General features: G+C 46.2%; 1 protein-coding gene and 1 pseudogene across 3 annotated transcripts; both read right to left on the bottom strand.

Annotated features, from left to right (window-relative positions):
- Positions 1 to 24,867: 24,867 nt before the first annotated feature.
- LOC133916073 (wax ester synthase/diacylglycerol acyltransferase 11-like) lies at positions 24,868 to 28,248 on the bottom strand (annotated as a pseudogene).
- Positions 28,249 to 35,835: 7,587 nt separating this feature from the next.
- LOC133916072 (2-oxoglutarate-dependent dioxygenase 11-like) lies at positions 35,836 to 67,480 on the bottom strand. 3 transcript variants are annotated; one of them, XM_062359569.1, is made up of 5 exons: positions 67,063 to 67,475; positions 66,602 to 66,849; positions 66,128 to 66,461; positions 65,485 to 65,751; positions 36,180 to 36,255 (listed from the first exon to the last, which is right to left on the bottom strand). In XM_062359569.1, exons 1-4 carry the CDS (start codon positions 67,315 to 67,317, stop codon positions 65,509 to 65,511), a joined length of 1,080 nt encoding a protein of 359 aa, XP_062215553.1. In that variant the 5' UTR covers positions 67,318 to 67,475; the 3' UTR covers positions 36,180 to 36,255; positions 65,485 to 65,508. The 3 variants fall into 3 exon arrangements, with proteins under 3 accessions (XP_062215554.1, XP_062215553.1, XP_062215552.1); XM_062359570.1 differs by lacking the exon at positions 65,485 to 65,751 and having other exon boundaries at positions 35,836 to 36,255; positions 67,063 to 67,480; XM_062359568.1 differs by lacking the exon at positions 36,180 to 36,255 and having other exon boundaries at positions 65,330 to 65,751; positions 67,063 to 67,474.
- Between the last annotated feature and the right edge of the window lie 4,609 nt (positions 67,481 to 72,089).

Here is a 72,089-nt window from a genome sequence, read left to right as displayed (position 1 = left end):
AGGAAACAGTGAGGTTGCATGGTGTGCTCATGTCAATCATTTTAGATCGGGATTTCAAATTTGTATCCTAATTTTGGTAGAGTTTGCAAAATGCATTGGGCACAAACCTCTCTCTTAGCACAGCTTTCCACCCTCAAACGGATGGCCAGTCAGAGTGGACCATTCAGACTTTGGATGACATGCTTCATGCTTGTGTCCTATCTTGGAAAGGCAATTAGAAGAATCATCTAGCCCTAGTGGACTTTGCTTATAATAATAGCTATCATTCTAGTATTCATATGGCTCTTTTGAGGCCTTGTATGGCCGAAGGTGTGTTTCCCCTTTGTGCCGGGATTACGTCGAAGAGAGATCATTGCTGGGTCTAAATTTGATTAAGCAAACATCAAAGTAGGTAAACCAAATGCATCAAAACCTGTTGGCTACTCAGAGTCGGCATAAGAGCTATGCAAATGTCTGGAGATGAGATCTAGAGTTTGTAGTTAGCGACCATATTATTTTCAAAGTATCGCCAACCAAAGGTGTTGTACATTTTGGTACCTCTAGAAAGCTTAGCCTTAGGTACATTAGCCCATTTCTGGTCACAACCCAAATAGGCAGTTTGGCTTACTGTCTCGAATTACCATACTCGATGAGCGAAGTACATAATGTTCCATGTTTCTATGCCAAAGAAATACCTGAGAGACCTCTATGCCAAAGAAATACCTGAGAGACCCCGAGCAGAAAATTAACATTGAACCAATCACAGTGGTGCAAAACTTGACTATGAAGTATCGTCCAATATGCATCTTGGACTCTTCAGAGCGAGTCATGAGGAGAACTATCAAGTTTGTGAGAGTCCTTTGGATAATCAGTCAGAGTGAGAAGCAACATGGGAACTTAAAGAACAGATGTGTAAGAAGTATCTTGAGCTTTTTGAGACTGGTGAGTCATAAGTTTTGAAATAAATGATTTACCTCCATTCCATAGTTGTTGTGGAAGTGGCATAATTCGGGGGTGAATCCTTTTAAGGGGAGGAGAATGTAATACCAAATATTCAAGAAAAAAGAAGAAACTTTGTTGACCAAGTGGACCAAATAGTTGACTTTTAAAGATGTTGCTCATATGAACGATCGGAGACCACATCTGCGTAGATCTTATCGAGAGGAACCTATTTTGCTATTTAAATGCTTGTTTCAGAGATTATGTGACCCATAGCGAGCCCAATAAACTTAGAATGTTAATTTTTTAAATGTAATAAAAGGAAAAAGGAGAGGATAAAGTCATGGATGGATCGGTCACCACCCTGATCCATCCAGACTCCTCTCGACCGAGCTGTCGACTATCCCTAACTCCACATCACTGCCGCCCACAGCCACCTCGCTGCAGCTCCTATACACCATGCGCGCCACCGCCTGCCACGCTGTCCCATGACCTACTGCATCACTGTCGCCTGCCTAGTGGTGCGCTATCAGCCCGCTCCCTCTGGCCACCACTGTGTCCCACCTCCCCCTCTCACCGCACCACCCTCCCCACCTTGCTGGCACCTCCCTTGCTGCACCGCCGCCCTTGCTGTGCATCGTGTCACCCCCTAGCTGCACAACTGTGCTGGCCAACTGCTACGCTATCGCTGGCTACCGTATGTGTCACCTCACCTCAGCCATCATTCCATCTCTTTCCCTGCCAGGAAGAGAGGAGAGAAAAGAAAAGGAAAGATAAGAAAGGAGAGAAAGAAAAGGAAAGGAAAGAAATGAAACAAAAGAAAGAAAACAAAGGAAATAGAAGAGAAGAAAGAAAAGGAAAGGAAAGAAATGAAACAAAAGAAAGAAAACAAAGGAAATAGAAGAGAAGAAAGAAAAGAAGGAAAGAAAGAAAGGAGAAAGAAGGAAGAGGGAAGAGGAGGAAGGAGAAAGGGAGAAAAGGGGAAGAATTTAAATTCTCTCAATTTTGCCAAATTTCTCATCAATCATTCGAAGGTGATTCCTAAGTAATCCCTAGATGCTTGTAGATGAGTTGAGTCAGTTATTCTCATTGGATATATGATCGGTAATCCAATTTGCTTACAATAGCCGTTGTTTGAGATGAAGATATGACATCCGAACTAATCTGTCCTTTGCATGAGGGGTTGGCATTGTCCAGCATAAAAATTTCAAATGGAGTTGCATCATGGCATTCATACATTTATACAATATTTGAAGAATACAGAATATTGGAGAATCTAATGCCATGGTATATGGGAGATTTTGTTGGAGATTATTGTTGTTGTGTTGGTGGATATTATGTTGCGTGGAAGAATAGTCCCTTTAAATTCATATGCCTTGTCCTTTCTTTATGAGTACAAAAGTTGTTTCTAAATCACTCTTTAACTAGGTGTGATATTCATATTCACAGTTGTTCCTTCCTGAGCTTATCTCATCCTTGTTAATTATTTTGCAGGTACATTTATATAGTTTTGACAAGCATAATGGACTTGGTGTTTGAAGCTTACACATTCCACACTGTTTATATTCTAATTCACTCTATGAACTTAGCTAAAAGTGTGCTGCTCATTATCGGGATAAGCTTCTGGTGTAAAGGAGCTTTGATCTCGTTTGCGTTAAAAAAAGTTGTATCGCTTGATCAAGTCATAAGGAGTCTTGGTATTGCTTGTATGATATTATAATTTGCTAGTGATGTTTTGCTAGTTATACCTCAAAGTATAAAGGAGGTGTTGCCAAAATTTTGTATTTTGGCTAAAATAATCATAGGTTGCAAAGTAGGGCGTTACACTCCTGGACTAAATCTATGGAAAATAGTTGGAAAAAGCAATTTATTCCTCTATCTAGAATGGCCATGTTATCTAAAATGGCTACGTCTAAAAAGCCTATATTTGAAACGACTATGTCTGAAAAATCTATATCTGAAATGGCTACAAGTGGATTAATCGGACGAGAAGAGTACAAGCCGGTGACATTCCTCTTCCCACCTTTGAAGTTAGTCACTGGTGATGTTCCTGTTTCCTCTCATGACGTGCCTCCTGCCGTTGGCATATTTTCTCTATCCTAATCTCATACTTATATTTAGTTTCAAATTTTCTGATACATCCTCCCATCCTAGCCTAGCATGAAGGGGCCGGATGTGCCATCTAATTGTGCTTGGTCTTGCAGGAGAGGAGTCATGTCAGCACAACATGACACAACGTGCTCATCGTGCCTGGGAAGCATGGCCTGACGTGGCCCAAGCACGATGGGTCCAGACCATGACAACGTGGTAGTGGGCAGAGTTTGCAGTGCCACACTATTTGGTGTGACCAAAAGGTTTGAAAATAGAAATTTAGTCTGTGAGTGTTTATTAATAAAATATTACATTAAACACGTGTAAAAACTAAACAAGTTTGAGACCAAGTTTTTGTTAGGATTAATTAATTATTTCAGAGGGAGAGAATCACGATGAGATAGAAACATACGCATATGTAAATAGATGTGTTGGTCGTACCCTTGTAGGCATCAACAATGTGCATAAATAAAAGGAACAAGTTCAATTCACAACCCTGAATTTATTGTGGAGTCTGATTTACCCTATGAATACGAAAACTAGAAATGATGTATCCTTTCACTCTGAAAATCGAACAAATTATCCTCTCACCTCTTCCCACCCCTGTCACCTAGTTTTATGCCACGTCACTCAGATCAAGACCCACATACCAGCCTCCTCATCTTCTTCCTCCTCTCGTCTCTCCCAACTATTATCCCCACTCCTTCACCCCTTCTCCGATACCTCCTGTTCCTCTAACCTCCTTCGTCACCTCTCCCATCTTTTATCACCTCCACCTCTAACTCCACCACACTCATTGTCATCTCCCCATGCCTGTCCTCCTCCCCCACCCTCAAGAACTCCAGGCTCTGATCCTCTCCAACCCCGTCACCCGCTACACCATGCTCACCCTCCGCGCGTGCTCCGCAATGTCAACGACAAGGCTACATACCACAAGGGCGAGGGGCTAGACCGATTGCAAGTCTGTAGGTCAAGAGGGCGATGAGGATTAGACTACCGGTTCTTGAGGAGATGAAATCATGGGGGACGATGATTTGGGTGGAGGATCCATCGACGACAAGGATTATGTCAGCTGTGACGAGGATACGTATTAGGGAGCACCAAAAGGTAGATCTGGGGGAGGCTCGCGTGGGGGACGTCGGATCAAAGGCGGCGGTTTCTACGCCGAGTGAATGGAGTACAAGCTCCATATGGAACCTCCTTTGTGACTCTAGTGACGCTGACAAGGTCAGTGGATGCAGCCAATGCCGACATCTGTGTGGTTGCTGTGCAGCACCAGTTGCTTCATTTTCCCAAGACGACGATGTGGAGTCAGGGAGTCGCGCGACCAAATCAGGGAGCGTCTGCCACCGCTTCTCCCCGACCATTCATCCCTTCAATGGCTTCTGCAACTCGATCAACATCATCATTGTTTACCTGTCAACTCTGGTTCATCGATGTCAATGATATCTCTAGCCTCAGTGGCAATGTCCTTGCGACCTCTCCTACTGCTTCCTCACCGGGGAGACACCAACGACAACATTGCTCAGCCGAAGGAAGGAGGAGAGAGAGAAGAAAAAGAGTTAGAGGGTACTAACACGCAGGTCCCACTCCAAATGAATGAGGTGGATCTTGACATGTGGGCCATAGTGCCACGCACCGGCCAAAACCACCCTATAAACCACCTTGAAATGATACAGCGGGAAGGGGCGGGGGAGGGGGATTTATGGTTTTTGGACTGGGAAGGAAAATTATATTCTGTGAAGTTCAGGAGGTGAATTGGACTTGTTCCTAAATAAAACCAAATTATCTTTGCCAACCCTAATACATATAATCCAATGGACACCGCCACCAATTGTTTCTCGGCCATCCTCGATGCCTTGCTCGTGCGCGTGATCTCCTTCCCTCCCGTCAGGGATGCCGCTCACACTGTCATCCTCTCACAGCGATGACACCTTATGAGGCCAAAATAGTATCATTGTATTAATATATTTTCAATAAAAAATGCTTCAATTAACCCTCTCCAACGTACGCTCTATAGTATTAATATTCCATAAAACTTGATATTAATGTTTTATACTTTATTTTTAATGATAATAAAGGTGCTATGGAGCTCCTATGGGCGAACCATGACAAAAGGAGTCAAGTCGGAGGCAATCCAAATGAGTTACGGGTTCCCAAATTACAACATGAAGATTCCATCAAGTATTTGCGAACCTTTATGACCTCAAATGCAAAAGGCACAACATGAAAGTCACAGATTATAGGACCAAGAATGACGACTAGAGAGGAGGGGTTAATAGACGTCTTACCAAATTCTTTCGAATCGGATGACCTTCTACTTCGTTCCACCCAACGCATATCAAAAACTCAAGCGGAAGCAAAATTTAAAAAGAAGCAAGTTGCAATCAAGAACACAAGGCAAATCATGGCTCTCATAGTTATATATGAACCCTAGGTTCCAATAAAACTCGATCCACGAGTCATCACCATAGAAAGATTACAATTTGAAGAAAGAAACCTTCAAATCAAAGACAAGATTACCGGTAGAAGAGATTCTCCAGGTTAATGATCTAGAGGCAAGAAAATTCAAGATCCAATTATATACATATACATGTGAATTTTATGTCTCTACCAACAAGAAGAACAACTTTACAAGATGAGAAAATTTCAGCTCAACAATCAAAACAACAACACAACCAAAAAGAGAAAAACTCACAACAAAGCAAGGGAGTCAATAGAAAGAGACTATAAGGAAATGAACACAAGCATCGAAAGAAACAATCTCTTTATTTCTTGCAGAGGATAGCCATCTTTTCGACAGATTACAAGACGTTTTCCTCACAAAAATCTCTCACCTATTACAAAGGCTAAAGGCTAAGCTCTCATTTCCTCTCATCTAAAACCTATCTCTCAAGGTTCAAATGGTTGGCTCCAACCTCCCACATAGTCCTACCCCTCTATTCATAGGCCTAGAGAGGTAGCTTAACCTTTAAGCTTCCTTGTTCCCAAAATACCCCCCTATCTTCCAATAGCCTCCTACCTACCACAGGGTATTTTGGCCTATTTTTTACTCCATTCATCGGACGGACATGGTGCCTTCACAACTTAGCTTCGCCTCGATGCAAACTTTGCGATGATGCCACGTGTCCTCCATCCTTCCACTGTTTTGAGGCCAAACCGCGAAACCGCCTTGTACGCTCCTCAAAAAATGACTCATTGCCGCTTGCTCTGACCCCAAGTAAGCATCCTGATAGAGATATGTGTACTCCGTCTTACGATCTTGACCGCCGGTAAGTCTCTCCCGCTCCTGATCCCTCTGGGCCGCCTTGTCACTTGCATCGGCATCCCCTTCGCTTGACTTAGTCAACACACTATTTTCATCCTTCCTTCCATGCTTTACTTGACCTTCATGTGCACAGCTAGAATCAACCTTGACTCCGCTCGATCTCCTCAATCGTCCGACACCAAGCACCCTGCTTGGCCCTGATCATCCTTCTATCGGCCGCCAAGTTGCATCTATCAGTTGCACAGCACAAGACAAGAAAACACATATATCCAAACCATCTCCAATTAGTTCCAAATTGAAATACTCAACTTAAGACACATCCCAGAAAAAATCGTGAACGCTAGATGATTTGGCATCCACACCTCCTAAGCGCCAGACCGTCCGGCTTGTTTAACTCCCCAAACCTACCATCTGGAATCCTCTCGGTAAGAAATAGTTTGGCGTACACAATTTCTCCATCAGACAACCATTTTGCAATCTCTCCGCAACAAATGGTCTGGTGTATTATCCGGCATTCACATCTTCCATTGCCGGACCATCCGGCGTATGTAACTCCACCAGAGTCGATTTGTAACCTATCCGCCAGAAATGCTATGTATTCATTGTGCCCATCGCCGAACTATCCGGTGTGTACTTCAACTTTTTATTCTGAGTTAAAATGCTCCTGCGTGTAGTCTTCCTAGGTACCGGATCATCCGGCGTGTACAAAACTCCCAGTACCGGATCATCCGGTATGTACAATTTTTCTGGATTTAGAGACAAAAATATCAACTCCATTTCCTCTGTAATTTTAGTTAGTCATGATCATAATTGCAGTACATATACATGCTTATGCAATCCAACAATCATCAAACCAATCCACAACCTTGTCATTCACTCATCACATATAAACTAATGCATATTTCAATTTAGTTTCTCACAGATCTCGTCGAGAGTTACAATATTCATATAAAGATCGTCTCCATCCAACTCCAAATGATTTTCTGAAGACGAGCTGTGTAGTGGAGAGATTCCAGCAAGTGATTTTCTGAAGACGAGCTGTGTAGTGGAGAGATTCCAGCAAGTTATACGGGGGCTTGTACGGTCACCACACCACCGCGTTGGGGGCACTCGAGAAGATCCCTGATCGTGCCATAACTTTCTCATTTCCAGGCCGACTCAATTAGAACTTGTTTTGGAAGGTTTCTTAGCACTTAAGGAATATATTTTTGGAGGAGAAACCACCAATCAACCATTGGATTGGATTGACATCACAATGGAAGGATCAAAGAACATCAACACCTCTATATATTGCCATCCAAGTGGAGTAGAAACCTTAGCCACCGGGGGAACTCACCCCACATAGGGGGAGTACTCCCCCAAGGTCCTCCCTCTTTATCTCCACACCATTGCCACCGCTCCAAGTCTCCACCGTGCCCTAGGGCTTTGACCTAGGTGCCATCGCTGCTGGTCATAATCTCCATCATGCCTCCACCTCGTCGGCGTCGATCTCCACCATCTCCACCGCGAGTCGTCTTTCATTTGTAACTAGGGAGTTCTGGACAACACCATCTTTGTATTTGCATTATTAGTTTAATGATTCATTTGTGACTTGCATTTGTCCTATAGATTGAAAGACTCATTATTGCGATCTATATGATATTGTGTTGCATTTATTTTTCCATTTCCATGGCTGTCTAGATGTTGCATGAGTAAATGATTATGGCCTTAGGCCCATGGTAAACTAGTATGAACTAGGGTTTGGTTGTGTTATTACCTTGGTTTTATTGTCCATTGTGATCCGATCTTAATGCTAGTGTAGGGAGACGTCCTTGCGCTATGATCTAGTTTAGCATTTACACTAGCACGGTGGAAGATAGATCTTTGCGTATGAACTGGAGATGCCACTGAGGACATACCCAGTGTTGAAGGGGATTGCACATTTATCTAAGGAAAATTGTTAATCCATGAAACCTAATGCGTTGGTCTGACCCTTATGATCTTAATACCGAAACATCTACCTGAATAATGATTTGAAAAGTGGACAATAGTGCTGTGACCTCCGGAGTGAGCCAACAACTAGATAGGGAGACTGCCTAAATGATTGTAAAACAGTTATCATTTTTCCTTTACTAATCTAGTGATACCTAAGCTTAAGATCCGTCATTTGCTCCATCAAGTCTCATTTGCATTATATATTTTACATTGAATATTTTAATTTAATTTATTATTTATTATTCCTTGCATTTAATTGTTATCTCTATAAAGCATTCAACCCTTCTTCCATTGCATCCATGCACGTGACTTAAAGCACATCTCACCACATAACAAGATAGAGCTGGATTTGATGACATAGGAATACACCTGAGTGAAAGTACGCCGCGATCTTGCTCTTGCAAGTCTGTTGTGGCTTCACACCGGCACCATCAACCTCGATTCTAGGTCCTATGGCTAGTGCCTCTATCAAATCAGGGAGTCACTCTTCCGCCACGCCGGAGCCACACTTCACTGGTTCCCCGTCCGCGAGGACGCTCTCCCCTCCTGTTCGTGGAGCACGACAGGGGCCACGACTGCAAGGAGCTTATCAGTGCCGCCTCGTGTAGTTTGTGGGACTAGAAGATGTAGGCACCCGTGGCCCCGCTACATGGACGCGCTGCTCGCCGACCCAACGCTATGGAGCCTCAGCTCGAGGAGCTACGCCTTGGTTTTGAGTTCAAGAAGAGTAGCCAACGGTTCGTATACGAGCTGCGCCCTGAGGTGCTACCGAGCCACACCCTTCAATTAAGATGCTGGCATAGGTCGGCGTCGCATTCCCTTGTCTCGTTTCCCTTCGGCTGGACAAGTTCTCGACGCCGGCGCTCCATCTCGAGGCCGCACCCACGTCGCACCAAACCTTGCAACGCTGCACCGCAGACATGGACGAAAAATTGGCGGTCCACTGCCTTAACCTCACCGTCCTTTCACTGGCTAACTTGCAGATGTCCAAACCCATCGACATCTATGCGCCATTCTTGCACACCTTCAGGTACAGTGGACGATACACGAAGTTCTCCATGAAAGTCGATGCCATGAACCTGACGCGGGTCGGTTTGAAGTTGGAAAAAGTCCATTTTACTCCCATAAAATATTGTGAGAGTTCACTTAACCTCCTAAAGTTTCTTTTGGTCTACTTAACCGCTAAGTTTGTAATATCAGCTCACATCACCCTCTATACCGATTTTGCTAAGTGATTTTGATGATGTGGAAGATTGTATATATTGCCATATGGACTGTCATATTACATGATCTTTCTCTTTCTCTCTCTCATCCTGGCCTCTCTCCTCGGATGGGTTCTGACAGTGGCCACGCATCCACGGATTGGTAGAGGAAGATGGGGGAGGGCGTCACAGTGCTCTTGCTGCTGCTCCCTGCACAGAGCTGCACCTCCACCCGACCTCTTGCTCGTCAGACACATACTCATACCAAATCAATAAATAAAGCTTAGTCCTGTATACCGAGTGCATGCATGCAGTTAATTAATATCTTATATGGAGCACACACGTGTCATCATTAGCATGCTAGAGACACCGGTTGTTCAACGAGCTGCTCAAAGAAGGGCTACACGAAGGGGCTGCTCATCCTCGCTCCTTGATCCGCTGCTCATCCTTCTCTTAGCACACCAGCAAATGGAAGCTGTGGTGGTCTACACCCTTTTGCATGTGTATGAAGTCACAGTAATGGTTGAAGGCAGTGCGGTGACGTGGAAGAAGGTGTTGATAATGAGGATAGAGCTCACGACGTCTGAGTAGAGAGAGATGGAGTGATGTGTGGCAGTCTGCATGGCAATACAACCTTCAACATTATTAAAACCACCTAGCGAAACTGGTATATGGAGTGATGTGAGCTGGTGTTATAAACTTAGAGGGTAAGTAGACCAAAAGATGGTTAAGTATACTCTCGTAATACTTCGAAGGAGTAAAGTGAACCTTTCTCTTTGAAGTTCTCTAGTTACATCCAGCACAGCGTGTTGCCAGCCATCGTGTGTCAATTCCTTGGCAGCCTACACAGCGCAAAGAACTTGAAGCTGCACGTGCTTAACATCGAGGACATTGTCTTGGACAAGGACATGCATGGTGAGCACTCGGTTGTGTTGCAGAAGCTAGAGCACCTTGAACTTTAAGGGGCACTCGAGCCGGGCCACGGAAAGGTCTCTACCGGAGTAGTAATTTCTCGCTGAGGATGACAAATAGGCCCTCCTGAGTCTATGATAGTGGGCTCAGTGGTAAATTTGCCATTCCACCGGATGGCAGAATGGCAAAAGATCAAATCCCCCATGGAAAGGATATTCCAGCTTGCTGTTGCCATCGCAGCCCTGCTCCAATGCTGCCCGGTGATCCATGAATTGCAGCTTAGGTTGAGAACAGGACGTCATCTTGGCGATAGAAGTAAGGTGGTATGTGTGTGTGTGTGTGTGTGTGTGTGTATCATAATTCGATGTGTCTATGGATTTGTTCAAGAAGTGAGAAACCAAGTGGATATGTATTTTAGTTTATATGTGATGAGTCATTGACAAATATTGACTGAGTTGAATTTGATTTGCATGAGCATGTCTATATACTATAATGTATGATTATGATTATAACTAACCGGAGATGGAGAGAAATAGAGTTGGAGAAACTTATGTGCTTCACTACTACAGAAAGAATCATCAGTGCCGGCTCAGAAACGCTATCAGTGACGGTTTTTGAACTAGCACTGATTACTCGGTTCATAAAAAGGAACTAACACTGATACTCAGACTATCAGTGCCGGTTTGTGAGACAAGCCGGAACTGATACAGAGACTATCAGTGCCGGCTTTTTGTTATTAGCCGGCACTGATGACCCTCCCGTATAGAAAACAATACAAAAGAAACCCTAGCATCTCAAGCTTACAAAGTGCAGAGCACTTTATCCTCAACATTTTCTTAGGGAAAATAAAAGCAAATGATAGTGCGATATCATTGACTAATAGACATTTTCTCATATAGACAGAGAGGAGGGTGGGTAGCAACAAAACTTCATGCGACAGAAAAGCACCCACTACTTAGGACTAAACTTTTATCAACTACAATCATACAAGTTTGTTTTGGTTGAAAGCAAGCTTGTTGGATGAGAACTGAAGTCTCCGAGATCTTTTGATGTTTCTTCAAATCACAGATGGTGGGTGCTCTTGCTGATTTATCAAAACCCAGCAGAGAAACCAAAAATTGGTTGCGGCTACAGTATCATCTTTAATCTTCACTTTGGATGTCAAAAGTTGGCTCCAATGCCTTCTCAAATACTAGTGGTACAAAGCTTCTCTTCCGACAACTTATGCTCTGCACAACATACTGGACAACTATGAAAATGTTGGTAATAGTTGTCAGACCTTGCCAAATTTGATTCTAATCATCACACATGTTCATGATTTGCTATCTATGATTACGTTTGGTCCTAATTGCCTTAGATTGAACACAAAATAGTCTTTTTACATATATATGTGTATGTGCACTTATCGGCTCAGATTGGGGACAATTTGAGCTCGGATTAGGATGAATAGGGCTTGGACGGCAAGTAGAAGGAGGGTATTGAGGAATTTTCAAGAATCCTAAAGTCAAATCCTAATATTTATCCCCAAATCTAAAACTCTAGAACCCAATTTTGGGGAATTTTCAGAACCTAAAGTCAAACTCTAAGATGTGTCCCTAATCTGAAACCCTAATCTCATTTTTTCCCCAAATCCAAAACCCTAAAGTGCAAATCCCCCAAAATCCCAAGCCTTATACCTAAAGGAGGAGACGTACTTACGATTTTTGATCATTGTTGCGGCCGCTGGAGCTCTTGGACCCTTCTTCTTCGGTGTGTTGATCTAGGCTTGGGTCGTGCTTGGATCCTTTAGTCTCCTATGCCTTCATGACGCCACCGCCACCTCTTACGTGCACGTAGGCTCCTCACTGGCGCGGTCTCCATTTTCATCTCGTGCATCGGGCGCTACCACAGATCCACCGATGCGGCCACGCACGAACTTGGTCGCACATGTGCTCCAGTGGGTAGACATGTGGCAGCACCGCCTTGCTTCCTCACTCCTCTATCTCTCACTCACACTGCCATGGACGACGACCGCCATGGATGACGAGAGGAGGAGAGTTCGAGAGAGGGAGGAGACAAAGGGGATCAGAGTGAGAGAGAGGATGAGGAGAGAGGGCACACAACACATAGGAGATAGGAGAGAGCCGGACGCGAGACATGCGAGCTAAAAGCTTATTGAAGTGAAATTTTGGGTCCAAACCCATATCAGTGCCGATCTATGTTTACGAACCGACATTGAACTATTAGTGCCGATTGGTAACTAGAACTGGTACTGATAATAAGTATCAGTGCCGGTTCAACCTGGCTCAATCGTTGATCGCGTAGAATGTTATGAACCGGCACTGATACTTCATCAATGCCAGTTTGTGCCTAACCGGTACTGATGGGGTGGCACGGATGACCTATTCTGTTGTAGTGCTTGTCTTATGATGTGTAGGTGATGGATGCAACTTAGCGGACGACGGCGAGATGATCGAGGCTAAGAGGGGTGTTTGGTGCCAGGCGATCAAAGAGGTTAGGCAGAGTCAAGGTTGATCCTAGTTGTACACGTGGAGAGCAAGCGAAGCTTGAGAAGATAGATGAAGACGGTGTGTTGATAAAGTCAAGCGAAAGGGATGTCGTGCAAGTGAGAAGGCGGCCCGAGGGATCAGGAATGGGAGAGGCTTACTAGCGGTTGAGATTGTAAGACAGAGTAGATGTGTCATCATCAGTAAGATTACTTGGGATGCAAGAAATTTAGAAAACTTAGGATGTAAGAAATCTAGAAAACTTGAGATGTAAGAAATCTAGGAAACTTGTGATGTAAGAAAGCTCCTAAGGCCTATAAATATGAGGGGAGTGCTATGAGAGCCTCCTAGAGCCATCCATTTGAGAGTTGAGTTCTAGGGTTTTAGAAGAGAAAGAATTGAATAGCATATGGTTTAGGTGAGAGCTGTGTATCCAAAACCACTTTGTAATCAGCTGAAAATATGGTGTTCCTCTGCAAGTAATGAATATTATGTTGCATCTTACCCGTGTGTTCCTCTCCTTCTAATTTCCCTCTCTTGGCTCCCTTGTATAATTTCAAGTTTTTTGGTTTTTATTGTGTTTTTCATTTTTATTGGAGAGCTAAATTTTTGCATTGTGTTGAATTTATTTTTCTTATTGCTAGAGGGATAAGAATTATCTATAAATTGGTCGTGAACAATCTCTTATCTCTAGATTCATCAACTTGGAGAGTTTTTTTCACCCGGTGCGTAGTCCTTTGGATTTGAGTGTTTTCTCATCGCGTTGCAAATTTTTGTAAGCTATGACACTTGTAATGGTTTTTTTATAGAACCTAGGATTCAGATCCATCCATTAGAGTTATGATCAAAACAACCTTTTCAGAGATGTTCGGTACCATTTATTCTTGTTTCTCTCAGTTCCTTGCTTCTGCTTTTTGATTTGAGACACGTTAGGTAAAGGATTAGGATATACCATCCAAAAATTTTAGTGAGACTCCTATTCACCTCCTCTAATTGTTTTCCTTGGTCCTACAAGAAGTGTAGATCAAAGCCCAAAGATGACGATAATTCCTCGGGAATAGAAGCTCGATCTCCCTGGTTTGACTGATCGTTAGTTCAATTGCTTTAATCATCTGAAAAATGTGAAGTTGCGGTTTGACCTAAAGGAAATGAACAACTTTGAGGTTTCCCCAGCCAAGTTCTTCGCAGAAAATTGTAAGGTCCCTGGCCTTGAGGTGCTGCAAATCGATGATGTCAACCAAACTTTCTCAACTCATGTGTCAACTAGAATTTAGCTCTATTACAATATGCTGGGTTCAAAATGTTGTTCTATTTATGGTCTGGTTTTGTACGGCAAACTTCGACAGTTTATTTGCAGTGACGACAATGATGCACACTGCACGCATTTATTTCATATATATACTTCCATTGAACTGTGACTTAATTTTGGGTCGATTTGGCCAATGTTTGCTTGGTCCGGCCGGTTGCCTAAAACTCTGAATAATATTCAGACTGAACCCCAAAACAAACGCCGCAAACACTCAAGTTGTCAATCGCCCATCGCAACATCTGAAAATGTCAGGAGTATGCTCCATATATATGGTCATACAAATTCAAACCTGCTAACATATAACGTAGAGACCCCGCAAAAAGAAAAACATACAACGTTGAGGGTACACAGCGAACATAAGGAAAACGTAAAGCTGCTGGCCTCTTAAAGCAACGCATAAACCGAGATATCCACTACTTATACTGGGTAGGAGTACATTTTTGACACTTTATTAACTGCTCTGCACACACAGAATATATATGTGGTACCTTACACACATCCACCCTCCGGTCACAAATAAGTAACATTTTGAGTATCAATACGATTAAAAATATAACTTTAACTACTACTTTTTGTTGTAATATATTTAAAAATATAGTAAAAATATACTATTACAAAAATACTTTTCGAGACAATCTACTCGTATAATTTTTAAACATACAAACCTATTACATAAACTGTTATTTGTAAGTTTAGAAACAGTTGACTACACATTGTTGGAGAATGGATAGGCTATGATAGCACAAAACAAAATTTTCTATTGCGTTCAACTAGGAAACAATGAGAGTAGGGGATCATAGATCGTTATGACTTGACGCACAACACAGCGAAAGAAGAGTTGGAGCAGACCAGTCCAACATCGTGTGTGTCGATATAGAAGAAGTAGTCGAACTCAACATGATGATCGTCATTAATATTCCCAACTCATAATTGCATTAATTTGTTAATCGTGTTTAACCCTTAACCCTTCAATCCCCTTGTGCAAAGCTAAGCATGAGTACCCATCATATCCTCTACTATCAACATGGCGACAAGGAATTATATGGAACAGGATACTATAAGTACATAGGATTCAGGAATAACAGCATGCATGTTTGAAATAAAAGAATGCATTTTAAACAAAACTGGGATCAAAATGTTCAAGGACACTTGCCTCTCCCAACTTGCTGCTCAGACTCTTGAAAAACTTGGTCCAGAAGATTCTCGAACTGCTCTTCGTCTGCGCTCGACACACACTGGAAAAATATACAACAAACCATCTAAGAACAGTACACCAAATAATATCTAACATCTATGAAAAAGGTACTACAAGATAGTACACGTCGCTACGAACACGTGAGCGCGAAAATCATCTAAATCGGAGCTAGAACGAGAAAGTTATGCTATAAATAAGATTAGGGTTAAATCTGAAAATAAAAAGGGCTTAGTTTAAATAAAAACAGAGAGGTTAGGGGTCTTTTTGCAAAAATTGAGGGACCTATTTTTAATTAAGAAAAAGTTCAGGGGCTAATCTGCATAACTATAAGGGCTTTTATTTAAATATAGGAAAGTCCAGGGGCTTATTTGCAAAACTGCCATTGTTTACGAATTAATTTAATTCGTAATATGACTGGGTATTTCTTGGGTAAGGTGGCACTGCCACTCAGGTTGGTTGGCTGAGGTGGCCGGCTTAAGTGGCGATGATGTGGCTAGCTTTGATGACTAGGATTACACATGCCACGTGTCGCCACGGGATTAGCTCGACGAAGGGTTATTCTGGATCTAATCTAGGCCATCTATTTTGGATCGGGTGGCTGGGGCTGGAAGGGGCTTTGGCCGACCGGCTCAGAGAAGAGAGGCGGCGGCGGTAGGCTCGGGCACGGCGGCGTCCTCGCCGGAGGGGCGGCGGACCACGTCGCCGGTTATGAGGGACGACGGCGAGCGGCGGTGGAGAGAGAAGAGAGCACAGGGAATCCGTTTTAGGCATGTACCGATGACGGCATGGCTCGGGTGACGTGTGGCGGCGGGGTAGACATCGATGAGGCTCGGGTGGCGTCGGGGAGTGTTGCTCCGGCGACCAAACTCGACGGCGATGGCTCCGGCGAGCACGGAGGTCAACTGAAAGGCTCAGGGGCTACTTGGCTTCGGCAACTGGGCGTCAAAACGGCGGCGACGAAGCTCGGGTGGCTCGGCTATGGCGGCGGTGGAAAAACTTCAGATGGCCGGTAGATGGGAAAAAGAGGAGGGGGTCCGGGCTTTATATAGGCGGGGGGAGATAAGGGCATGCGGTTTGGGTTTAGATCACTTCGGTTGGGATATGGACGCAGGAGAGCGGCGAACGGCGTCGGCCTCGACTCGGACACCAGCGGAGTCTCACTCGGGCGGAAGAGGAAGAAGGCGTGGGGCCCACCTGGCGGTGTCTGCGGAGCGAAAACGGCTTTTGGCCGGGCGCCACTGGGAGGAGCAGCTCGACGCCGCTGGGCCGCGGCCTTCGGTCGGCCCAGGTAGGGAGGCAGGGGGTGAGGGGAGGAGGGAGTGGGCCGACCCGGGAAGGAAGAAAGAAAAGGTCGGAAAGGAGAAATGAAAAAGGGGAGGAAAAAGGAAGATTCGGCCCAGAGAGAGAAAAATGATTTTTCCTTTAATAAAACCTTTTCAAACTTAGTTTTTATTTCAAAATTGGAACGGCGCGCTCGGGGTTTTCAAAAGTTTATTTTCCACACAATAAAAACTCTAATGAAGCTAAACTCAGCATGAATGCAACAAACTATAATATAGCCTAGGTTCATTATTCTAGCTTTTAGAAAATAATTTCTTTCTCCTAAGATTTTGAGGCAAAGAAAAACACCCTATTCTAAGGAAAAGGATATGTATTACTATTTCCAAAAAGTTGAAAAACTAGGGTGTTACAACACCCATGACATGTTTTATGGCAAATTCGAAAACTATATCTATGACTACCCAGTTAAAGAGTAGTATTTGACAGTCCCAAATTGTGTCACTACACATTCTGAGAATCAATGGTGATCTGAGGTCTAAGAATCCTGCAGGTATATCATTTGAGATTACAACTGATGTCACATCATATAACAATCTCAGTAGTATCTTAGTCGGCTTATGAACCGACAGTGAAAGTAAGTATCACTGCTAGTTCAAGCTAGAACCGACACTGATAATCCAACTATCACCATCAATTCAAGTTGGGAACTAACAGTGATAATCCATCCACATGTGCAAAAAATACTCTACCGTAAACTTTTTAGTATGGGGGTGTGCCTAAGTTTGATCTCAAACTTAGATAGAGACCCCATAATGAAATGCTTGCGGTAGAGTATTTTACATCTCAAACCTAGATAAATAGGAGAATATGTTGCAAAGCTGTTGTATCAAGAGCTCTTTGACTCGGGAATGTTGAAGAGCTCTTGGTACAGTCGCCTTGCACCATCCATTTTATATTTTACGCTATCCAAGTGATAATAGTACATCCAAATGAATGGTGAAAATACAATAATTTTGAAGCAAATGTATTTTCTGCCACTCATTTAGGTCTACCTATTACCACAATCTAGCTACTCAACTTGCCACTCATTTAGTTGGAGAGACAGGGAGATGGGGAGACGGGCTCGGGAGACGGGACGACAGGCTCGAGATATGATGAGACGGGCTCGGGAGACGGGAGACGGCGAGCTCGATGATACGGTGAGGTTGGCGAGATGGTGAAAAGCATGAAGGACGTGAAAGCCAGGACCAAGGGGTAGAGGCAGGCGTAGTGGCGATGATGACCATTGCACCACTTCAACCGCCACTACCTGTCACACCCCCAACTAGGGCCTAGACACGACAGCTAGCACGGCTTGGCTTAGTCGGGCCGGCACGGGCACGACCTGCCTAGCCCCACCGCCCAACCGCTCGGCCACCATGCTGCCCCACACCCCAGCCTCCCCGCCCCGTCGCTTCGCCCCCGCGCTGCTGCTCGGCCACCCCGCGCTGCCGCCTCGCCCCTTGGCCTCCCCACCCCACTGCCCCACCCCCGCACCACCGCCCAGCCACCCTGCATCATCGCCTCGCCGCTCGGTTGCGCTGTCCCGCCCTGCTGCCATGCTGCCCCACCCCCGCCTCTGCGCCGCCATCCTACCCCGTTGCCATGCCGTCGCGTCGTGCCTGCTGGGCCACGGGCCGGCCGTGCCGCAACAATGCCCGGGCCGGCCCATCACGGAACGATGGCTAACAGGCCGTACCATGGGCCGCGCCTCCAGCAAGCGGGCTAGTATGGCATGCCCTGTTAACGTTACCAGGCCTGTTATGCCGTGTTGTAGCCGGGCCGTGTCGGGCCGACCCGACAGACCCATTTGGACAACTTTAGTCTTATCCTCTCCATCAATTAATTTGCATGTTTCTGGACCCCACCTAGCTAGTGTACTTCTAATGTAAGAAGAAGCAGGTGACTAGTAGTATTGGTTTTTTCCTATGATAGTTGGGTCCTACGACAAATAGCTTATTTATGAAGCAAGGTCAAGGAGCAACTAGCGTGGCAAGCATGACAGTTGGGTCCTACATGTACTACTGGAAGCCACATCGACCAATCAGGTTGCTTCCCTCTCTAGCTTAGCAAGTTTGACAAATCCTTCTCTATCTCTGACAGCATGGCCCCATGAATCATGCACAGGCCCAACTACAAAGCTTTTCTAGCAGCTGTACATACAAATATTCACGCACACATGCATGCAGGTAACAAACATATGGTCATACATGTTTATTAGTTAACCGAAGAATATGGCTAGTGAGGTACTATACATGCTAGCTTATCATTAGCTCTCAAGTCTAATTAAAATCCATTATTCTATGTGGTAACTAATATTAGATAATTAGCACTCTCTAAAATATGGGGTATTACACTAAACCTCAGGAGTAGCTTTGGGCTATCACAAGGTGGCTCGGGGAAATGAGGGCAGTCGTGAGGTGGCTCGGGCTGGGGAGACGGTGACGAGGTCGGAGGACGTGGAAGCTAGTCACAATGGGTAGATGTAGCTGCAGTGGCGACGATGGTCATTGTCGCCACTGCGTCCGCCTCTACCCCTCGGAAGCGGCTTCTTGAGATTGGGAGTGAAGTGAGATGGGGCGTGGCTAAGGGAGACGGGCTCGATTTAAGAAGAATTATCACTGCCGGTATGTAATATGAACCAACAGTGATAATAATTAACACCGTCGGTTTGTCTTCGCTCAATTATTGCTCTGTCGGTGATTATATGAACCGGCAGTGATAATCCTTATCATTGTCGGTTTGGAATATGAGCCGACAGACTATGAACCAACAATGATAATAACTATCATTTCTAGTTCTTAACCATTCACGGTAAGATATGCCAGTTCAGCTTATGAATTATCAGTGATACCTTATCACTGCTGGTTATTTTCGAACCTACAATGAAAGGATGGTAGAGATGACCCTTTCTGTTATAGCTAGTGTGGGTATACCTAACACCATATTCTCTAACATGTGTCAATATTATTGATTTGATATTTCTATATCTATGATCCGTGAAACATGATCATTAATCAATACATGTGCTAGTCTATGAATCGTTATTGTCCCATATAATGATATAAGACTAGGGATCATTTAGAATAACATCACAATAAAATAAAGAGTTTTAGAAATAAGTCACATACTTACTAATCAATGTAAATGATAATTATCCAAGAAACTGAATTACATATTATTCAAAAGTACATAAACATAGATGTGATACAATCATCTCTATGGCTACCTCTAAAGCATATCGCCAACAAACATAACCCAAAATGACACTTATGTGTGAATCAATCGTTGAATCATGCTTTAAAAGTTTATTTTATTGCAAACTCCTGGTTAAGCATACACCCTATATATAAGGAAATGCATGGACCATCACCTTGCCCATTTGTATCAGGTGTTTGTTGATGCAATTTGTCTAATCAAGCTTAGGATTGTCACATACACACGCAAAGACCTGAGGAACACAGAGAATTGGTGCGCCAACAACCTGCGCTTTTTTTGTTATCTTCTCCCCCTTATATTCTTCTGGTGAACCAAATACACATACACACACACGATGCCCCGATTCTTCCGGCCACAATTTGATCACATCCATGCGTGGGTATGCCTAGGGAATCAGTCCACTACGCCCAGCCTCATCGTGAACCAACGCCCGACGCAGACAACATTTGGCACTTCAGTCCCGACGCAGCGGTCTCTGAAAACGCTGATGAAAAACCGACAACAGGACTGATGCTAACTAAAGAACCGACTATGAACTGAGCTAGAACCCAAACTACAAATTGAACAACTTCACTCTACCACAAGCCTACGACAAGGTTACTTCTAACAAATCCCCCCTTAACCTTGGCGTACCTTCACATCGATGACTCCCATCTTCCTCCTTAGCTCAAGAAATCTTTCTTGCCCGAGAGCTTTACTCAAGATGTCTGCTAGCTAATCTTTTGTGTCTACATATTCAATATCTATTGATCCCCTTTCAACAAACTCACGAATGGAATGGAATCTTGTGTCTATATGCTTACTGCGATCGTGGAGCACAGGATTTTTGCTTAGGGCAATCGTCGATTGATTATCCACCACAAGCCTAAACTTTTCAGTATCAGCTCTTGTCAGACTCCTTACCAGCCCGCTTAACCAAACACCTTGGCAAGCACCAGTGGCAGCTGCTACATATTCTGCTTCACAACTCGATAGAGTGACAATCTTCTATTTCTGAGAACTCCAAGTCACGTCAGATGGACCCAAGAAGAACAAGGTACCTGTTGTACTCCTCCTGTCCTCCACATCTCCGGCGAAGTCACTGTCAGTGTAGCCAGTTAGACTTATTTTAGTTCCTCTTTCTAAATAAGCAGCCAAAACCTTCAGTTCCACTGATATATCTCACAATACCTTTTAGTGTTGTCATGTGTTGAGCTGTGGGTGACTCCATGAAATGACTGACCATACCCACTACAAAAGTGATATCTGGCCTAGTGTTGACTAAGTACCTCAAGCACCCAATCAGTCGTCTAAACTCTGTTGCATCCACTGGAGAATTGCCATCCTCCTTTTGCAATTTCAGAGGATTCTCCATTGGTGTGAGGCATGGATTACATCCTGTCATCCCAGCCAGTTCAACTATCTTTCTCACATAACTGCTTTGGCACAGAGAGATTCCCTCATTGGTTTGCTCTACCTCAATGCCCAAATAGTAGCTGAGAAGACCAAGGTCACTCATACTGAACTTCTCTTGCATTTGCATCTTAAACTCAGTGATTTCCTTAGAACTGGAACCTGTGATGATTAGATCATCAACATAAACTCCCACCAACAAGACTCTTCCTTGGTTATGTTTCCTATAAACAGCATGCTCCAATGGATTCTTCTCAAAACCTAGTGACAGCAGTGTCTCATCAAGCCTTGCATTCCATGCTCTTGGTGCCTGCCTGAGCCCATACAGTGCCTTGTGGAGCCTTAACAACCCAGCTCTCTTGGTGTCAACAAAGCCAGGAGGTTGTAAAACATAAACCTCCTCAGTCAATACACCATTTAGAAAAGCTGACTTCACATCCATCTGGTGGACCTCCCAACCTCCATGAGCTGCCAATGCCATTAGCACACGCACAAATTCCATCCTGGCAACTGGAGCAAAGACCTCATCAAAATCAATTCCTTGTTTTTGTGCATAGCCCTTTGCAACTAATATTGCCTTATGCTTGATCACATTGCCTTCTGGATCCTTTTTCAGTTTGAACACCCATTTCAATCCAATTGGCTTGTGATTCTTTGGAAGATCTGCAAAGGTCCATGTCTTGTTGTTCTCTATTGATCTCAACTCCTCTTTCATTGCATTCCTCCAGTCTCCATCTCTAATCGCAGCTTCAACATTTGCAGGCTCCTCGGCACTGAATAAGCACAGACTACTATAATCCAAATCAAATGGTTCTGTAGTTTGCAATACATTTTTCAAGGTTCTATACCTAAGGGGAACCCCTTCTGAATCATGGGTCTCCCCAGAAAGTGGCAAAACCCATTCAATTCCCTGTTGTGGTTGTTCTGTATGTGATGAAACTGGTGTTGTCGGATTACCAGTAGATTTCTCTAACTACTGATTCACTGCAGGAGCTTCTTCAATGTACACTGTTTCTTCTTCTACAACAGAAGTATCATCTATCCCTTTTGCATCACATACCTTTACTGGTTTTTCCCAGTCCTAGCTTCTATGCTCTTCAAAAACAACATCCCGTGAAATGTGTAGTTTTTGTGTTTCAGGATTATACAGCCTGTAGGCTTTTGATCCATTTTCATAGCCAAGCAACACCATTTTCTTGCTTTTGTCCTGCAGATTTTTCAGATGTGGTTCAGCTACTCTTACATGTGCCACACATCCAAGAACCCTCAAATGCTTGACCTTTGGCTTTTTGTTACACACAACCTCATAAGGTGTTTTCCCAATCAAACTCTTTGTCTGAGCTCTATTCAACAAATACACTGCAGTAGCTGCTGCCTCACCCCAAAATCTGCCAGGTAGTTCATGCTCTTCAGTAGACTCCTTGTCATAGCCACCATTGTCTGGTTTCTCCTCTCTACCACACCATTTTGTTGTGGTGTGTAGGGTGCTGTCATTGATCTTCTCAAACCCAACTGGTCACAATAGCTTGCAAATTCAGTTGACAGGAACTCACCTCCTCTATCTGTTCTGAATTCCTTCACCTTGAGACCCAGCTCTAGCTCAACCTTCACTTGTACTGATCTGAAAGCCTTCAGTGCTTCATCCTTTGTTCTGATCAACACAAGCCACATGAATCGAGTACAGTCATCGACAATCAGCATGAAATACCTTTTGCCTGCAGGTGTTGCTGGTGTGATAGGACCACACAGGTCTCCATGGAGTAATTTTAGTGGTTTCTTGGCACAAAATGTGGATGCTCATGGAAACGGCTGACGGTGTTGCTTCCAATCAGACAACCCTCACATAACTACTCTACATGATTAAGCAATGGCAATCCTTCAACCAGACCTTGTCTGGTCATGTCCCTGAGTGCCCTGAAATGGATATGTCCATAACGTGAATGCCATCTCCATGCTAGATCATCATCCTTTGCAAACAAACAAATAGGACCAGCAATGTTCAGAGGCATCTTATACATCCTGCTACCTAATCGAGCTACTTTAGCTAGCAACAGACGTGCTCGATCATAGAGGTAAAGTTTTCCATCCTCGATGACAATCTTACACCCATTCTCATCTAATTGTCCAAGACTAATAATGTTGCTCTTCAATTGGGTATATAATATACCTCCGACAAAGCCCGATGTTCAGTATTCTTATCCTCAAACATTACTGTCATTTTCCTTCTATTTCAACTAGTGACCCATCCCCAAATTTCACTGATCTTTTCACAGATTTGTCTAGGTATGCAAACATAGAACTATTTCCTGTCATATGATTGCTACCACCACTATCCAAGTACCAATCTTCTTTGCCTGTATCTATGGGAATGAGCTTTTCTTCACTGAGAAATACCTTATGGATGTGTTTGTTTTCAAACGGTACCTTTGCACTGATGTTATCAGTCGGAGCCAATTCGCAATGCTGCACCATTAGAAGAGTGGCTTCGTCTTCATGTGCTTGCACAAGATTCACCTCCTCTTTCTTCTCCTGTCATGGGCGCCGGCACTCGTGCTCCCAATGCCCGAATTTTCCACAATTCCGGCATTTGTCCTACGACTTGTCCTTCTAGGGAGGTCTGGCATCACACCAGCCGGTACCACCGTCTCTCCCTCTAGGAAACCGGCCACGCCCGTGCCCAGCATGCCTAGGCTTGCGACCACCGGAGCCCTCCTCTCTGGCCTGCCGATGCTTGTACTGCGCCATCCACTCCTCCTCGGACAGCAACAATTTTGCTCCACCCGAGCTGGACTGTGTGCCTGCATTCTTGTCGTGTCGTTCCTCCACCGCCTTAAGTCAGCCGGTCACAACCTCAACTGACAACGTCTCAAGATCGAGTAAGGTCTCAATCGAGAGAGCTATCTGAGAGAGGTGTGACGGCACAACTCGAAGATACTTCTGAACAACCTCCTCCTCGCCACGCTCGTTGCCGAGGATGCGCAGATTGCTGACAAGACTGGACAATCTTACAACAAAGTCGTCCATCGATTCGCCATCACAGAAGGAGATATCTTCAAACTCTCGGCGAAGGCTCTGCACCTTTGCCTTGCGCGCCCGATCACCACCAATCAGCATTATCTTCAGCGTGTCCCACGCCGCCTTCACACTGGCCTTGCTGGCGAGGGTCACCAACAGCTCGGCCGGCACTACACGCAGGATCACCTCCATCGCCATGCGATCCTCCTGGAAGTCGTCGACATCATGCTCGACTGCATCCCACAGGCCTCGCGCTTGCATCATGACTTTCATCATGAGAGACCAGTCGGCTTAATTGGTCCGCGTCAGCATCAGGTAGGCGGCCAATCCACCAATTTCCTTCACCACTCGCTGTACCACCAGGTCGCTGCCGTCGCTGATGCCACTGTCGCTAGCACCTCTATCGCGAACCCTGGGACGCGGTGGTGACCGTGAACCGCCGGACTCCCTCTCGCCATCGCCTACCTCAGACATCGCCATATCGCTCCAACGAGGCTCTGGTACCAATTGTTGATGCAATTCGTCTAATCGAGCTCAGGATAGGTGCGCCAACAACCTGCGCTTTTTCTGTTATCTTCTCCCCCTTATATTCTTCTGGTGAACCAAATACACATACACACACGACGCCCCAATTCTTCTGGCCATGATGTGATCACATCCATGCATGGGTATGCCCAGGGAATCAGTCCACTACGCTCAGCCTCGTCGCAAACCAACCGCACGACGCAGACCACATTTGGCGCTTCAGTCCCAACACAGCGTTCTCTGGAAACGCCTAATGAGAAACCGACAATAGGACTGACGCTAACTAAAGAACAGACTCTGAACTGAGCTAGAACCCAAACTACAAATTGAACAACTTCACTCTACCACAAGCCTACGACAAGGTTACTTCTAACAGTGTCTGACTATTGCGCAGACCCACATTAACTGATCCTACAATTTTGTTGGTGTTGCATCTCTTATAATTTCCAGGGATTTGGCAAAATCATCTAGAAGCTGGTGAGAATCTGGAAACTGTGCGTCGTCCACAGCAAGGATAATCTTGATCTTATCCGTGTAACTTTGCCAATGTATAGTCAACGCCTACACAAATTTATGAAAAAAAAAAAGGAGCAGTAAACGATCAAATGTTATTATTACGCATTACATACTGCAGAATTCAAAGCTCATACATATATACATATATACAAGTTTCAGGTTTACTGAAGACTGAGCTACAGTACAACACGATTCAGTAATAATTATTCTGAACCTCTGATTCAGTAAATCATGATCGGACAACGCCAAATTAACTCCGTCCTCTCGAGTGTTGTCAATTGATTCTAAAGTGTTTTAAGGTTGTAATTAACATACTAATATGTCATCGTATAAACTTTAAGGCCAATTAAACAAATTATTTAACTGTCACACAAATGGACATCGTTAAGAACAACTTACCGATGGATGCCCAAAGACACTAGGTGCGATGTAGACGATCGGGTGGCCGTAAAACTCTATTGGTTCAACAGGGCCGGTCATGTTAGAGAACTGCACGGTGGTGCTAGCTACCAGACGATGGAATAGAGCAGCTGATGCCTGCAATAATCGTTCAAATTAAATGAAAAGTATATTGGCAAGGTGATATATAATGATCGATGTAACTATAAGGCGATGCTTAATTATTAACCGAAACAAATTAAGAAGAGATGAATATATTATTGGGTGTACCTCAATGCCGAAAAGTTTGATGAACATTTCCGTAATCACATGAGTGACAATTACTTCTAGTGAATATTTTTCCTATCCACAGTCTTCTTTGCTTTGCGGACGTAGTCAAGAGGGTCATCATGCATCGCTATCTGGAACGGAAGCATGACGTAGCCAAGCCTATTTCCCCATTTCAAGTAATTATGCTTACCAGATTCCATCATCTTAACTAATTCCTGCTCCACATAGAAATTCATGAGTAATATGCAAGGAGCTTAATAGGCAAAGTTTATATTTGATTCTTTTTTTATAGAAGTGTCATATATATTATTCGGCTTAATATATTACCTGTATGCCAGATGTTGGCCTTATATTGACGAAAAGGACCGATTTTATGCACGTGCCTTTGTTTGTGGTATGGTCACCTGAGGGAATTGTGTCAGCATTCAGCAAACATGCATACTCACTTTTCATAGCTAGAGAGCATCGGCCCAGGGGGAGAGACGTCCTTTCGGCGTTGCATTAAGAAAAAGTGAGGAATGAAACCCGGGCAGGCTAGATGCGACCTACGTGGCCTAGCCCATAAACCCAGGGAGACTCCTCCCATATTGTTTCATACATCGACACATCTCCAATAACTTTTTAATACTTATTCGATTATAAATACATATTATTTTGAAAAAAAATTATACAAATTTTTAAAATTTGAACTAATAATAACTTTCAAAATATTTAATTTAGAAACCTTAAAATCATATATATATATAGATAGATAGATTTATGTTATTTTCGTAATATTATAAATTTCATAGATTTTATAATATATTTTAATAGAAAAAATAATGATCAAACCTATTTATGACCGGAGGGAGCGACTGTGTAGTACTAATCAGTACTTACCCAGTTTTCGGAAGTAATACCGTGATAGAGCTGCAGATGTCACTCCAACTAGCACGTCATTTATCGTCTGTGCGTCAAGGCATGGAAACAGATGAAAATTTTATCCGTCAAGCTGAATATATAATATATACCAATCATGCAGTTTGTTCGTATATATACTAATATGCCTGATTCTGGAGTAAAATTACTCGAGCATGCAAGAGCATGCATGCATGCATGCTAAAACTAATCCTTGGGTGAGATAAATCTATAGCATGCTCTGTACGTAGGCAAATTTACTATTCAAAAATGCTGGATCCATGTTACGTACGCAGGCGAGGGCGTTCTTGACATGCTTGATGTCGCCGAGGCTGAGGGTGCAGCTGACGAAGCGCTTCCGCCTGAACTCCACGCCCTTCACAGAGGTGAACACCGTGCGCGGGTCGCGCACGAGCTGCAGCGCTATCGCGACTAAGCGCGCCACGTCCACCAAGGTGTGCCAGGCGAGCAGGACGCATGACAGCACCCACGCGACGAACGCCAGGACGCCCGCCGACCACGCCGGCCGCGGCGGGGCGCCGTAGACGGGGTGCGTTCTCCGCGCGGACAGGGACGACATGGCGGGAAGGGCATTTGGGTCGGCGGCGCTCCGCGTGCACGCGAGGAGGAGGGAAACCAGCGACGTGCCGTCGCCGAGGGCGTGGTGGATGCGGAACACGACGGCGGACGCCGCCTCGGAGGTCGGGAAGTCCAGGGCGTGGACCTCCCAGAGCGGCCGGGAGAGGTCCATGGGGAGCGTGGACAGGGAGGCCACGTACTCCTCCAGGACCTCGTCGGGGTTGGCCGAGATGGCGGCGGGGTCCAGGTCCGGGACGATGATGTGGTCGTCCAGGTTCACCGTGGTCCGGACCCATCGTGGCTCTGGCCCGTCCATCACCTGGTCGTCCAGTTTACGTCATCAGTGCAGTAATAAGCTAACTTGAAAGTGATTTGAATGAAATATTAGTTGGTGATCAAAATTTTCAAAGTTTGAGTTTCAGTGCATGCATCGACACCAAACGGAGGAAGCATGGGATTACACATACTCGGATGCTGCAGAAGCGGGGGTGTCGCACGAGGCTGACCTCGAGGCCGGCCCGGGCAACGTCAAAGTTGATGGGCGTGGCGAAGCCGAGCACGGAGACGATATAGAAATCGTGGAACATGCGTGCCGTGGGGCTCAAGGGCTCGTCTGCCTCGCCGACTTCCCCAACCCCACAACAAGTGTCAATCGAAAGCGGCGGCGGTGGAGGCGGTGCGACGGGGCAGGTACCATGGGCACCCATTCTTCTCTATGGTACTAGAGACTATATAATATTGGTATGCTTTGCACGTGAAGAGCAATGGCAGGGTGTTTATGATGATCGGGCTGCAACGCAGGCTTTCGTACTTTATAGATAGGATTAGCAATATTAATGAGTCGGTAGTTGGCAGCACACCAACATTTAATGCATGTTTCTTTCAGAGAACACTCAAATGTAATATAAGCTTTAATTCTTGACACCCACCCTCAACCAGATCCTCCTCCTGTCACCATCTGATGCGACCTTTCGCACTAGGTACCTCTCAACCTAACTCAGCCTTAAGGACAACTCGAGTGGAGCACTTAAAACCGAGTTGTATCACTATGCTCGTACTTTTTGCCGATCCATCCGCCCGCATCCTGCTTCAGCGGAGTCGATTTCAAACACTACAGTGATGCAGGAGCTCAGGACTGTAGCGCTCGCGATGGAAAATTTACGGGAGCTCAGGACGGGCCGCATTACTGTAGTGAGAGAATAACTACGGGCCTGGAGGAAGGAGATGAATAATTAAAGGTGAGAAACAGGGTAGCTGCTGAAGATGAAAAAAATAAGAGTACTGTAATAGTGTTAGAGGATGCTGTAATAGTATTATAAGGGATGAATTTTTAAGTATGTGCTGGAGATGACTGTGCTGAGAATAAGTCTTATTTTCCCACAATATTGCAGGTGCATAATTAACACCTACTTAGGGCAGGGACAATATTACCGTCTTATAGGATGCTTTATAGCTTTTACGTAATCTTAAAGACGATTTAGCTGACAATGTGTTGTCTCGATAATTAATGGGCCGGCGAACGGGAAGAAAATGTATCCATCATAACAACATACCGTACAATAGTATGTGAGTTACCTCATAGCACTAGATTTTACAAGACTTTACGAGACAGATATTTTTCACAAAACTACTATCTCTTCCTCTCATCTTCTTCTCTGTCTTCTCCGTACCATCTAAAATCCTAGTATATCTAACGAACGTCCTTTGTTACAGAAGGCTGCTTATTGTGGCACTTCAACACTATAGACAAGCAGTGTACATCGGCTGGTAGCACGGAGATAAGTAGGAATACAACATTAGTGGCTGAGAAACCCAAGCCGTGCCTGTTGTTGCAAATCGACGATTTACACTCAGATGGATTACACACATGCGCAAGAACTGCACAACGCAAGAAATTTTGGTGCGCGCAAACAACCGCACTTTTCTGTTTTTTCTGCTTGCCTTTTATTCAGACACAAGTACTACAACAACAATGCCCGATTCTCCTGCCCACGATCCGATCACTCCGCATCATCGTGACACTTGTGGCACCCGGGAGATTCGGCCCATTATGACGTAGCCTCACCGTGAACAAATCGCACGAATCAGGCCTGACTCGACGCTCTAACTTGACGACTGAAAGAGCTGACAAAAAGAACGACAACAGCTAGTAACTCAGTTCAGTAGCGTTCCAGCTCTGAACCTAACTCCGACTCTAAGCTAATCGACTCAAACTCGACTCCTATCTTCCTCCTCAGCTCAAGAAATCTTTCTCCTCAGCTCAAGAAACCTTGACATCAACGACTCCTATCTTCCTCCTCAACTCAAGAAATCTTTCTCTCCCAAGGGCTTTTGTCAGAATGTCTACCATTTTCTGGTGTTCACATGCTCGATGTCCACCGCTCCCTTTTCAACACATTCACGGATGAAATGGTACCTCGTGCCTATGTGTTTACTTCGGTCATGGAGCACTGGATTCTTGCTTAACGCTATTGTCGATTGATTATCCACCAGCAGCTTGAATCTTTCAGTCACTCCTTCTGTCAGGCTCTTGACCAACCTACTCAGCCACATGCCTTGACATGCTCCAGTGGCAGCCACCACATATTCAGCTTCACAGCTTGACAATGTCACAATCTTTTGCTTTTGTGAACTCCATGATACTACTGAAGGACCTAGAAAAAACAACACACCTGATGTGCTTCTTCTGTCCTTCAAATCTCCAGCAAAATTACTATCAGTGAAACCAGTTATCGTCAGTTCAGATTCTCCTCTTCTGAAGAAACAGCCATAACCTTCTGTACCACTAATATATCTCACAATGCGCTTTAGAGCTGCCAAATGCTGAGCTGTTGGTGCTTCCATGAATCGATTGACCATGCTCACTGCAAAGGTTATGTCAGGTCTGGTGTAACCAAGTATCTCAAGCATCCAACCAGCCTTCTATACTCAGTTGCATCCACAAAAGGGCTTTCATCTTCTTTCTACAGCTTCAATCGATTTTCCATTGGAGTCAAGCAGGGATTACAGCCTGTCATACCAGCTATCTCAACTATCTTCCTCACATAGTTTCTCTGACATAATGTTATTCCTTCAGCAGATTGCTCCACCTCAATACCCAAATAGTAACTGAGTGGACCCAGATCACTCATGCTAAATTTCCTCATCATTTGTCCCTTAAACTCATTGATTCCCTCTGTGCTTGAGTCTGTGATGATTAGATCATCCACATATACTCCCACCAGTAGTAACTCTCCATTTTTATGCCTTTTGTAGACAGCATGCTCAAGAGAATTTATGTCAAACCCTAGTGAAATCAGTGTCTCATCTAGTTTTGCATTCCAAGCTCTTGGTGCCTGCCTCAAACCATATAGTGCTTTATGAAGTTTCAATACCGTATCAGCTCTCTCATTATCAACAAACCCAGCAGGTTGTAGCACATACACTTCCTCAGTCAGTTCACCATTGAGAAAAGCAGATTTCACATCCATGTGGTGGATTCCCCCCCCCCCCCCATGAGCTGTCAATGCCATTAGCGCACGCACAGATTCCATTCTAGCAACTGGAGCAAATACCTCATCAAAGTCAATACCTTTTTTTGTGCATAGCCTTTTGCAGCTAATGTTGCTTTATGCTTTATCACATTTCCATTTGGATCATTCTTCAGTTTAAACACCCACTTCAGACCAATTGGTTTGTGATCTTTTGGTAAGACTGCAAAGGCCCATGTCTTGCTATTTTCAATTGATTTCAACTCATCTTCCATTGCTTTCTTCCAATTGCCATCTCTGATTGCTGCTTCTACACTAGCAGGTTCTTCAGCACTAAACAAGCACAAGCCACTGTACTCTAGATTTAGTGGCTCAGTTGTCTGCAGCACATTGTCCACTGTCCTGTACCTGAGTGGTACACCTTTTGAATCATGTGTTTCTCCTGGTGGAGGTGAGACCCATTCGACTTCCTTCTATGGCTCTACTAATCTTGATGTTGCTGGTGTTGACTGATCACCAGCAGTAGCACATAAGGGCTCACCAGCTGCATATCTAGTGTACACTGTCTCCTCTTGTATGACAATTGTATCCTCATTTGTTCTTGCATCACAGGTATATGATGATTGCTCCCAGCCCCAACTTCTATGTTCTTCAAACACTACATCCCTTGACACATGAAGCTTCCTTGTGTCAGGATCATAGAACTTGTATGCCTTTGAACCACTTTCATAGCCTATGAACACCATAGCCTTACTTCTATCCTGCAACTTCTTCAGGTGGGGATCTGAAACTCTCACATGTGCCACACATCCAAAAACACGAAGATGCTTCACCTTTGGATTCCTGTTGTACATAGCTTCATATGGAGTTTTCCCAATTAGGCATAAAGTACCTTTTTCCTCCAGGTTTTGCTGGTGAGATAGGTCCACATAAATCTCCATGAAGCAGCTCTAGTGGCTCTTTAGATCGGTAAGCAGATGCTGAAGGAAAAGGCTGACGATGTTGCTTCCCAATCAGACACCCCTCACACAATTGCTCAACATTATCAATCAGAGGTAGACCTTCTACAAGCTCCTGCCATGCCATATCCTTTAGAGCTCTGAAATGGATATGCCCATATCTTGCATGCCATTTCCATGCCAAATCATCAATTTTTGCAAGCAAACACACAGGACCAGCTATGTTCAGTGGCAGCTTATACATTCTATTGCCTACTCGAGACACCTTGGCGAACAGTGAACATGCTCGATCATAAATGCTGAGTATTCCATCCTCTATTACAATCTTACACCTATTTTCATCCAATTTCCCTAAGCTAATAATGTTACTTCTCTGTTGTGGTATGAAATATACCTCAGACAAGGCTCGGTGTTCACTGCTCTTACACTCAAACATAATTGTACCCTTTCCTCCTATTTCAACCAGTGATCCATCCCCAAATTTTACTGATCCCCTCACAGATTTGTCAAGGTATGCAAACATGGATTCATTCCCTGTCATATGATTGCTACCACCACTATCTAGATACAATCTTCCTATACAATATCTACGGGGATGAGTTTTTCTTCACTGAGAAATACCTGATGTGTGTTCTTGTTGCTGGACAACGACTGTGTGACAGTGCTGTCTGTCAGAACCAACTTGCAGTGCTACGCCATTAAGAGTGTGGCTTCATCTTCACAAGATTTATCTCCTCCTTCTTCTCCTATCGTGGACACTGGCACTCGCGCGCCTAATGCCGAATTTTCTACAATTTCGGCATTTGTCCAGTGAGTTGTCCTTTTGAGGAGGCCTAGCATCACGCCTACCGATGCCACTGCCTCTCCCTCTAGGAGACTGGCCATGCCCGCGCCCAGCATGCCCAAGCTCACGACCACCGGAGCCCTCCTCTCCGGTCTGCCGCTGCTTGTACCGCGCCATCCACTCGTCAGACAGCAACAATTTTGCTCCGCCTGAGCTGGACTATGCACCGGCATTCTTGCCATGTCATTCCTCCACCACCTTATGTCTGCCGGTCACATCCTCAACTGACAACGTCTCAAGATTGAGTAAGGTCTCAATCGAGAGAGCGATCTGAGAGAGGTGTGATGGCACAACTCGGAGATACTTCTGAACAACCTCCTCCTCACCACGCTCGTTGTCGAGGACGCGCAGATTGCTGACAAGACTGGATAGTCTTACACCGATTCACCGTCACGAAAGGAGATATCTTCAAACTCCCGGTGAAGGCTCTACACCTTTGCCTTGCGAGCCTGATCACCACCAATCCGCATCGTCTTCAGTGCACCCCACGGCGCCTTCACACTGGCCTTGCTGGCGAGGGTCGCCAACAGCTCGGCCGGCACTGTGTGTAGGATCACCTCCATCGCCATGCGATCCTCCTGAAAGTCGTCGACGCTGTGCTCGACTACATCCCACAGGCCTCGCGCCTGCATCATGACTTTCATCATGAGAGACCAGTCGGCGTAATTGGTCCGCGTCAGCATCGGGTAGGTGGCTGATTCACCGATCTCCTTCACCCTGGGATGCGGTGGTGACCGTGAACCGACGGACTCCCTCTTGCCGTCGCCTACCTCAGACATCGCCGGATCGCTCTAATAAGGCTCTGATACCCATTGTTGTTGTAAATCAATGATTTACAGTTAGGTGGATCACACACACGTGCGAGAATTGGAGAACATGAGAAATTTTGGTGCGTGCAAACAACCACACTTTTCCGTTTTCTCTTCTTGCCTTTTATTCAGATGCAAGTACTACAACAACGATGCCCGATTCTCCTGCCCATGATCCGATCACTCTGCACCATCGTGACACTCGTGGCACCTTGGAGATTCGGCCCATTACGACCTGGCCTTGCCACGAACAAATCATGTGACTCAGGCCTGACTCGATGCTCTAACCTGATGACTGAAAGAATTGACGAAAAGAACGACAACAACCGGTAACTCAGTTCAGCAGCGTTCCAGCTCTGAACCTGACTCCGACTTTAACCCAATCGACACAAACTCGACACAACCAACATGACAAACACTAGAATGCGATCAACAAAAGTAACTGCTAACAGTGCCAACCAACACCGTGATGCCCCTATTACCATACTGCCTTCCTTTTCTTGCAGACTTCATCGTATTCTCGGAGGCTATTGTTTGCAGCCCCATGACTCGTCATGGGCTTATGGCAATGCCACCACGTGTTTTTGAACATCATCTGTGCGTGTCCTCAAACAGTTGGTATCAACAAATCTTAGCATTGATATGATGCATCCTAACAAGATCTAAAACGGTTAATCAGTATAGCTCTATTTTTTTAATTGATATTGTTAGACTACCAAGGATTGACACCACTTCCTTCACCTCCAGCCGTGCTGCACCTCCTGTAGCGCACCTGACAGCAGGCCCGAGCAGCTCGGATCACGCGGCGGCAATTCCAGGCCCACGCGGATATGGGGAAACTCCAAGCAGATTGATTCGTTCCTATCTTTGGCACAGGTTGTTTTGGAATGTATCTCCAGCGTGGGTTGTTACCCAATTGAATTATAATCTGCTATATGTGCCGCTTGGACACATCAATAAAAATTATCGCATGTTTGTGCCTAACCTTCCATGCTTTCAGATATAGCTCTAGTTTTAGTCCTAGAAAGAGAAAATGTGGACACGTAGGATCCAGTCACGATATCGTTAGCAGGAGAAAGAAAGAAATGTGTTTTTTCTTGGGAAATGCACCATTTGTCATTCTTAAAGTTTCCTGTTCATGTTTCGAAACTCTTAAGTTCACGATTCATGGTAAACATTTATTTTGAGGAAAATTATTGCAATCTATCATTCAAATTGTACCGTCCAATTATTGTCCATCAGTAAAATGACATTATTTGAGGTTGAGCTGCATATGTCTCCGCCGGAACCTTTGTAACGGCCCATTTATCATGCCTCAAGTAGTTATATGGTAGGCTGAAGTATGAAGTATTTAACCGGCCCAATTATCTGGCTGCAATTTTAATTTGGCTCGATTATTGGGTGGCCATTTGTGATTAACTTGGGAAATGGAAGCACATTCTCATTCCTGATAATTTCTGCTGTTGGTGTTGGCGGTTTTCCAGAACTTTATTGATGATGCTGACATATAAATTAATGTATTGTTAGTATGTCAATGCTGTCCTCTTCTGCCTTCCTATATGAGAATACTCACATATCAAGGTGGTAGCGACGTAGCGTCCGGTTCCTTAGTTTGCATCCATGTTACTATCAATCTATCGATTCCTCAAGAATATAGACTCTGACTTGCATGGTTATCTGAGCAGTGTTCCTCAAGTTATTTTCTTTTACAAAAACAAAAAATATCACTGGCATGTGGACTCTCTGTTAGTGGCTGTAATTTTCAGCTCCGTTGTGTATTCGACCATCCATGCATGTCGACTGTCAATTAACTATTCACTGGCATAGGTAGACAGGGAGTAAACAGTTTCTTCAAAAATTGTTGCAGTGGGTATTCAATAACTGGTTGACATGAATACGGATCCAAACAAGTAAAACATTATTGGGCCTTCGGGCACTATAAAAAAGGGGTTGTTCCTGAAGGCTTGCCAGAGAACGGTGTATAGCGAGAAATATCTCCGTATTGAGTCCAAGTCAGATTACAGAGTTCTAGTCTAGTTCTAGCTCATCATGTAAGGTTCCGTCTCCACGTACCCGTCCACCGCACCCATATACACATGACACATCTATCAGATCAATAGCGTTGAGAGAGGTTGTAGACTACATATTTGTGTTTTGTTCTTCTAATTCTATTTGATTAGCTTGGTGCGATTATCGGAATACTATAACATCATCCATACTTGATATAGTTAGCAGAAGACAGAAAGAAAGGTATATTGATACAATGTAACGGAAATTACGTGACTATTAGAATACTATAACAACATCATCCATACAATCATGAGTTGTTGAGTCATTATCACAGACAAGATAACGTATTACAGACTGATATGAAAAGGAATATAATCGGTAGGACACGGCATAGAAGAGGGTTGCTCACCTCCCTCCAACCATAGATAAGCTACTACTCCAGCATCAGTCTCTCTAGGTGGTCCCTTCCATCAAGCTTTGCTGCCAAATATTGCATAAAGAAATCCTGGTAACTCGTCGATCTGTACCGCATTTTGTCGCCTTTCACGAACTCCGGCAGAGGGCCAAGCATCAGATTCTGGCAAGGATAGTGGAACATTGCCACAGAAATCCGCTCTTTGTTTGGGTGTATCACGGCCCTATGCTCAACACTTCTGAACTTCCCATTACTCAAGATCTGCAAACGAAGGATAACATAAGAGACAGCTGAAGTAGCCCGAGGCCATTCAATAGTGTTCAGAACCATAGCATCTATTGCAACTAACAAATATAGTTGAGAATCAAATGAGCTGACAAAGAGTCTAGCACTGTCCACCCAGGTTCTAGTCTTAGATTTGATGCCAGTGCTCACATATATAAAATAGCTATATATATCCTTAAAGTCCGATTGGTATAGAGATCAAAAATTGCACTTCCTTTATTAAAAAAAAAAGAGTCTAGCGCTGCTCTCTAGAAGAACTTTCAACCGGCCTGCTGCTTGGAGCTTTGACAAAATGGTGTACATATATAATCTTATATAATCTTATCGAGTCGAGGGATCGCAAGCCGAAAGATCGGATGGTCGAGCTCGAGCACAGTCCTGTGGGCTGAACTGTAACTGCCCCATCCATAGGCGTAGGAACTAGGAAGACTTGAGGAACCGCATCCCACACAATATGCACGATCTACAGAGAGTGATAAACAATTACTGTGAGGAACATCATGAAGACGATAGTCATTATAATGACCGTAGGTCTCCAGGATGAGATGGTCGATGTGACTCCCCTGTTTGAAGAAACAGGCATGACAATCCTCCCCATCTCCTCCTAAAGAATTCGATAGAGGTTACGAAGCCTTCGCACCTGAGCTTTGGTAAATACTATGGGATGAGAAGTTCAAAGCGGATCCGATCCAGAAGTACAATGGGAAGATCAATCCCAATGAGTGGTTACAGATCTATACTATTGTTATTCAAGCAGCTGGTGGCGACAATAGGGAAATGGCCAATTACATACTGACTGCCCTCGATGGACCTGCAAGGTTCTGGTTGTTGAACCTGCCACCTAGCTCGATCTGGTCGTGGGCCGAGCTGAAGGCTCAGTTCATCATCAACTTTCAAGGTATGTTCGAGCGCCCAGAAATGGAAGACGATCTTCATTAGCTGAACCAACGTAAGGATGAATCCCTTCGAGACTTCATTCGTATGTTCGGTGATAGGCATAATATGATCCCAAACATCTCCGATGGGTTTGTCATCATCGCCTTCAAACGAGGCATTAAGGATAAAGACCTGGTCAGGAAGCTGGCTACCTGGAAGATTCATACAGTCAAAGAACTCTTTGAGTTGGATGACAAGTGTGCAAAGTGTTCTGAAGCCTAGGCACACGCCAAAAACCCTCAGTCCGGGAAGGACAAGCCTGAGTCTTCAAAGAATGAGGGGAGGAAGAACAAACCTGGTGACAAGCGCAAGGGTCTAGACACGACCGTAGCCATGGTTGAGAGGAGTAAGTTGCGCAACACTGGAGATAGCAAGGGACTGAGCTGTGGTGGTGGGAAGTGGTGTTCCATCCAACAGACCAACCAGCACGATTTTGACGACTGTCACATTATCAAAAGAAGCTCAAATATAAGCTTAAGGTTGTTATTGCTGATTATCAAAGCAAACAGGCCAAGCCGGACGCTAAAGATGACAAGCGCAAATTCCGTGGGGCTGATCAAAACTTGGCACACATCTTTAGAGGATCCGTCTCGTATGAGTCCAAGAGGTAGTACAAGGCGGTCGAAAGGGAGGTCAACCTAGCATTGACCGGGCCTCCCTGGTGCCTCAAGTGGTCAGAAGTCCTGATCACCTTCGATCAAGCTGACCACCCATCCGTGGTTCCACACCCGGGTTGGAATTCGGTTGTGGTCCAACCTATTATCCTCAACATCAAAATCTTTAGGACCTTAGTCAACGGGGGTATCTCACTCAACCTCATCTTTGCCAAGACATTAGACAAGATGGGGATCCAAAGGTTGGAACTCAAGATAGGAGCTAAGCCTTTCCATGGTATAACTCCAAACTTATCGACCATGCCCCTTTGCTAGATCGAGTTTCCAGTTACATTCGGTGAGCCTGAAAACTTCCGTATAGAGAAGCTGACCTTTGATGTTGCGGATTTTGAGATATCTTACAATGTGATCCTAAGCCGCCCAATGTTGGGTAGGTTCATGGCCATCGTGCGCTATGCGTACTAGGTGCTCAAGATCCCAAGTCCAGAAGGAGTTATAACCATCAAGGGAGATCAACGTACAGTGGTCAAGTGCGATAAGCAAAGCCTAGATATGGTTGAACACTTTTGCCGAACGGTCACTACCTCAATCCGCCACCAAGGTCAAGGACGCAAGCTCGTGAGCCTCTGATGTGCATTTACCTGATCTTCTGAAGGTAATACGATAAGTCGATTGGTGGAGTTTCGATATTGATAATCCAAAGGCTCTGATCAGATCAGATCGATAACCCTCGCAACCACTACACCACTACACCGTGGTTATCAACCGTGCCAAGATGCGGCTGACCTCACTAAGAAGGTTTTTCCTGCAAGCAAATCGAGAACAAAAGCAAGGACAGGTAGATGCAATTTGAATATTGCTAATTACCAATGAAGCACTCGAGTTGGGGTTCCACAAACGGAACAAGCGGTGAAACTATATAAAACAGAATAATCTAAGCAAAACCCAAGCCTAAACTATGACGGCTACTATGTATATATAGGGGGACATGAGGAGGTCGACCTAGGGTTGTGCAACCATGGAAAGAGGCGTACACAACATGGATTCCAATCCCGACACGATTACAAGACCCAACTAGGTCTAAAACGGTGGCGCAACACCTTACTTCTTTGACTCTAACTAAACTATAAGGAATATTTGGTCGAGCATAGATCCATTGGAAAGGGTTCATCATTAGCTTTCAAGCAAGTCAAAGAGCGCCTCAATTGGACTCCGTATGTGAGAGTTATGCTCGTTTTATTGACATGATGTCCTTGGACTCGACCACGACCACGATCACGACTTCGACCACGACCCGAGCTTAACTTTGAGTCCGAGTAGACTTGTCCTATGACAGAAGTCATCCAGATGAGGTTGTGGTGCTTCGTCCAGGTTCCTAAGCAACAAAACATTACAAAAACTTAGCAGTATTCTATTCTTTGCGAAGAAAATATGAACAATAAGGAACGAATTCACCATGTGTGTATCCGAGGGAGCCAAGGGCTCATCGGCCTCAATGATGCCTCCAAGTCTACCGTCACCGCAAATGGCGAGCCAACAATGGTGCCAAGGATAAAAAAGCTGGTGTCAGCATCAAGGTAGTGCCCCTCGATCTGTCTGAGCTGGACAAGATGATCAAGATAGGGGTCGACCTTGATCCCAAATAGGAACTCGAGCTCATCACTTTCCTCTGAGAAATCGAGATGTGTTTCTGTGGCAACCATCCGATATGCCCGGAGTCCCTAGGGAGGTGATCGAGCATCAACTAGCTGTGGAACCTGGTGCCAAACCTATGGTGCAAAAGCAGTGAAGATTCGCGAAGGACAGAAAACAAGCCATCCAGGAGGGCGAAGGACAGAAAACGAGCCATCCAGGAGGAGGTCGGCGAACTCCTAAAGGAAGGTTTCATTTGAGATGTTCATCATCCCACATGGCTCACGAGTCCAGTCCTTGTGAAGAAAGCCAATGGCAAGTGAAGAATGTATGTCCACTTCACTGACCTCAATAAAGCTTGTCCCAAAGATTCTTTTCCTCTTCCTCACATCAAGCAGATTGCCGACTCCACGGTGGGTCATGCATTGCTGTGTTTTCCTGATGCCTATTCAGGGTATCGCCAAATTAGCATGAGGATAGAGGATGAAGAAAAAACTTTTTTATTACTCTTTTCAGTGTATTTTGCTATGTAAAGATGCCTTTCGGTTTGAAGAATGTTGGTGCTATGTATCAACAATGTATTTAGAATTTATTATAGCCCTAAATTGGGCGCAACATTGAAACTTATGTCGAAGATATTGTAGTCAAATCTAGAACCAAAGATGCATTGATCGATGACCTCAAGGAAACATTCAACAACCCCGCCATCAGCACTATCATCCTTCGTCCGTCTATAAAAGCCCAGCTGCTTGCCCCTCCACTCCTCACCACCTTCCCCCGAGCACACTAAGGCAAGCTCCACTCCTCTATCTCTCTCTCTCTCTCTCTCTCTCTCTCTCTCTCTCTCTCTCTCTCTCTCTCTCTCTCTCCCCCAACCGAGCATCGAGCTTCTTTCCGTTGATCTCCCTTACCGGTCCAAATCTGCCATCGCCAAGCTGCCTAGAGAACCCTAGCCACCTCCTCCACCATCTCCCTAACTCCTCTCCCCTCCTTCAGCCTCCACCGAGCTCCCTAGCGAGCTCCCCAACCCGCACCAATGGTAGCTCATAGCCAGCCAATCCTGTCCCCTCCTTCATTTGGACTCCGCACAAACTGAGATCCCCATGCTCCCCTCTCTCTCCTCGTACATTCGCCATGGTGAAAGGTGGCCGGAAGGCCATTTCGGCGAATCTCCTGTGTCTCCTCTTCCACGGGCCGGAGACTGCGAGGCGGCGGCGCCCTATGCCATTCTGTGGAGATGCCGTTGCCCCCACCGTCTCCCCCTCTCTCTATGTGTAAACCAACAAGTGGGCCCGGTCATGACGCTATTTCTCCCGCAATCACCACTCCCTTGGGCCGGAGCTGGGCCGCTCGGCCCACAGGCCAACCCAGTGGCTGGTAGAGCCCAGCCGCATAGCGTACATGCCTTGTAACGGCCCATTCGTACAGTACCCGACCCATCTCCCTTTAAGCCAGCCCAAATGAACAGTCCCAGTACATTAACCCCTCTCTTTTTTCTAGATTTAAATTTCCAGAAGCCCGTATCTCCTACGTTTCAACTTCGATTTTGATGATTGTTTCACTAATATTCCTCTAAATTCAATTCCTATCCATTTCCACCAGGTTCATATTTATTTCAAATTAGTTTGTATTTTGTTTGTATTTAATTGGGTTGTTTGTGTACCATGTTTTAGAGACCAGAGAGTTCGAGGAGGAGGAGGAGGAGGAGCTGAGAACACATGACTTCGAGCAGGACCCCCTCGAGGGCTTCACTGGAGGCAAGTCTTGATCTATTTTGCCTCATTGATCATATTGTACCCTGTTTTATCACCACAACCCATAAGAACCGTTTTCCACCGAATAATTGCATAAGTATTATTTATTGGCATAATTTAAGTTGTGATCTAATTATGTCCTATTGTAGAATTAGCCGGCCTAATTGCTATCATTCCATATATAACCTTGATAATCCTAGACTTACCGTCTCAGAAATATCAAATACGCCAAGACGAATCCCTTGATACTAGTATGCTTAGGACTATGTACTTTACTGTTATCTCATATTTAATCATGGTTAGTTTTGCAAAATGGGTAAAACTTGGTGCTTTGGTGCTGTGTGAGTATCAGGATGGGAAGGCTTACTAGATATTAATAACAGCAGTGAATCTATTAGAGCTGGGGCAAATCAGGGTTCCCGTCGGGAATACCTTGGGACTTTAAGTGTTGTCTGTGTGGCAGGCTTAGTGTGGAGATGTTTGCCTTGGCTCGATTAATGGTTAAGTTGGTGTGACATCTTACTTAGTCTTTACAGTACAGCCACACGACCATGTATGTGGCAGAGCTTAGTCTAAACCCCACCAGCTAGTATACTGGTCATCCGAAGGCAAGAGTGCAACATGAGACCATGGAGCAAGTGCAAGTAGGTGCAGGCTTGTCGACCTGGTTGGAGGCCTAGTATAGGTCAGGAATCTTTGGTAAGCTCCTGTAGGCAGCTAGTGGGATTATGTTGTGGTGTAATAGCTTTGTTGAGTTGCACTACCACGATGGTGCTTTGTTGTCAAGCTCTGCTTGTGGGTAAGGTGTACCACTCTGCAGAGGTAAAACATTTGAATAGTTGTGTTCACGGTTATGGTTCGGTCACAACAACTAGCATGGGTTGTGTGTGTTTCCTAGGAGTATGAGTGGGCATGGTATGCTCATTTTTTTGGAAATAGGTCCAGCATTTGCAATGGGTTATTGTGGACGGAGTGCCCGGCAACATTAAAACTTTGTTTGTTGTAGAACTTTGACATCATCTGTTGTAAGACTTGTATTTACCAGTAACTGATTCAAGGACTGATATAATAAAGTTTTAAGCACTATGGATGACCTGGGGTGCTTCAGGTGGTATCAGAGCCCTACTTGGCTGTAGGACGAGACCATAGACCTGGACATGAAAATTTTCTTAAAAGTATCTTACATAACTTCTTACTCTTCTCCCTTCTATTGAAAACCCCTTTTTGTAAGCGTTGTTCTCCTTTTTCGCAGATGGGTAATCGAGTACTGCTTGGACACCCTCAGCTTCCCGAAGGTGCTGTACGTTTCCATGACCAGGCTGGGTATTATGGAGCACCAAGAGTATGTTGGCAGGGAGTTTGAGGAATACGTCATCAAGTGCTACGAGGTCACCATCTACACTAGACCCTGTGAAGACTACCCCAACAAGAAGCCGTGGAGTGTGACCACCACAGGGTTTAGGTTCGCAGACACCTTCCAAGATATGGCTTGCAAAGCTTTGTGACACCTATGCTAGATCTATGAGAAGCCCATCGGCCATATGTCAATGAGATTCTTTCCCGAAACCGCCCCACTTGGTTGGCACGGATGATGACCTTGGAGGGCTTAGGGTGCGTGAAAGTGACTTGACCGTGGTGGCCATGATGCATACCTGTTGACCTTGGACGAGCTGTATGACCAACAGGTAGCGGAATCAACCACAAAAGCAACAAAGGTAGTAGAAGAATGCCAAAAAAAGGCTGATCAGTGAAGCGTACCTCACCGGTCGTGCCAACAGGAGGACCCTCAACATCCTTGGAGTAGAAGGACTCCCCATGCTTGAACCCCTTTGTCCCATAGGAAGCCTCTAGAGGAATTTCTCGGAAGCAGTTCATGCACTACTGTCGCCCAATGCCACCGGCAAAGAAGAACCTCTCCCTCTGACCCAACGGTCCCCCGACGTGGAAGAAGATGAAGAGTACACTCATCTCACCCCGCCAGAAAACCCCCTCACTAAGGAGATCAAAGACTGCACTGACGAAGCACAGTGTCCCAAAGAAGAGGAATGAAGCATCTAGGTCCAGCCGTAGTATGAGTTAGGCACGATCTATGTTTATGAACCGACACTGAACTATCAGTGCCGATTGGTAACTAGAACCAGCACTGATAATAAGTATCAGTGCCGGTTCAACCTAACTCAATCGTTGATCGCTCAGAATGTTACGAACCAGCACTGATACTTCATCAGTGCCAGTTTGTGCCTAACCGGCACTGATGGGACGACACGGATGACCTATTCTATTGTAGTACTATCTTATGATGTGTAGGTGATGGATGCATCTTAGCAAACGACAGCGAGATGATCGGGGCTAAGTGGGGTGTTTGGTGCCAAGCGATCAAAGAGGCCAGGCAGAGTCATGGATGATGCTAGCTGTATACGTGGAGAGCAAGCGAAGTTTGAGAAGATGGATGAAGACGGTGTGTTGACAAAGTCAAGTAAAAGGGATGTCGTGCAAGTGACAAGGCGGTCCGAGGGATCAGGAGTGGGATAGGCTTACCGGCGGTCGAGATCGCAAGACAGAGTACATGTGTCATCATCAGTAAGATTACTTGGGATGCAAGAAATTTATTAAACTTGGGATGTAAGAAATCTAGGTTACTTGGGATGTAAGAAATCTAGAAAACTTGAGATGCAAAAAATCTAGGAAACTTGCGATGTAAGAAAGCTCCTAAGGCCTATAAATATGAGGGGACTGCTATGAGAGCCTCTTTGAGCCATCCATCTGAGAGTTGAGTTCTAGGGTTTTAAAAGACAAAGAGATGAATACTTAGCATATGGTTTATGTGAGAGCTGTGTATCCAAAACCGCTTTGTAATCAGCCAAAAATATGATGTTCCTTTGCAAGTAATGAATATTGTGTTGCATCTTACCCGTGTGTTCATCTCCTTCTAGTTTCCCTCTCTTGGCTCCCTTGTATAATTGCAAGTTTTTTAGTTTTGTTGTGTTTTTCATTTTTGTTGGAGAGCTAATTTTTGCATTGTGTTGAAGTTATTTTTCTTGTTGCTAGAGTGATAAGAATATATAAATTGGTCTTGAACTATCCCTTATTTCTAGATTCATCAACTTGGAGAGTTTCTTCACCTGGTGTGTAGTTCCTTTGATTTGAGTGTTTCCTCATCGCGTTGCAAATTTTTGTGAGCTATGACACTTGTAATGGTTTTTTTATAGAACCTAGGGTTCAGATCCATCCATTAGAGTTATGATCAGAACAATCTTTTCGGAGATGTTCGGTACGATTTATTCTTGTTTCTCTCAGTTTCTTGCTTCTGCTTTTTTATTTGAGACGCATTAGGTAAAGGATTAGGATATACCATCCAAGAATTTTAGTGAGACTCCTATTCACCTCCTCTAATTGTTTTCCTCGGTCCTACAAGAAGCGCAGATCAAAGCCCAAAGATGATGATAATTCCTCGGAAATAGAAGCTCGATCTCCCTGGTTTGACTGATCGTTAGTTCAATTGCTTTAATCATCTGAAAAATGAAAAGTTGCGATTTGACCTAAAGGAAATGAACAACTTTGAGGTTTCCCCAGCCAAGTTCTTCGCAGAAAATTGTAAGGTCCCTGGCCTTGAGCTGCTGCAAATCGATGATATCAACCAAACTTTCTCAACTCATGTGTCAACTAGAATTTAGCTCTATTACAATATGCTGGGTTCAAAATGTTGTTCTATTTATGGTCTGGTTTTGTACGGCAAACTTCGACAGTTTATTTGCAGTGACGACAATGATGCACACTGCACGCATTTATTTCAAACCTGCTAACATATAACGTAGAGACCCCGCAAAAAGAAAAACATACAACGTTGAGGGTACACAGCGAGCATAAGGAAAACGTAAAGCTGCTGGCCTCTTAAAGCAACGCATAAACCGAGATATCCACTACTTATACTGGGTAGGAGTACATTTTTGACACTTTATTAACTGCTCTGCACACACAGAATATATATGTGGTACCTTACACACATCCACCCTCCGGTCACAAATAAGTAGCATTTTGAATATCAATACGGTTAAAAATATAACTTTAACTACTACTTTTTATTGTAATATATTTAAAAATATAGTAAAAATATACTATTATGAAAATACTTTTCGAGACAATCTACTTGTATAATTTTTAAACATACAAATCTATTACATAAACTGTTATTTGTAAGTTTAGAAACGGTTGACTACACATTGTTGGAGAACGGATAGGCTATGATAGCACAAAACAAAATTTTCTATTGCGTTCAACTAGGAAACAATGAGAGTAGAGGATCATAGATCGTTATCACTTGACGCACAACGCAACAAAAGAAGAGTTGGAGCAGACCGGTTCAATATCGTGCGTGTTGAAATAGAAGAAGTAGTCGAACTCAACATGACGATCGTCCTTTCCGCGTGATCTTCTCCTCGAGTAGATGTAGATGATCGACTTCCTAGTCGGGTGCATTCTGACTTCCTACTCGGAACATAAGTCAAATTGATAGCCGTTGAGTTCAACTTGTCAAGCCAATCAATGTCCGGTGTGCTAGCATTGCATGCATGACTAGGGTTTTAGGAGTTCAGGTGGAGGGGCGCGGCTAGGATTTGGAGTGGCTGAACCATGTGCACCCTCCCCACAGCCTCCCCTTCTATAGAGCCCAGTAATGGGCTCCTACGTTGGTGGCCCATTAGGACTTTTAATCCCTCATGGTTTACAATCCAATCAAATCTACTAACTATTCCAATCCGTATTACACTAAACCTCGGGAGTAGCTTTGGGCTGTCACGAGGTGGCTCGGGGAAATGAGGGCAGTCGTGAGGTGGCTCAGGCTGGTGAGACGGTGACGAGGTTGGAGGACGTGGAAGCCAGTCACAATGGGTAGATGCAGCTGCAGTGGCGACGATGGTCATCGTCGCCACTGCGGCCGCCTCTACCCCTCGGAAGTGGCTTCTTGAGATTGGGAGTGAAGTGAGATGGGGTGCGGCTGAGGGAGACGGGCTCGATTTAAGAAGAATTATCACTGCCGGTTTGTAATACGAACCATCAGTGATAATAATTAACACTGTCGGTTTGTCTTCGCTCAATTATTGCTCCGTCGGTGATTATATGAACCGACAGTGATAAGGACGATAATCCTTATCGCTATCGGTTTGGAATACGAGCCGATAGACTATGAACCAACAATGATAATAACTATCATTTCCAGTTCTTAAGCATTCACGGTAAGATATGCCAGTTCAGCTTATGAATTATCAGTGATACCTTTATCACTACTGGTTATTTCTGAACCTGCAGTGAAAGGATGGTAGAGATGACCCTTTCTGTAGTAGCTAGTGGGGGTCTATCTAACACCATGTTCTCTAACATGTGCCAATATTATTGATTTGATATTTCTATATCTATGATCCCTGAAACATGATCATTTAATCAATACATGTGCTAGTCTATGAATCGTTATTGTCCCATATAATGATATAAGACTAGGGATCATTTATAATAATATCATAATAAAATAAAGAGTTTTACAAACAAGTCACATACTTACTAATCAATGTAAATGATAATTTTCCAAGAAACTGAATAACATATTAGTCAAAAGTACATAAACATAGATGTGATACAATCATCTCTATGACTACCTCTAAAGCATATCACCAACAAACATAACCCAAAATGACACTTATGTGTGAATCAATCGTTGAATCATGCTTTAAAAGTTTATTTTATTGCAAACTCCTAGTGAAGCATAGACCCTATATATAAGGAAATGCATGGACCATCACCTTGCCCGTTTGTATCATGTGTTTGTTGATGCAATTCGTCTAATCGAGCTTAGGATTGTCACATACACACGCGAACACCTGAGGAACACAGAGAATTGGTGCGCCAACAACCTGCGCTTTTTTCTGTTATCTTCTCGCCCTTATATTCTTCTGGTGAACCAAATACACATACACACACACGATGGCCCGATTCTTCTGGCCACGATGTGATCACATCCATGCATGGGTATGCCCAGGGAATCAGTCCACTACGCCCGGCCTCGTCGCGAACCAACCTTATGACGCAGACAACATTTGGCGCTTCAGTCCCGACGCAGCGGTCTCTGAAAACGGCTGATGAAAAACTGACAATAGGATTGACTCTAACTAAAGAATAGACTATGAATTGAGCTAGAACCCAATCTACAAATTGAACAACTTCACTCTACCACAAGCCTACGACAAGGTTACTTCTAACAAATCCCCCCTTAACCTTGGTGTACCTTCACATCGATGACTCCCATCTTCCTCCTTAGCTCAAGAAATGTTTCTCGCCCGAGAGCTTTAGTCAAGATGTCTGCTAGCTGATCTTTTGTGTCCACATATTCAATATCTATTGAACCCCTTTCAACACACTCACGAATGGAATGGAATCTAGTGTCGATATGCTTACTGCGATAGTGGAGCACAGGATTTTTGCTTAGGGCAATCGTCGATTGATTATCCACGAGAAGCCTGAATTTTTCAGTATCAGCTCTTGTCAGACTCCTTACCAGCCCGCTTAACCAAACACCTTGGCAAGCACAAGTGGCAGCTGCTACATATTCTGCTTCACAGCTCGATAGAGTGACAATCTTCTGTTTCTGAGAAGTCCAAGTCACGACAGATGGACCCAAGAAGAACAAGGTACCTGTTGTACTCCTCCTGTCCTCCACATCTTCGACGAAGTCACTGTCAGTGTAGCCAGTTAGACTTATATCAGTTCCTCTTTTTCTGAATAAGTAGCCAAAACCTTCAGCTCCACTGATATATCTCACAATACGTTTCAGTGCTGTCATGTGTTGAGCTGTGGGTGACTCCATGAAATGACTGACCATACCCACTGCAAAAGTGATATCTGGCCTAGTGTTGACTAAGTACCTCAAGCACCCAATCAGTTGTCTAAACTCTGTTGCATCCACTAGAGAACTGCCATCCTCCTTCTGCAATTTCAAACGATTCTCCATTGGTGTGAGGCATGGATTACATCCTGTCATCCCAGCCAGTTCAACTATCTTTCTCACATAACTGCTTTGGCACAAATAGATTCCCTCATTGGTTTGCTCTACCTCAATGCCCAAATAGTAGCTGAGAAGACCAAGGTCACTCATACTGAACTTCTCTTGCATTTGCATCTTAAATTCAGTGATTTCCTCAGAACTGGAACCTGTGATGATTAGATCATCAACATAAACTCCCACCAGCAAGACTCTTCCTTGGTTATGTTTCCTATAAACAGCATGCTCCAATGGATTCTTCTCAAAACCTAGTGACAACAGTGTCTCATCAAGCCTTGCATTCCATGCTCTTGGTGCCTGCCTGAGCCCATACAGTGCTTGTGGAGCCTTAACACCCCAGCTCTCTTGGTGTCAACAAAGCCAGGAGGTTGTACAACATAAACCTCCTCAGTCAATACACCATTTAGAAAAGCTGACTTCACATCCATGTGGTGGACCTCCCAACCTCCATGAGCTGCCAATGCCATTAGCACACGCACAGATTCCATCCTGGCAACTGGAGCAAAGACCTCATCAAAATCAATTCCTTGTTTTTGTGCATAGCCCTTTGCAACTAATCTGGCCTTATGCTTGATCACATTGCCTTCTAGATCCTTTTTCAGTTTGAACACCCATTTCAATCCAATTGGCTTGTGATTCTTTGGAAGATCTGCAAAGGTCCATGTCTTGTTGTTCTCTATTGATCTCAACTCCTCTTTCATTGCATTCCTCCAGTCTCCATCTCTAATCGTAGCTTCAACATTTGCAGGCTCCTCGGCACTGAATAAGCACAGACCACTATAATCCAAATCAAATGGTTCTGTAGTTTGCAATACATTTTTCAAGGTTCTATACCTGAGGGGAACCCCTTCTGAATCATGGGTCTCCCCAGAAAGTGGCAAAACTCATTCAATTCCCTGTTGTGGTTGTTCTGCATGTGATGAAACTGGTGTTGTCGGATTACCAGCAGATTTCTCTAACGGCTGATTCACTGCATGCAGGAGCTTCTTCAATGTACACTGTTTCTTCTTCTACAACAGAAGTATCATCTATCCCTTTTACATCACATACCTTTACTGGTTTTTCCCAGTCCTAGCTTCTATGCTCTTCAAAAACAACATCCCGTGAAATGTGTAATTTTTGTGTTTCAGGATCATACAGCTGTAGGCTTTTGATCCATTTTCATAGCCAAGCAACACCATTTTCTTGCTTCTGTCCTGCAGATTTTTCAGATGTGGTTCAGCTACTCTTACATGTGCCACACATCCAAGCACCCTCAAATGCTTGACCTTTGGCTTTTTGTTATACACAGCCTCATAAGGTGTTTTCCCAATCAAACTCTTTATCTGAGCTCTATTCAACAGATACACTATAGTACTTCATGCTCTTCAGTAGACTCCTTGTCATAGCCACCACTGTCTGGTTTCTCCTCTCAACCACACCATTTTGTTGTGGTGTGTAGGGTGCTGTCATTGATCTTCTCAAACCTAACTGGTCACAATAGCTTGCAAATTCAATTGACTGGAACTCACCTCCTCTATCTGTTCTGAATTCCTTCACCTTGAGACCCAACTCTAGCTCAATCTTCACTTGTTCTGATCTGAAAGCCTTCAGTTCTTCATCCTTTGTTTTGATCAACACACGCCACATGAATCGAGTACAGTCATCGACAATCAGCATGAAATACCTTTTGCCTGCAGGTGTTGCTGGTGTGATAGGACCACACAGGTCTCCATGGAGTAACTTTAGTGGTTTCTTGGCACAAAATGTGGATGCTGATGGAAACGGCTGACGGTGTTGCTTTCCAATCAGACAACCCTCACATAACTACTCTACGTGATCAAGCAATGACAATCCTTCAACTAGACCTTGTCTGGTCATGTCCCTGAGTGCCTTGAAATGGATATGTCCATAACGTGCATGCCATCTCCATGCTAGATCATCATCCTTTGCAAACAAACACACATGACCAGCAATGTTTAGAGGCATCTTATACATCCTACTACCTAATCGAGCTACTTTAGCTAGCAACAGACGTGCTCGATCATAGAGGTAAAGTTTTCCATCCTCGATGACAATCTTACACCCATTCTCATCTAATTGTCCAAGACTAATAATATTGCTCTTCAATTGGGTATATAATATACCTCCGACAATGCCCGATGTTCAGTATTCTTGTCCTCAAACATTACTGTCATTTTCCTTCTATTTCAACTAGTGACTCATCCCCAAATTTTGCTGATCTTTTCACAGATTTGTCTAGGTATGCAAACATAGAACTATTTCCTGTCATATGATTGCTACCACCACTATCCAAGTACCAATCATCTTTGCCTGTATCTATGGGAATGAGCTTTTCTTCACTGAGAAATACCTGATGGATGTGTCTGTTTTCAAATGGTACCTTTGCACTGATGTTATCAGTCGGAGCCAATTCGCAATGCTGCACCATTAGAAGAGTGGCTTCGTCTTCATGTGCTTGCACAAGATTCACCTCCTCTTTCTTCTCCTGTCATGGGCGCCGGCACTCACCCGCCCAATGCCTGAATTTTCCACAATTTTGGCATTTGTCCTGCGACTTGTCCTTCTAGGGAGGCCTGGCATCAGCCTGCCGGCGACACCGTCTCTCCCTCTAGGAAACCGGCCACGCACGCGCCCAGCATGCCCAAGCTTGTGACCACCAGAGCCCTCCTCTCTGGCCTGCTGGTGCTTGTACTGCGCCATCCACTCCTCCTCAGATAGCAATAATTTTGCTCCGCCCAAGCTGGACTGTGCGCCCGCATTCTTGCCATGTCGTTCCTCCACCCCCTTAAGTCTGCCGGTCACATCCTCAACTCACAACGTCTCAAGATCGAGTAAGGTCTCAATCGAGAGAGCTATCTGAGAGAGGTGTGACGGCACAACTCGTAGATACTTCTGAACAACCTCCTCCTCGCCACGCTCGTCGCCGAGGACGCGCAGATTGCTGACAAGACTGGACAGTCTTACAACAAAGTTGTCCATTGATTCACCATCATGGAAGGAGATATCTTCAAACTCCCAGTGAAGGCTCTGCACCTTTGCCTTGCGCACCTGTCGGTGACATAGGAACTAGGGGTCCCCGAGTCCCGAGGCCAGGACAGCAAATGCCACGTGGCGCCTTCCCTTGGGGATCATCTCCCCAAGGCCTGAGAAGACCTAGTTCCGAGAGGGGTGCTCGAGGCCATGAACAGTGGCCCCGAGTACCCGTAGTTCCCCGAGGACCCGAGAAAGATCCAGTTCCGAGAGGGGTGCTCGGGGCCATAAACAGTGGTCCCCAAGTACTCGTAGTTCCCTGAGGACCCGAGAAAGACGCAGTTCCAGGATGGGTGCTCGGGGCCATGAACAGTGGTCCCCGAGTACCCGTAGTTCCTCGAGGACCCGAGAAGAGCCAGTTCCGGGAGGGGTGTTCTGGGCCATGAACAGTGGTCCCCGAGTACCCGGAGTTCCCCGAGGACCGAGAAGAGACATATCTGGGAGAGGGCGCTCGGGGCTAAGAACAGTAGTCCCCGAGCACCTAGAGTTCCTGAAGACCTGAGAAGCCCCTTGCCGGTGGACCCCACAAGGGCTCAGCGGTGAGGTGTCAATTGGTGAGAGGCCCGATGCTGCATTTAAGAGAGAGCATGGCCTGTCGCTTCCAACCACTCCCCCCACGCCTGTCGTACTGAATACGTCAGTCCCTGCCACCGCCTGGCAGGAAGGTGTGGGGACATTTAATGCGACGGGTCCCATCGCACGTCACCCTGCACGGCTTGGAGATATTGTCGCTGGGCACGAGGCATATCGCCTGCCGCCTGCTGTGTCAGATCTACTCTGACCGAGCGTGCATGCGGGGTCGTTCGGCGGCTGCCTGGTGGGCCCCCCCACTGCACCTACTCAAGTTGGCGTAATGGGTGACAGGACCAAGGGCGCATTTTTAACCCCATGTAACATCAAACTGCAGCTCCATGATGGATGCTTTCCATTTATGGCTCATGGGGACTCGTGCCCTCCTTTGAGGGCACACCAAACCCCCCCCCCCCCCGACGGGATAAAAGGGGGTTGCACTCGGAGAAGAACAGGGACAGCAACAAGCAGAAGTCTTAACATGCCTGAACAAGTTTCGGACGAGGACAACACACAAGTCTGAGAAGCGGAGCAGAGGTTCACCAAGGCTCGAAGCAAGACCGAAGCTCTAGACTTAGATAAAAATCCTTGTAATAGAAGAGATTCATAGAGAGGCATTCCCAGAGCATTAATGGCATACACACAGGAGTAGGGTATTAGGCTCCGTGTGGCCCAAACCTGTCTAAAATCCTTCGAGCATTTACTCCCACTAGCAGAAGATCATCCGTCCTGCCTACATCTCACATACTTGCATTAAATCCACGTACAAGGTAGATTCAGAATCATCCCCCCGGCCGAATCTCAAAGGGGGTCCCTCAAGATCCTCGCTTGAGGAGTTCATCCTCCGCCAGCTAGCGCGCCAGGTAGGGGGGTTGCATCCCTGAATCCACCTTGTTTTCTGCAGGAAAAATGGCGGGCAGACATCATCTTCAACACACTAGCTCAAACTCAAGCGAAGAAGTGGAGCCCATGGCCCAGGAGGCCCCAGTTTCTGCTATTCCTCAGCAACGGCAGCCGCAGTCGGCCCGTACGGCGCCCCCCTCCCTTGGGGATAATGGCGCTGGGCCCAGCAGGGCCGCCGCCATAGGTAGGCCGCCCAACCCTCAGCAAGTGGCCAACACCGCAAGATTAACGTCCGGACAGCGCCGGGCACCATTACGGCGTAGGCTCGCCTTTGGCGATGCCAGACCTGGGAGTGCTTTGCTTGCGGCGCAAGCACTCCTCAGGCACCCGCTGGTCCAGGCAGCGGGGGAAACCCCGGAAGGCCATTGGCTGCAGGAGGTGGCCGCATTGGTGGGCACGGCTCACTGGCAGGTGCTGGCCGAAAGTTCCCGCGCCACCTCCCACCACAGTGCAACAAAAGCCGGTCCATCTTCGGGTGGCGGCAGAACCGACCGGGGGGCTCCAGGCGAAGTGCCACCCCCCTGGCCACAACAGGAGCTCAGGACCTTCGCTTACACCTCAATGAGCGGAGGGCTGTCGAGAATGCACGCGTCACCGTCGAGCGCCACCGGGAGTCCCGGCGCGAGGCCGAGGCAGAGGACCAGGCTTCCTCTATGCCGGCCCGCGACCATCGGGGTTCCTCAGCGCGTCGGCGTTCGCCCCCCAAGGGCGCTGCTGGCGCCGTGGGATATGGCACAGGCTGCCGTGCATTCACCAGTGAGCTCCGTCAGGTCAACTAGCCCACGAAGTTCTGGCCAAAACTACCGGAGATGTATGACAGGTCCATCGACCCTGTCGAGTTCCTCCAGATCTACACCACTGCCGTCCAAGCGGCGGGCGAAAATAAAAAGGTTATGGCCAACTAGTTTCACATAGCCTTGAGGGGCTCTGCCCGTTCTTGGCTTATGAACTTACCCCCAGGATCTATTAGCTCCTGGGATGATTTGTGCCACCAGTTCGTGGCCAATTTTCAGGGCACTTTCACATGCCCCGGCTTGGAGTGCGAGCTCCATGCCGTTAAGCAGTAAGAGGGGGAGCCGCTGAGGCGCTTCATACAGCGCTTCAGCCAGGTCCGCAACACCATCCCACGGATTTCCCACCACACTATCATTGTCGCATTTCGGCAGGGCGTACGTGACGAGCGGATGCTTGAAAAGCTAGGTACGCATGAGGTCGAGACCACCGCGGAGCTCTTCGCGTTGGCTGACAAGTGCGCCAAGGCAACGGAGGCTCGGGCGTGGCTTGTCCCGCGCCCTGAGCAACCCGCTGCCGACAAGGCAAGTCCTTCCTGCTCTGACAAGTGAGAAAATAAAAAGAGAAAGAAGTGCGACGCTGCCCCTGTCATGTCAGCGGAGGGCCCTGCCCGTAGGCTGGCACGCCGGGCGGCTGTCGATAAGAAGCCCGCTCCCACGAGACCTGAACTGGGAAAATGGTGCAAGATCCACCAAACTGACTGGCACGACCTCTCTGAGTGCCGGTCGGTCAAGGGCCTCGTCAAGCAGCGCCAGAAGGAGCGTGAGGAGCGCCGCAGGGGTGGCGACGATAAAGCCGCCCTCGAAAACCAAGAGCTCGGGTTCCAAGAGCCCGAGGAAACCGTCGCTTTCATCGATGGAGGCGCGTACACGCCCTCCTCTCGTCGCTGCATCAAGACAATGCGGCGTGAGGTGTGCTCGGCGACCCCGGGTGCTGCAGCCGCAAGGCCTCTGAAGTGGTCAGAGACCTCGATCACCTTCAGTCTGGCGGACCACTCCGCGCGTACTGCAGGGGTGGGGCGACTACCTCTGGTGGTGTCCCCCACCGTCTGCAATGTGAAGGTCAGTTGGGTGCTAATCGATGAGGGTACAGGACTAAACCTCCTGTCCCAGGAGGCTTTCAAGAAGCTGCAGGTGCCTTCGAGGCACCTAAAGCCGTCCCTCCCCTTTTACAGGGTGACGCCAGGGCACACATTACCCCTCGGGCAGGTCGAGCTACTCGTCACATTCAGGAACCGGGACAATTTTCGGACGGAGAACGTCTTCTTCGACATCGCGGAGGTCCCTCTGCCCTAAAACGCAATCCTCGGGCGCCCGGCGTTCGCCCGATTCATGGTGGTGACGCACTACACCTACCTCACGGTCAAGATGCCGGGCCCTGCTGGCCCCATCTCCATGCCCGCCGAGACCAGCAGCACCGTCTCCTGCACCAAGTAGCTATACTCAGCCTTGGTCTCTACTCGGGCTGAGGTCAAAGGACACCCAGGGGGCCCGGGACCCTCTTCATCCAAACCCCGACTCACCGCCGACGCCTCTGTCCCCACGAAGGAGGTCGTGGTGGGCGAAGACTCGTCCAAGGTCATTCGAATCGGTGGTGACCTGGGTGACAAATAGGAAAGCACACTCGTCGCCTTCATCCGGGCAAACACCAACGTGTTTGCATGGCAACCGTCCGATATGCCTGGGATCCCTAGGGAGGTGATCGAGCACCACCTTGCCGTACGCCTGGACGCACGGCCGGCAAGGCAGAAGATCCGACGATAGGCACCTGAGCGCCAGGAGTTCATCTGGGAGCAAGTCAGTAAGCTCCTCAATGCTGGCTTCATCCGAGAGGTCCTCCACCCGGAGTGGCTGGCCAACCCAGTCGTCGTCCCGAAGGCCAACGGCAAGCTGCGAATGTGTGTTGACTACACCGACCTTAACAAGGCTTGTCCAAAAGATCCTTTTCCTTTACCCCGCATAGATCAGATAGTAGATTCCACCGCGGGATGCGATCTTTTGTGTTTTTTAGATGCAAATTCGGGTTATCACCAAATCCGCATGGCCAAACAGGACAAAGAAAAAACATATTTTATTTCCCCGGTGGGGACCTATTGCTATGTGTCAATGCCTTTTGGTTTGCGCAACGATGGATCTTCATTCCAGCGGGCCATGCGCATTACACTTAATACGCAGGTTGGTCGTAACGTCGAAGCTTATGTCGACGATCTCGTGGTCAAGTCTCGGGATTGGGCCACCCTGCTGGAAGACCTGGCCGAGACTTTGAATAGTCTCCGCACCACCCACCTGAAGCTCAACCCCGAGAAGTGCGCCTTCGGGATACCCGAGGGCAAGCTCCTCAGTTTCTTGGTTTCCAGCCGAGGAAGCAAGGCCAATCCGGAGAAGATCCGGACCATCAAGCAGATGCATCCCCCGGCCTGGCTAAAAGAAGTCCAGCGTCTCGCTGGCTACATGGCGGCCCTGGGGTGCTTCATCTCCAAGCTTGGGGAGCGAGGGCTCCCGCTCTTCAAATTGCTGAAGAAGACCGGTCATTTCGACTAGACACCGGAGGCCGAGCAGGCCTTCCAGGACTTGAAGAAATATCTCACCTCACTGCCCGTACTGGTGGCCCCATCCGAGGGTGAACTTTTATTGCTCTACGTCTCGGCCACTCCTCAAATCGTGAGCATGGTACTGGTGGTGGAGCGTGACGAGTGCTCGGGGCAAGGTGCTGGGTCCTAGCTCCCAGTCGCCCCCGAGCAGCCTTCGGGTCCTGGGGCTCCTCCCGACCAGGGGATCGAGCCCGAGACCATAGCTCCTCCCAACCAGGAAGTTGAGCTCGAGACCTCGGCTGGCCCCGACCACTATGCCAAGCTCGGGGCCTGTGATAAGTCCTCGGGTGAAACCCAGGTCCGGGCTCGCCGTATATAGTGATCGGTGTACTTTGTCAGTGAAGTCATCTGAGACGCCAAGACAAGGTACCTTCAAGCCCAGAAGATGCTTTATGCAGTGCTCATCGCTTCCAGGAAGCTACGCCACTACTTCCAGGCGCACAAGGTCTCGGTGGTAACCACATACCCACAGGGGCTGATCCTCCGAAACCGAGAAGGCACTGGGCGTATCGTCAAATGGGCAGTCGATCTCATAGAATTAGATCTGCACTTCGTCAGCCGCCAAGCAATCAAAAGCCAGGCTCTGTCCAACTTTGTGGTAAAGTGGACGCCGGTTCCCGAGATCGACAATGAAGAGTTGTCCGCATACCCCGGGCAAGATGGGCCTAGGTACTGGGTCATGCACTTTAACAGCTCCCTCACGCTGAAAGGCGCAGGGGCTGGAGTGGTGTTCACCTCCCCAACTGGTGAAGTCCTCCAATATGCCGTGCAGTTGCATTTACGAGCGACCAACAATATGGCGGAATACGAGGGCCTCATCGCTGGCCTCCGAGCAGCGGTGGGCCTCGAGATCCGGCGGCTTCTTATGAAGGGAGACTCCCAACTGGTGGTCAACCAAGTATCCAAGGAAAACCAGTGCGCGAACCCACAGATGGCGACGTACGTGGCGGAAGTCGGGAGGCTGGAGTGGCACTTTGATGGCCTGGATCTGCGACACATACCTTGCTGCGACAACGCTCTAGCCGATGACCTCTCCCACCTGGCCTCTGCCCGAGCGCTCGTCCCAGCCGGAGCTTTTGAAGAAAGGCTCACACGGCCATCTGTTCTGCCCGCCGACCAGGATGAAGGGGAACCCTCGAACCTAGTTTGGGGAACCCAGGCAGCACCCTCAGTGGGAGGTCCCGTTAGGGTGCCGCCGCCCAGTGAGTGCGCTGTGCTTGCCGGTAGTTCTCAAGATGCCTCGTGGATCGACTAGATCTGAGGGTACTTGAAAGAAAACATCCTTCCCGGGGATGATGCCTCTGCGGAGAGGATTGCACGGTAGTCCAAACGCTATGCCATAGTAGATGGGGATCTCTACTGGCGCGGAACGGATGGGGTCCTCCTTAAATGCATCACCCGAGCAGAAGGCAGTGAGCTCCTCACTAAGATCCACGAGAGCGAGTGCGGTGGCCATGAATCGTTCTGCACGCTAGTCGGGAAGGCCTTTCGGCAAGGCTTCTACTGGCCTACAGCTCTCCAAGACGCTTCCGAGTTGGATCGGCACTACTAGGCGTGCCAGTTCCACACAAAGCAGATTCACCAGCCAGCTCAGGCTCTCCATACCATCCCCTTGTCTTGGCCCTTCACGGTCTGGGGGCTGGCATCTTGGGTCCATTCCCTCGAGCAATCAGGGGCTATGAGTACCTCTACGTCACCATCGACAAGTTCACCAAGTGGCCAGAGGCAGTCCCAGTTGTCAAGGTTACCAAGAACACGGCAATCCAATTCGTCTGCGGTATCACAAGTCGCTTCGGCGTCCTGAACAAAATCATCACTGATAATGGCACCCAGTTCACAAGTGCCCTGTTCGGGGAATACTGCGAGAACCTCGGGATCAAACTTTGCTTCGCCTCTGTCGCTCATCCTCGGAGCAATGGGCAAGCCGAGCGTGCAAATGCAGAGATACTAAAGGGGCTCAAAACCCAGACCTACGATGTGCTGGCAAAGCATGGGAAAGGGTGGATCGACGAGCTGTCTGATATTTTATGGTCCAACCGGACCACGCCTAGCTGGGGCATCGGGGAGACGCCATTCTTCCTTGTTTATGGCGCTGAGGCGGTCCTCCCCTTTGAGCTCACACTCGGCTCCCCTCGGGTGAACGCTTACTCAGAAGGCGAATAGGAACAATGAAGACGCGATGGCATCGATCACTTGGAGGAGCGTCAGTGACGAGCCATCGTCCGAGCCGCCAGATACCAGCAGAGCCTAGGGCACTACCATCAGCGCCACATCCGGGCCCGGTCACTCGAGGTTGGGGATCTAGTTCTTTGACGCGCCCAAATGCGCAAAGGAAAGAATAAACTCGCCCCTATGTGGGAAGGCCCCTTCATCGTGATCGGTGCCCCGCGACAAGGCTCGTTTCGGCTGGCCACAGAGGATGGGCAGCCTCTCCTAAACGTGTGGTACATTGAGCATCTGCGCAAGTTTTATCCCTAGGTGGGCATAATTGTGCTCGGGCCAACCAAAACAGCGGCTGCCCGGTGGGCCCCCCCACTGCACCTGCTCAGCATCGGGTAGGTGGCCGATCCACCGATCTCCTTCACCACTCGCCATACCACCAGGTCACTGCCATCGCCGACACCACTGCCGCTGGCACCTCTGTCGCGGACCCTGGGATGCAATGGTGACCGTGAACCGCTGAACTCCCTCTCGCCATTGCTTACCTCAGACATCGCTGGATCGCTCCAACGAGGCTCTGGTACCAATTGTTTATGCAATTCGTCTAATCGAGCTTAGGATTGTCACATACACACGCGAACACCTGAGGAACACAGAGAATTGGTGCGCCAACAACCTGCGCTTTTTCTGTTATCTTCTCCCCCTTATATTCTTCTGGTGAACCAAATACACATACACACACACGACGCCCCGATTCTTCTGGCCACGATGTGATCACATCCATGCGTGGGTATGCCCAGGGAATCAGTCCACTACGCTCGGCAAATTCGCGGGAGCTCAGGACGGGCCGCATTACTGTAGTGAGAGAATGACTACGGGAATGAAGGAAGGAAAGGAGTAATTAAAGGTGGGAAATAGGGTAGCTGCTGGAGATAGAAAAAATAAGGAGTACTGTAATAGTGTTAGGGGATGCTGTAATAGTATTATAAGGGATGAATTTTTAGAGTATCTGCTGGAGATGACCGTGCTGAGAATAAGTCTTATTTTCCCACAATATTGCAGGTGCATAATTAACACCTACTTAGGGTAGGGACAATCTTACCATCTTATAGGATGCTTTATAGCTTTTACATAATCTTAAGACGATTTAGCTAACAATATGTCGTCCCGACAATTCATGGACTGGTGAACAAGAAGAAAATGTATCCATCGTAACAACATACCGTACAATAGTATGTGAGTTTCCTTGTAGCACCAGATTTTAGCTTACAGACTTTACAAGATAGATATTTTTCACGAAACAACTATCTTTTTCTCTCATCTTCCTCTCTGTCTTCTCCGTACCATCTAAAATCCTAGTATATCTAACGAACGTCCTTTGTTACAGAAGGCTGCTTATTATGGCACTTCAACACTATAGACAAGCAGTGTCAGCTGGTAGCACGGAAAGAAGTAGGAATACAACATTAGTGGCTGAGAAACCCTAGCCGTGCCTGTTGTTGCAAATCAACGATTTACACTCAGATGGATCACACACTTGCGTGAGAACTGCATAACGCGAGAAATTTTGGTGCGCGCAAACAACCGCACTTTTCCGTTTTTTCTGCTTGCCTTTTATTCAGACACGAGTACTACAACAACGATGCCCGATTCTCCTGCCCACGATCCGATCACTCCGCATCATTGTGACACTCGTGGCACCCCGGAGATTTGGCCCATTACGACCTAGCCTCACCGCGAACAAATCGCACGAATGAAGCCTAACTCGACGCTCTAACCTGACGAATGAAAGAACTGACGAAAAGAACAACAACAGCTAGTAACTCAGTTCAGTAGCATTGTAGCTCTGAACCTGACTCCGACTCTGAGCAAATCGACTCAAAGTCAACATGACAAATACTAAAACGCGATCAACGAGGTTACTGCTAACAAATCCCCCCTTAACCTTAGCGTACCTTGACATCAATGACTCTTATCTTCCTCCTCAGCTCAAGAAATCTTTCGCTCCCAAGGGCTTTTGTCAGAATGTCTGCCATTTTCTCTCTGGTGTTCACATGCTCTATGTCCACCGCTCCCTTTTCAACACATTCACAGATGAAATGGTACCTCGTGCATATGTGTTTACTTCAGTCATGGAGCACTGGATTCTTGCTTAACGCTATTGTCGATTGATTATCCACCAGTAGCTTGAATCTTTTAGTCACTCCTTCTGTCATGCTCTTGACCAACCTACTCAGCCACATGCCCTTACATGCTCCAGTGGCAGCCGCCACATATTCAGCTTCACAGCTCGACAATGTCACAATCTTTTACTTTTGTGAACTCCATGATACTACTGAAGGACCTAGAAAAAACAACACACCTGTTGTGCTTCTTCTGTCCTTCAAATCTCCAGCAAAATTACTATTAGTGAAACCAGTTATCGTCAGTTCAGATTCTCCTCTTCTGAAGAAACAGCCATAACCTTCTATACCACTGATATATCTCACAATGCGCTTTAGAGCTACCAAATGCTGAGCTGTTGGTGCTTCCATAAATTGATTGACCATGCCCACTGCAAAGGTTATGTCAGGTCTGGTGTTAACCAAGTATCTCAAGCATCCAACCAGCCTTCTATACTCAGTTGCATCCACAAAAGGGCTTCCATCTTCTTTCTACAGCTTCAATCGATTTTCCATTGGAGTCAAGCAGGGATTACAGCCTATCATACCAGTTATCTCAACTATCTTCCTCACATGGTTTCTCTGACATAATGTTATTCCTTCAGTAGATTGCTACACCTCAATACCCAAATAGTAACTGAGTGGACCCAGATCACTCATGCTGAATTTCCTCATCATTTGTCCCTTAAACTCATCGATTCCCTCTGTGCTTGAGCCTGTGATGATTAGATCATCCACATATACTCCCACCAGTAGTAGCTCTCCATTTTTATGTCTTTTGTAGACAGTATGCTCAAGAGAATTTATGTCAAAACCTAGTGAAATCAGTGTCTCATCTAGTTTTGCATTCCAAGCTCTTGGTGCCTGCCTCAAACCATATAGTGCTTTATGAAGTTTCAATACCATATCAGCTCTCTCATTATCAACAAACCCAGCAGGTTGTAGCACATACACTTCCTCAGTCAATTCACCATTGAGAAAAGCAGATTTCACATCCATGTGGTGGATTTCCCACCCCCACCCCCCAATGAGCTGCCAATGCCATTAGCGCACGCACAGATTCCATTCTAGCAACCGGAGCAAATACCTCATCAAAGTCAATATTGTTTTTGTGCATAGCCTTTTGCAACTAATCTTGCTTTATGCTTTATCACATTTCCATTTGGATCCTTCTTCAGTTTAAACACCCACTTCAGACCAATTGGTTTGTGATCTTTTGGTAAGACTGCAAAGGCCCATTTCTTGCTATTTTCAATTGATTTCAACTCATCTTCCAATTGCCATCTCTGATTCCAGCTTCTACACTGGCAGGTTCTTCAGCACTAAAAAAGCACAAGCCACTGTACTCTAGATTTAGTGGCTCAGTTGTCTGCAGCACATTGTCCACTGTCCTGTACCTGAGTGGTAAACCTTTTGAATCATGTGTTTCTCCTGGTGGAGGTGAGTCCAGTGATCCATCCCCAAATTTTACTGATCCCCTTACAGATTTGTCAAGGTATGCAAACATGGATTCATTCCCTGTCATATGATTGCTACCACCACTATCTAGATACCAATCTTCCTATCCAGTATCTACGAGGATGAGTTTTTCTTCACTGAGAAATACCTGATGTGTGTTCTTGTTGTTCGACAACGACTGTGTGACAGTGCTATCTGTCAAGACCAGCTTGCAGTGCTATGCCATTAAGAGTGTGGCTTCATCTTCATGTGCTTGCACAAGATTCACCTCCTCCTTCTTCTCCTGTCGTGGACACTGGCACTTGCACGCCTAGTGCCGAATTTTCTACAATTTCGGCATTTGTCCAGTGACTTGTCCTTCTGAGGAGGCCTAGCATTATGCCCACCGATGCCACCGCCTCTCCCTCTAGGAGACTGGCCACACCAAAGCTCATGACCACCGGAGCCCTCCTCTCCGGTCTGCCGCTATACCGTGCCATCCACTCCTTAGACAGCAACAATTTTTCTCCGCCCAAGCTGGACTGTGCACCGGCATTCTTGCCATGTCGTTCCTCCACCACCTTATGTCTGCCGGTCACATCCTCAACTGACAACGTCTCAAGATCAAATAAGGTCTCAATCGAGAGAGCGATCTGAGAAAGGTGTGACGGCACAACTCGGAGATACATCTGAACAACCTCCTACTCACCACGCTCGTCGTCGAGGACGCACAGATTGCTGACAAGACTGGATATTCTTACACCGATTCGCCGTCACAAAAGGAGATATCTTCAAACTCCCGGTGAAGGCTCTGCACCTTTGCCTTGCGAGCCTGATCACCACCAATCCGCATCGTCTTCAGTGCGTCCCATGCCACCTTCGCACTGGCCTTGCTGGCGAGGGTCGCCAACAGCTCGACCGGCACTGTGCATAGGATTACCTCCAATGCCATGCGATCCTCCTGAAAGTCATCGACGCTGTGCTCGACTGCATCCCACAGGCCTCGCGCCTGCATCATGACTTTCATCATGAGAGACCAGTCGGCGTAATTGGTCCGCGTCAGCATCAGGTAGGTGGCCGATCCACCGATCTCCTTCACCACTCGCCGTACCACCAGGTCACTGCCATCGCCGATGCCACTGCCGTTGGCGCCTCTGTCGCGGACCCTGGGATGCGGTGGTGACCGTGAACCGCCGGACTCCCTCTCGTCATCGCCTACCTCAGACATCGCCGGATCACTCTAACGAGGCTCTGATAGCAATTATTGTTGCAAATCAATGATTTACACTCAGATGGATCACACACACACGCGAGAACTGGAGAACATGAGAAATTTTGGTGCACGCAAACAACCGCACATTTCTGATTTCTCTGCTTGCCTTTTATTCAGACGCAAGTACCACAACAATGACGCCCGATTCTCCTACCCACGATCTGATCACTCCGCATCATTGTGACACTCGTGGGACCCTGGAGATTCGGCCCATTACGACTTGGCCTTGCCGCAAACAAATCATATGACTCAGGCCTGACTCGATGCTCTAACCTGATGACTGAAAGAACTGACGAAAAGAACGACAACAGCCGGTAACTCAGTTCAGCAGCGTTCCAGCTCTGAACCTGACTCCGACTTTGACCCAATCGACTCAAACTCGACACGACTAACATGACAAACACTAGAACATGATCGACAAAGTTACTGCTAATAGTGCCAACCAACACCGTCGACACCCCCATTACCAGACTGCCTTCCTTTTCTTGCGGACTTCATCGTATTCTCGGAGGCTATTGTTTGCAGCCCCATGACTCGTCATGGTCTTATGGCAATGCCACCACGTGTTTTTGAACATCATCAACTGTCCTCAAACAGTTGGCATCAACAAATCTTAGCATTGATATGATGCATCCTAACAAGATCTAAAACGGTTAATCAGTATAGCTCTATTTTTTTTAATTGATATTGTTAGACTACCAAGGATTGACACCACTTCCTTCACCTCCAGCCCTGCTGCACCTCCTGTAGCGCACCTGACAACAGGCCCGAGCAGCATGCAGCTGGGTTAACGCGGCGGCAACTCCAAGCGCAGATTGATTCGTTCCTATCTTTGGCACAGCTTGTTTTGGAATGTATTTCCAGCGTGGGTTGTTACCCAATTGAATTATAATCTGCTATATATGCCGCTTGGACGCATCAATAAAAATTATCGCGTGTTTGTGCCTAACCTTCAATGCTTTCAGATATAGTTCTAGTTTTAGTCCTAGAAAGAGAAAATGTGGACACGTAGGATCCAGTCACGATATCGTTAGCAGGAGAAAGAAAGAAATGTGTTTTTTCTTGGGAAATGCACCATTTGTCATTCTTAAATTGTACCGTCCAATTATTGTCCATCAGTAAAATGACATTATTTGAGGTTGAGCTGCATATGTCTCCGCCGGAACCTTTGTAATGGCCCATTTATCATGCCTCAAGTAGTTATATGGTAGGCTGAAGTATGAAGTATTTAACCGGCCCAATTATCTGGCTGCAATTTTAATTTGGCTCGATTATTGGGTGGCCATTTGTGATCAACTTGGGAAATGGAAGCACATTCTCATTCCTGATAATTTCTGTTGTTGGTGTTGGCGGTTTTCCAGAACTTTATTGATGATGCTGACATATAAATTAATGTATTGTTAGTATGTGAAAGCTGTCCTCTTCTGCCTTCCTATATGAGAATACTCACATATCAAGGTGGTAGCGACGTAGCGTCCGGTTCCTTAGTTTGCATCCATGTTACTATCAATCTATCGATTCCTCAAGAATATAGACTCTGACTCGCATGGTTGTCTGAGCAGTGTTCCTCAAGTTATTTTCTTTTACAAAAACAAAAAATATCACTGGCATGTGGACTCTCTGTTAGTGGCTGTAATTTTCAGCTCCGTTGTGTATTCGACCATGTCTATGCATGTCGACTGTCAATTAACTATTCACTGGCATAGGTAGACAGGGAGTAAACAGTTTCTTCAAAAATTGTTGCAGTGGGTATTCAATAACTGGTTGACATCAATACGGATCCAAACAAGTAAAACATTATTGGGCCTTCGGGCACTACAAAAAAGGGGTTGTTCCTGAAGGCTTGCCAGAGAACGGTGTATAGCGAGAAATATCTCCGTATTGAGTCCAAGTCAGATTACAGAGTTCTAGTCTAGTTCTAGCTCATCATGTAAGGTTCCGTCTCCACGTACCCGTCCACCGCACCCATATACACATGACACATCTATCAGATCAATAACGTTGAGAGAGGTTGTAGACTACATATTTGTGTTTTATTCTTCTAATTCTATTTGATTAGCTTGGTGCGATTATCGGAATACTAAACAACATCATCCATACTTGATATAGTTAGCAGAAGACAGAAAGAAAGTATATTGATACAATGTAACGGAAATTATGCGATTATTAGAATACTATAACAACATCATCCATACAATCATGAGTTGTGCTGAGTCATTATCACAGACAATATAACTTATTACCTACTGATATAACAAAGAATATAATCGGTAGGACACGACATAAAAGAGGGTTGCTCACCTCCCTCCAACGATAGATAAGCTACTACTCCAGCTTCAGTCTCTCTAGGTGGTCCCTTCCATCAAGCTTTGCTGTAAAATATTGTATCAAGAAATCCTGGTAACTCGTCGATTTGTACCGCATTTTGTCGCCTTTCACGAGCTCCGGCAGAGGGCCAAGCATCAGATTCTGGCAAGGATTGTGGAACATTGCCACAGAAATCCGCTCTTTGTTTGGGTGTATCACAGCCCTATGCTCAACACTTCTGAACTTCCCATTACTCAAGATCTGCAAACGAAGGATAACATAAGAGACAGCTGAAGTAGCCCGAGGCCATTCAATAGTGTTCAGAAGCATAGCATCTATTGCAACTAACAAATATAGTTGAGAATCAAATGAGATGACAAAGAGTCTAGTACTGTCCACCCAGGTTCTAGTCTTAGACTTGATGTCAGTGCTCACATATATAAAATAGCTATATATATCTTTGAAGTCCGGTTGATATAGAGACCAAAAATTGTACTTCCTTTATTAAAAAAAAAAGAGTCTAGCGCTGCTCTCTAGATGAACTTTCACCCGGCCTGCTGCTTGGAGCTTTGACAAAATGGTGTACATATATAATCTTATAAGTAATTTCTCTATTCGCGATTACGGAATCACGTACCTCGAGCACATCGCCGACGTTGACGATGATGGCGTCATCGAGAGCGACCACGGCGAACCACTTGCCGTCCTTCTTGACCTGCAGGCCCTGGACGTCGTTGTTCATCTGCAGCAGCAGCGTCAGGCCACCTGGGTCGGTGTGCGGCGACAGGCCCAGCACCCGGTCAGCATCCTGGCACGGCGGGTAGTAGTTCACTCTCATGCCCTGAGGCTGTCCCTGTCCTTCAAACACGCCTCGCAGCGTCGCCGGCTCCACGCCCACGCCCTTAGCCATGAACTCCAGCAAGCGACACGTTAGCTTCGCAGCCTCCGAGGAGTATACATTTACGGAATGCCTAAATTCATGCAAAAAAAAGTATTGAGATTAGTTAGAAAGATATTATATATTTATATATATAGTTTTTCGCGAGATAAAGAATCAGGTTGCGATGTTTTTCTTTTAAGTCAGCGAGTTTTGGCGGCGGATCTAATGAACCTGAAGGATGCAGGGTGAGTAGGCCAGAACCGAAAGTCCCGCGACGCACTCGGCTGAACCTGAAGGTACAGCATGTCTGCCCAGTCCAGCTTCTGGTCCTCGGACACAACAAATGCTTGGCCATAGCCTTCAAGACTGCCAGGTTGTTGTGAGCATTCCTTCTTGGCTTCAAGTGGCAGCTTGAAGAACTCAGCTATGTCACTCATCAGGTTTCTAGTCACTTCATCTGGCACTCCATGGTTGACGAGCTGCACTTTAATTTGTTCCGTTAATTCATGGTTCAGTTATTCCATTTGCACAATTGAAATAAAGTACTATTATTTGTAGCAAACTTAATCTATTACCTGTGCTGCACAACCGATATATTTTTCCATCATTCTTATCTCTATTTGCTATTCGTCCAAATTAAAGCTGAAACTATGTACCAACAAGAAACTTATCTTTGCATAGTGCATACATACCTGAAAGATGCCCCAGTTCTGACAGGCAGATCCCAGCTTCACGCACTCCGCTTCCAATGACTGTGGGTCCAGCAACTTGTCGAGATCGATGATCGGAATTGCCGAACCACTGTCATCGCCGGCGATGATCTCGTCGGAACTAGCCTCCGTGCGGAGGTACCTCTCCGGTACCTGTTCATCAAGCCCGTTGCAAGTCGCTGCAAGCGCCTGCACGTTAGCCACCGGGAGAGACCCAATGGTTCTTGCTTCCGCCATTGGTATTCCCTCCCGAGCTTCTGCTGCGGATGCTCGATCGTCCTTTCTTGGGGTATTTGATCTCTTTTCGGTAGCCTGAGAGATGTTCCTCAAATTATTTTCTTCCACAAAAATATCTTCCTCAAATAAACCTTCTCTATTTTTATGGCCTGCATTCCTCGTCTGTTTCATGACAAGACAAGCGGTAGAAGGGGCAGCGCTAGGATTGGAAGTAGAGGGATCGGAAGGCACAAATGATTGGCTTATTTTTAGACGTCTTTCTTTATCTTTTCAAGAAAATAAACTTTTTACAGCAGATAAGATCATCATTGCTACTATCCATTTTTTACAAACCAATAGTGACAGTGGATTGCAAATTCGATGTTTTTTTTACCAAAATGACATTTTTTGTTGTTAAACCTGCGAATATAGCAAATTACGTGCACACACAGTTTGTGATAGTCGAACCTAGGACATCACCCTTCGCGTGAAGCTTTCTTATCATCCCATCTCATAGTTTTAATTGATGATTATATAGTAATTTATTCTTTTAACTTTCCTATCCAAATTTTTAGATGATTATTTAGGCAAGTAGATTTTTTTAAATAAAAACTTTGTTAACTACAAAGTTGTAGATCTCGTTGAGATATAAACTTTTCATATAAAGTTTGTCTCCATTTGACTCCGTATGAAAATGTTATGAACTTTTGAAAATGAGATATCTACCATTATCACTGCCGGTCCATAACAAAAATCGGCAATGATACTCCCTCCATTATTAATATCGGTTCATAACATAAACCGGCAATAAAAACCCTATTTTCACTCTTATCGAATATCTAACTACAGGGTACATATGCTTAAGAAGTACATCGTATACGGACAGGGTACATTGTATACATCTTTAACAATTCCAGATATTACGGACCCGAATCTGCGGGACCTGATATACTCAGGGATGTCGAAAGCTTATACTAGGAAGGTCTCGATCGGGTTAAACGACTCGAGTATGACTAGTATCCAAGCTGGATTCGGCTGCCTTGCCTTGATTGACAAGACAAAGGAGTCCCTATCGACTACAGTTGGACCCAGGGTAGTGCTAGGACCCTATATAAGACGGGGACCCAGACCCCTAGGAGGACAATCTACGCATATGTTACTCGACGCAAGCGACAACAAGATCCTAGCAATCGGAGAGACTCGGTGACTTCAACTCGGCGATTAGTTTAGATCCAATCTGCTCCATTGTAATAGGTTTAGCCACATTGCTTATACTCGAGACAGCCATATATACAACATCATCCACGTAGAACATAGGGTATTACTCCAATCGGGGGCCCGAATCTGTATACATCGTGTGTCTTATTTCTTGCTCGATCCCTGATCTCAAAGGTAACCCAGTTCAATTACGGATATATTATTGGGAACTAATCTTTGACAGTTGCCGCGCCAGGTAGAGGCCTTCATCTATTTTTCAGGACCGATCATGTCTCAAGTGCGCATTCATGTTGGATTCTCTAACACCGGTAGTCATCTTTGCATCGCCTCCTACCGGCTCTGAGATCACCTTCGGAATGGCATACACTGGTATCATCGAGTGCAGCCCATTGGACGCATACCGCGAGGTGGGACACCTCGACTGGGATCCTAAGGAGCCTAATGTTCTTCAATTCATGGACACCGACAGCAATGGTGAAAGTCACGAGGGCAGCGACGACGGATCCATGATGCCCAGAGCAACCGAATAGATCTATTTGTGTTCATGGCCGGAGCCGACGGCACACCTGTTGAGTAGAACGCGGAAGATCCGGATGCTGTGATGAACAATAGGGTAGGAACCTCTGAGGTTCGAGCACCGACTGCCGCCACCCAAGAAACCGGCACCGCTGGAGGGTTACCGCTAGGGATGACTGCGGTGGGAGCTTTGCCTGTCCCCAATACCGCTCATCATCAACAGACGGCAGAGGGTCTGGTGAACCCTAATATTCGACAACGACTTGTCGTGGGAACCCCTGTTGATCAGGCTCTACCTCCACTTGCAACGATTCCAAGATCGAGGAACGAATCTCTCAACATGGCGATCACGGAGCAACATTGGCTCAATCACCGCCGAGTCTAGGCAGTGGTGTTTTCAGTACTCTGGAAGCCAATGCCCAGGGTGCTCATATGATTCTAAGATCCTTATCCGAGTTGGATCCGACGAATCCCCTAACCCCAATGGTCAATCAGCTCAATACTCTGCTTGATGCGGCTCAGATCTAGGCTGCTTCAGTAAATAACCCCGGTGGCTCTAGGCATCACAGCTAGCAAGGTGCTGGTTCGAGGAGCCACGGGTGCAGGCACCTCCGAGTCGAGGGATCACAAATAGGAAGCTCGGATGGTCGAGCTCGAGCACAGTCCTATGGGCTGAACTATAACTGCCCCATGCATAGGCGCAGGAACCAGGAATACTTGAGGAACCGCATTCCATACAACAGGCATGATATGCGGAGAGTGATAAACAATCGCCATGAGGAACATCATGAAGACGATTGTCATTATAATGACTGCAGGTCTCCGGGATGAGACGGTCGATGTGACTCCCCTGTCCGAAGAAACAGGCATGACAATCTTGCCCCATCTCCTCCTGAAGAATTCGATAGAGGTTACGAAGCCTTCACACCTGAGCTTTGGTTGATACAATGGGATGAGAAGTTCAAAGTAGATCCAATCCAGAAGTACGATGGGAAGATCAATCCCAATGAGTGGTTACAGATCTATACTATTGTTATTCGAGCAGCTGGTGGTGACAATAGAGTAATGGCCAATTACCTACTGACTGCCCTCGATGGACCTGCAAGGTTCTAGTTGTTGAACCTGCCACCTAGCTTGATCCAGTCGTGGGCTGAGCTGAAGGCTCAGTTCATCACCAACTTCCAGGGTATGTTTGAGCGCCCAGAAATGGAAGATGATCTTCATCAGCTAAACCAAGGTAAGGATGAATCCCTTCGAGACTTCATTCGTATGTTCAGTGACAGGCATAATACGATCCCAAGCATCTCCGATGGGTCAGTCATCATCGTCTTCAAACGAGGCGTTAAGGACAAAGGCCTAGACAGGAAGCTGGCTACCTGGAAGATTCATACAATCAAAGAACTCTTTGAGCTGGCCGACAAGTGTACAAAGCGTTCTGAAGCCCAGGCACACGCCAAAAACCGTTAGTCTGGTAAGGACAAGCCCGAGTCTTCGAAGAATGAGGGGAGGAAGAACAAACCTGGTGACAAGCGCAAGGGTTTAGACACGACCGTAGCCGTGGTTGAGAGGAGTAAGTCATGCAACACTAGAGATAGCAAGGACCTGAGCCGTGGTGGTGCGAAGTGGTGTTCCATCCATCAGACCAACTAGCACAATTTTGACGAGTGTCACATTATCAAAAAGAAGCTCTAATATAAGCTTAAGGTTGCTATTGCTGATTATCATAGCAAACAGGCCAAGCCGAACGCTAAAGATGATGAGGCCAAATTCCGTGGGGCCGATCAGAACTTGGCACACATCTTTGGAGGATCCGCCTCATATGAGTCCAAGAAGCAATACAAGGTGGTCGAAAGGGAGGTCAACCTAGTGCTGATCGGGCCTCCCCGGTGCCTCAAGTGGTCAGAAGTCCTGATCACCTTCGATCAATCTGACCACCCATCCGCAGTTCCACACCCGAGTTGGTATCCGGTTGTGGTCCAACCAATTATCCTAAACATCAAAGTCTTTAGGATCTTAGTTGACGGGGGTAGCTCACTCAACCTCATCTTCGCCAAGACATTAGACAAGATGGGGATCCAAAGGTTGGAGCTCAGGACAGGAGCTAAGCCTTTCCACGGTATAAATCTAAACTTATCGACCATGCCCCTTTGCCAGATCGAGTTGCCGGTTACGTTCGGTGAGCCTGACAACTTCCGTATAGAGAAGCTGACCTTTGATGTTGCGGATTTCGAGACAGCTTACAACGTGATCCTAAGCCGCCCAATGTTGGGCAGGTTCATGGCTATGGTGCGCTATACGTATCAAGTGCTCAAGATCCTAAGTCCAAAAGGGGTCATAACCATCAAGGGAGATCAACGTGTAGCAGTCAAGTGCGATAAGCAATGCCTGGATATGGCTGAACACTTCTGCCGAACGGTCACTACCTTAATCCACCACCAACGTCAAGGACGCAAGCTTCAACCAGATCAGATCGAGAACCCTCACAACCACTACACCACTACTCAGTGGTTATCAACTGTGCCTAGACACGTTTGACCTCACCAAGAAGGCTTTTCCTGCAAGTGAATCGAGAACACAAGCAAGAACATGTAGATGCAATCTGAATATTACTAATTACCAATGAAGCACTCGAGTTAGGGTTCCACAAACTGAACAAGCGGCAAAACTATATAAAACAGAATAATCTAAGCCAAACACAAGCCTCAACTATGACGGCTACTGTGTATATATAGGGGGACATGAGGTGGTCGACCTAGGGTTGTGTAGCCATGGAAAGAGGTGTATACAACCTAGACTCCGACCCCGACACAATTACAAGACCCAACTAGGTCCAAAACGGTGGCACAGGAGATTACTTCTTTGACTCTGACTAAACTATAAGAAATATTTGGTCGAGCATAGATCCATTGGAAAGGGTTCGTCATAAGCTTTCCACCAAGTCCAAAAACGCCTCAATTGGACTCCGTATGCGAGAGTTATGCCCTTTTTATTGACGTGTTGTCCTGGGACTCGACTACGACCATGATCACGACTTCGACCACGACCAGAGCTTAACTTTG

This window comes from Phragmites australis, chromosome 4 (genome assembly GCF_958298935.1).
Source record: "Phragmites australis chromosome 4, lpPhrAust1.1, whole genome shotgun sequence".
NCBI lineage: Eukaryota > Viridiplantae > Streptophyta > Magnoliopsida > Poales > Poaceae > Phragmites > Phragmites australis.
This window is presented reverse-complemented; position numbering and strand designations above follow the sequence as displayed.

Bases quoted from the DNA above. Each gene is read 5' to 3' on its own strand.
- LOC133916072 (XM_062359570.1), bottom strand. From the start codon at position 67,317: ATGGCGGAAGCAAGAACCATTGGGTCTCTCCCGGTGGCTAACGTGCAG. The intron at 66,462-66,601 runs GTTCATTAGATC...GCATGAATTTAG, and splicing joins ACTCACCCTGCATCCTTCAG to GCATTCCGTAAATGTATACT. The intron at 36,256-66,127 runs GTACGTGATTCC...CTTCGTTTGCAG, and splicing joins ACGTCGGCGATGTGCTCGAG to ATCTTGAGTAATGGGAAGTT.